The sequence below is a fragment of the Zonotrichia leucophrys genome, chromosome 7 (assembly GCF_028769735.1).
Source record: "Zonotrichia leucophrys gambelii isolate GWCS_2022_RI chromosome 7, RI_Zleu_2.0, whole genome shotgun sequence".
Classification (NCBI taxonomy): domain Eukaryota; kingdom Metazoa; phylum Chordata; class Aves; order Passeriformes; family Passerellidae; genus Zonotrichia; species Zonotrichia leucophrys.
The window spans coordinates 23,613,082-23,685,170 of record NC_088177.1 but is presented as its reverse complement, the minus strand read 5'-3'; the positions used below and the strand labels follow the sequence as shown (position 1 = coordinate 23,685,170).

Genomic DNA, 72,089 nt, shown 5'->3' with positions numbered 1-72,089 from the left:
TTGCAGAAGTCAGTAACCTAGTGAGGTTGATTCTAAGAGTAATAAGTAAAAACAAAGGAAAAGCTGGGGAACATTGGATCATGGTTAAAAAAGAAATGTGGTCTCCTGAAGAGTAATTTCTGCAGCTTCTAATCTGCAGTGTTGCAAAGTGTTCAACAGCAGCCAAAATTACCAGAAAGATGAATAACAGCATCTTAAAGGGATTGTAAATTACAGCACATTAACAGAAGTCACTTGGATATGGTCATTAGTACAAAAAATAATGCAGCAAGCAGCAGCACCCCCACTGTCCTTCACTAACAATCAGAGGAAACAAACAGATTCCTCAGTGCACATGCACCAGACTCCCATCTGGAATATCCTGTATTTCCTTTCTCCTCAGAGTCTGATGAAAGGTGATAACAGATACTACAAATCATCAGCACGAGCTCAATTATTGGCTCGATGGAAATTCTGTGCAAAAAGATGTTGGCAACAGTATTCCAACCATCTCTTTTTCTGATTTGTTGGTGCACTACAACAAACAATCATCAGAGAGTTTTACAACCACTGCAATTGTGTTTTCTATTTATAACTACTGGCATGTGAATTTATGGTCTGCGAAAGGCTTTAGAGTTCTGACTGACAGACTGAGAGCCCTTTTATTTCATAAGCACTACATGATTTAATAAGCAAGAAATCAGGAAGCTGATTCTCAGAAATGAACCTCCAGAAAGTACTTTTCAAGCTGAAGACAACCATGCTAATAAGTCTGAGGTTATCCTCTTTGCGTTGTTATGCACAGATGCACATGTGCTGCTGTACAGAAACACAGCAAGTTGCAGGGTTTTTACAAACTCCTAGAAGGGAGAAAGTGTTGGAACAGCATGCTGGAAGGCAGCTGAATCAGAAACCCACCACAAGAAATAAATGACTTTTCAAAGGAAGCATAATACATGCTTTTACTAAGGACCATTTATTAGGGACTAACACATCATTTATTTTGAGTGCAGCTTTGGAAAAAAAAAATTTGCAAGGGCCACTATGGTTAAATCTGAAGATTAAATTACTAATTTGGAATTTTCAAAACATACGGTGCTAGTTTAACCTTGCTCCTCTTAAAGTCAAGAACAGATTTTTCCAATGATTTTAATAGGAAAGGAACTGAAGCAAGCAGAGCTATTCCAAAAGTTCTGCCATGGAGGTACTCCAGCTTTCCTCTTTACGGGAGTATTGGTTACATTTTTATGTGGATATCTAGACAATCTGGGCTGTAAGAGCAGGCTGAAGAGAAAGTTCTTATTAGCCCAAGGGGTCTGGGAGTTCAATCAGACTTCTAAATATTTTCCTGAATGGAATTCATGTGAGAATTTATTGATGGGTCACAACTTTCCAAATGGAAAGACTGTTGACAGAATTACAGTGTTCAGCTTCAGAAGAGTTCAATAAATGCTGTAACAGTGTCAAGGTTTATACCTGCACAGGCTTTCCAAGATTCTTAAAAATATTAATACTTCGAGTCTAAATCACCTCTAAACTGGGCTATACCCATGATCACCCCCCACTTTTTTAATACAGATGAGGGAGACAAAATATAGAGGCTGGAGCAAAGAACCTAGACAGTCAATAGAGTCACACCACAAGGAAACCTGGGGCCATTCAAGCTGCTCTCCTGCAGAGAAAGCAGCACCTGAGCAGTGCCCAGTCTCATTTGGGCTCACATGCACCACAGAAGTCAATAAAATAATGCTATGTTTTATAAAGTGCATACAGAAGAATAAGGGTGTGAAATGACTACAGGAATTTAAAGTCTGCATTTTTACAATCCTGTTTAGCTGCTTAAGTGATTGGCTGAAAAAATTCAGCACTTAGCGACACCAGATGCAACCTCTCCTTGAATTTGTATAGACAAACTCTGCTCCATACCCTCAAATTTCTTCTTGCCTATGCCCTTGGAAAAGGAATGTCCACCACTACTCATATTCAATTGGCAATAGTGCAGCTTCCTCAGCTTCAGCTTCAGCTGCAGAACTCAGTTAACTGTAAGGACAACTTTAAGTGTTTTACTTGTTTTCCCAGAGGACAACATCGCTATGATTTGCAATGAAAAACAACTTGGAACATTCTCCAAAATAGCAAACAAAAATTACACCTTTCAGAAGTGGGACTAGATTCCTACATTTTACTATATCTTATATTCTTAGGCACAGCTTCGTTTGATATTACGGAGATGGAAGGCTTTTTTTTCTTAGAAGCATCTTAGAAATGTCATCTAGAAGTTTCAGCAAGGTAATGATTAAAGGCACTATTATATCCCACCCCTTAGAAAGAAATCAGTTTTAAAATTCATTCCTGACCTACACTTCTCCCTCTGGGCACGCTACACACCAGGCTAACATCTGCACATCTGTTCCTCAAACCTGTGTCTGTCAAATGAAGAAATACAGAAAAATAAGCTACTGTCTAAATCAACAAGATATTGTATTACACTTTGTGGTTCCCATTAACTCAAAGCAATCAAACTCATGAAAATGAAACCTTATCATTAATCATATTAATCATATGTAATTTTACGTAAAGAAAGATAATTGCAATTAAGATCTACCTAAATACAAAAATCTGAACATTTATTTAGCTTATGATTTGTGCAAGTCTTGTCTGAAAAATGCCCAAGAAAGTGATATTCATAATGTCACAGTCTTGTCTCTGAACTTCTTTGTCCTACAAAGTTCCCTTACCTTCTGCAATCCTGATGCCCAGAATGACCCTTCTAACTGACTATCCTGACAAGACATCTGCTCTTTAGCCATGCCTGGCTGGATGCATGCACTGTTTACACTAGGTTATGGGGCTTTTCCCCCCTGAAATGCTATCTGTTGCAAGGTCCCAAAAGCTTCTGCAAACACAACCCAGTGTTATTAAGAGATGAGATTTGACACATGCATAACTGACAGGATCAAAAAGCAATGCTTGTGCTCTTTCAGCTGTTGCTAGATGTGATCTCTACTAAGACAGGAAAGGAAGAAGTAGATGTAGAAGAATTCTAGCAAACAAGCAAGAATAAAAATACTTAATGAAGGAACTAAATCATAGCAAGCACTGGAGGCTTCTGAGCTGCCCCTGCTCACAGTTAATGGTGGGTCATTGTTCCCATCTCTCAGTGAGGTCAATACATTTTTCTGTGGCCACACAAGCATCACTTTAAATTGGGAGAGGCAGTGCACTTGCACGGCCTTTCAAAACTCTGTCTGGAAGCAGAGGTTTGATCAAATTCTGTGTCTGGTGCCAGTTTGCTTGTTGAAGAGAGAGAAAACAAGCACTTAGTCTAAGACAATACCATAAAATACCACATGATTCCATAATATCTCACACTAAAATCAGGCATCTCCTTCAGACTCCTTAAACACCCGAGGCATCCAGGTGCTGTTCACATATCCCCACACAGTTCTGCTTGCAAAGAAAATGTCGTGTACCTACTGACACCAGTACATGGATGGCATAAATACTGTGAATTACTGATGTCTGCCCTAACATTAACAAGTAACAGTAAGAAATGGAACTATTGGGCCATGGTGTGGGAATTTGTCAAGAGTCAAAGCACAGAAAGAACAGCCATCACAATCCACGTGTGAATTATTCACACAGTACCCGTGGAAAAGTTTTTATTGAAATGTTTTAGTTTGAAGACCTGATTGCAAAGCACACTTCAGTATTTTCCTGAATTGAATCCTGGACAAATGATGTTTTGATGTTATCATCAAGAACGAAAGATTTTTTGGAATCCCTCACATTCCAGTTTCCAAAACTTTGCAGATACAACATATAACCATATCAACTCCGTTGGAAAAGAATTTACATTAGAGAGTAATGGAACAGACACATCTTAATTAAAATTAGCACTATTGTTCCTGAAAAACACAAGACACACCCACAGCTAATACTGCCCTTCTCACTCATACTGATTGGGATCTTCTTCAGTATCTACAAACACACAGGAACTCAAGCCTTCCATTCAGCTCTGATTTCACAACTCAATGGCTACAATTTCCTGGGACTGTCCACCATAAAATCATTACATGAAATATTTCTGTTTGATGTTGTCCAGTTGGCTCATATAAAATGAAAGATTTCAGATTAATTTTTGCAGAATTTATAACAAAGCCCTTTCTATCACTTGCTCGCACAGATTGAAGTACAGTGGGTGTTTTTCAGCATGACATTCTTTCCACAGACAGATGAAATAAGATTGCTTTACTGCTCTGTACAGGCTCCCAGGCAGCCAGAGGCACAGGAGGAGAATTTCTCCGGACACCGTTACGCACATCCTCGAACAGCAGGAATACTCCTACACTTCCTTTCAGTTTGAATATTGGTCCAAAACACCTATGGACAGTGGAACAACAAAATAACAGCTAACAAGGGGGAGAGGAAGTGTTCTCTCCAGTCAAGCCAAATACAATAAATTCACTACTAAATACCTTAAAAAAAGGAAAAAAAATCATTTGAACTTTGACTTCCTTTCATCACACATAATGATGCTGTTTACAGTATTTTAGCCCCTTACCAGGTTTTAGTACAGTAAGTGTGCTTGTCTAACCCCACATCACCCCTGGCCCAGCACATGTGACTGCTGCCAACAGTACACACACTCAGGGCATTTAAATCTCAGCACTGAACAATGCCTGAACGTTTCCCCTCCCAGTGCTACAAATGCTTGCAATAAATTACTTACAAAATATAGGCCTGATTCAGCACTGCATTACACCACTCATACACAGCTGACTTCAACAGTGACACGAGTGTAAAAGAAGTAGAGGAGGGGTGAAGCAAGCCCTGTGTGCAGATAATTAACCATCTTTTTCATTGAACCATAATATACTTCCTCCATAAACTGGCAACAGAACCAATCAGTGTACACATCTTATTTCAAATACAAAGTAATTTTAGGAGCTAGCATTATTGTACCGTTTGAAATATTCTCTGTTCTCATCAAATGATTCCCCCTGTAATTGATGTCATAAAGAATATCTGTGTTAAGCTGTCTTCATTTCCACAGTTTTCAATCCTTATGATGATCAATTATTTATATACAGACTAGATGAAAAGCAAGATTGTAATGACTCCAAGAGATTTAAGAGTGATATAATAAATCTTGAAAGCAGAACTCAAGTGGGTGATGGTAACAAAAGCCAGTCCTGGATGATCATATTTTACTATTTTTAAAAGTTTCCCTTCATCCCCTCCTGTAAAGAGACTGCCAAAAGCAGCATCTCCTCCTTCTGTGCTAGCATGAACCTTCTTGCCCATGAGTTTCCTGCCACCCTCATCCCTTTCAGCTTATTTTTCCTTAAGGACAGCAACAAATACGCGCTTTTCTCCTTTTCATCAGCCCAATTATTTTTGTTGCCAGGAGGATGTCACCAAGCTCCAGGGGAAATTCCTTGATCTAATAAATAAAGTCCTAGTTGTACAAAAGACATTAACACACCTTTAGCCCACCTAATGATGACCCAGAACTTCAAGATTTACATTTGTGTTCAAACTTTTCACAACCATCTTGGCTTTGGTTCATGGCCACAATAAGTAAGCCTTGTCACCAGTCAGTATACATGTCATATGAAAATGAAAAAGGACATAGACTTCATATGATTTTTATATGAAAAAGAAAGCAGAAAAATATTAATCAATTAAATAAAATATTTGAATCATACTCCCCTCTGCCTCCTTTTTCCCTCACAATTCTCTAAAAAGATTCAACTCCTAAGGGTCACCAGTGTGTTTTCTATGATCCAGTGAACCATCAGAGAAGAACTTAACTCTACCCCAGGTGAAACCAGGGCATGTCTAAGCCTGTGGGTTTGGGCCTGCTTCCAAGTTTAGCTTCCAGCCATCTTTTGGGACATACATCCCAATAATTGCTCAAGAAAACCAACCCACACCAAAGGATAGCCTTTGGATTTTATGAAGGCATTGTCCCAATCTTACAAGTCTTCTTCATGCTTTCAGTAATTCTTTGTAGTATCTTAGACACGTGCATTATGCTTAGAAATTGATTTATAAACATACATTGCAACTTTAACCAATGATTAGGGTAAGCAGCTTCGGAGAACTGTAAATAACCTAATTTCCAAATTTGTTCTTCATTGCATGAACCCACCACTGAGGGGTCATGTTGAATGCTCAACTTGGAAAACAAAAACAAAGGATCAGAATTTTGCAGAGTTAAGGTCACAATCTATGGGTAAATCTAGGGCAAATTCCAAAGCCTTTAAATAATACAAAACTCACCAGCATTTTGTTTCAACAAGCATGTCAGAATTTTATTACTTATACTAAAAAGATGTACAGTAGGTACCTGTTGCAACATGATCTTACATTTTCAGAGTATACTAAAAAAAGTGTTTCCCCTTGTAGAAAAATGATGTGATCAAAAAATTACACATTTGAGGATCATGTTTTGCAGGCAAAAAAATGGCAGTTTTCCTCAATTAAGATTCACAAAATATGGTCCTAATTGATTTGTATAACAATAAACATAGCCATGGCTACAATTAGTGCCAAAGTCTTCTGTTAATTTGTTTCTTTCTCTCCTTTGGGATTTCTCCTTTTCATAATACACTTGCAAGAAACAATAACTCTTCAAAATGTCTGCATGGAGTTAATTCTAAACAATAAAGCAATCCAGTCCAGAAAGCAGCTAAGATTGAGCTCATGTCAACAGGTAGGATTTACAGTCCCACAAAAAAAATGTTTAACAGTCAACTATTTAGCTGCAATAAATTAGACTTTCACTGTGTTCTTCTTATCACCACAATCTATAGATGAAAAGCAGTATATAGTAGTTAATTTTTAATTTTATTTATTACCACAGGCAAGATTTTCTAGTAGTATTCTGTTCCTTAATGTGAAACTAGGGATCAAAACTTTATGATGACCTGAAGCTGATTTCTTAACAGTTTTGATTTCCTGCCCTTCATAGTCACCATAAATCATGTTTTCCTCCTCAAAACTTCAGATGTTTCTAACTTCTTATCTATCAGCCTCTAAAGTGCTTCCAGACTCCCACAAATGTTTTAGCAGACTCCACAGGCTTGCTTGCCACCCTGCTAAATGTCAGGCCATACATCTCCTTGGGGGAGCTCCCCAGTGAAGAAGCCATACCCTGGGAAAAACATGTAAGCAGGGAGGACTCGGAGACACCCCAGACGTGAAGTCTGAACGCAGTGAGGCCTAAAGCCACGCTGTCATCCCTCCCTGGCACACAACTGCTTGGAGAAGACTGCCTCAATTCCCAAGGCTGAAGCAGGACACGGGCTCCAGCAATTCCCTGAGCCTGCCAGGGTCAGGCAAGGCGGTGCCCTCATGCTCAGCAGCTGCTCCTCTGCACTGGCACCGCGCTGCCCTCGGCAGGAACGCGCCAGCCCCGCGCACGGACCGCGCTGGGCTCTACCCAACACGCTGCCAGCCAACACACCACCACGTGAGTCTCCAACCTTCAAACTGCCTGTCTCAATGTAGGAGGGATGGGGACTGAGGAAGGACAGCACAGACACTGGAGAGCAGGGTGGTGAGGAAGCAAAAGCAGTTTGCAAAAACAATGGCTTAAGCATTTGAGAACTAGAATAATAGAAAGGTATTTTGGACCTGCCCTATCTTTGTTTTTTTACAGATCACAGCCACCAGAAAAGGCCAATGGAACAGACACTGTTCTGTTCTATCTGACCTTGATACTTGGTTGAATGCCTTTTCAGGGTTTTCAAACCAGGATTTTTTTTTCCCAGATTCACTATGACCTGTCAGGAATTGTCATATTTCTAGGGAAACCACAGGGCAAAGTCAAAAGGAGAGGACAGGGAATTTAAAATGTGTACATTGCTATAAGAGCTGCTTCTGTAGTACAAAGTGCTAACAGCAGTGGAGCTCAGCAAAGACATTCTTTTACCCAAAAGTAATCTTTCTAAAAAAACCCTAAAAGCCATGTAATAAAGGATATCCTGATACTGAAAAACAAGCAGCGTAACATGAAAAGACAGTATGGTATAGAATAAGAAATCTTGTGTGACACACTGGCTCCTCATGTGAAAAATGGTCAAAGATGCCATTCATTACTTTGGGCTGCAGTTCTTAAAGAATACAAAGTGAATATAGAAAAGGCTTCTCTCCTTCGACAGCAGTATCCTTTCAAGGGTGGTTGTACGTTTGATTAATATCCAGCAACCTAAGGAATAAGGTGCCACTTCCCTGTTGCATGAAATGACAGTGGACTCATTGTCATGCTTCCTGATGGCATTTTCATGTTCAATTATGTTTGTCTTTAAGCTGTTTGTTTTGCTTCTGCTGCTTGCATGGGCTCATGTGAATAGTTTTGGGTCACACTGCTTTTGTCACATGTGGGAGAGCTTATTGTATTTTATACCTACGTAAGTAGGTACTGAGAATATCCTGCCTTAGCACTGCACTTGTCTCCCAGATGCAGCATTCACAGAAGAAATTCTCTTGGTGAAGAGCTGAATGTCTACAGATGTGTCTGACAGAATTAGCTTTTCTGCTTAAAACTCTTTCCAAATCACATTTCTCTTACTAAAATGAGGGAGAGGTCATAAAATGGGAATCCATGTTTGATGTGAAACTTAATGCTAAGAAATATTATCATGTTGTGAAACAGAAAACAAAAAGTGAAGTTATGTGATGTCACTGGACACCATTATTTACCTCTACAAAATTAGAGGGGAAAAAGGAAAATCAACAGCATCCCTGTTCATTTAGCTCTTCCCACATCTAGGGCACCCCGTCTCTACTAGATGTTCCACTAAGTGCAAGAAAACCAGACTATTTTTCCCTAGGAAAATGGGCATTTTTAATGGGCATTTAAAAAAAATTAAAATTAAGTGACCATTCTGTTCCACCTTCTGCCTTGTCGGCAGGTGCCAGGGCTTCCTACTCTCATCTCCACCTCCTTTTCAACCTCAGGCAATGGGAATCTGCTGGGAAGCTTAGGAATCAATCAGTGTTCTCAGGATTTCTTCTCACACACCCTAATGCAGCTCTTCCTGCTGATGTAAAGAGTTGCACTGATAGTTATACAATTACCCTTCTGATTCCAATTATTTTTCCAGGCAGATGCTGCTAGGTTACATTCCATTTGGACGCATTCTTATTATTTACTCATTCACATTTCTCAAGGGCAGGACCTGCCTAGTATTAGCAAAGAGCAGAAACTCTACATCTGTTCTCAAGCACCTCCCCTCAATTGCTGCATGCTCCTTCCCCCTCTCCTAGATCTTCCATGCCTTAATATTTTTGTCCACTTTGCCAAGTCCCTCAAACATCTGCTTCCCCCACCCCTGCTCTTGGGCTCAAGAATGTATCTGGCAAAAACCTGGAACGACTTTCCCCATCAGAAACCTATTCCTCCCTTTTTCAATCTCACCCCAGCAGAACACCTCTCCCAGCACAAAGAAGTCTCTGGACCGCAGTTTTTAGTGATACCAATCTTCTTTGCCTTCCTCTTCACTGCACAGGGCTGTGGCAATCTCTCAACAGCAGCTTAACAGAGCATGACTTGATCTCTCACCAGTTTACCTTTGATGTCAGTGATTGCTCCCAAGTCCCGTCCACGTGGTCCCTTCTACTGCAGGTGTGCAAATTTCTCATCTTTTTTCCTCCAGCCAGTCCCTGACCACCTCCTGAACCTCCCCCTCAGGCTCTGCTGCATTCTTTTTTTACTCTTTTCTTTTAAAATGGAAATATAGAACAAACGCTTCCTCCAGAAACACATACACAAAATCCAACCACACAAAACCACCGCAACCAACTTCTTCCATCTCTTACCTCATTCTGTGATGTCAATACCATTGCAAAGTTGTTTTTTTTCCATACCACTTCCTCCTTAGTGTGACCTTCCTCCTCAGATTTCAATAAATATGCTGTCCATTACAGTTTTCAGAGATGATTTCCTAGACAAATCTCACAATCACTTATTCAATTTTCATTCCCTCCATGCATCATTATTTTTAACACTCCCCAGTGCATATGTTCAAATAAATATTTACATCCTCATACTCCCTTAATTTCAATGATAACCTCATATACCAGGCACCTTCTTTCTCTTAGTGGTTCTTTAAAAGGACTCTCCCCTTCTTTCCTCCAGTCCCTGTGGGACTTCTGCTTTGTACCACACAAAATGTTACCCTTTAGATTGTTTTGTTTCAAGACTAGAGACTTGTTTGTTGGCTCTCCAGGCTCACAGCAGCAATCTCCATTGGCATCACTGAAACCTGATGGATATGGAACCAGCAGCTAAAGCCCAGCACAATTTCAGGATATTCTTCCTCCTTCCTCCATTCTAAGCACCTCCCACCCATCTCTTGATCTCAGCCATAATGAGCTACACCACATGATCACTAGCCTACTTGTGTTATAAATTTGGGAAGATTCTTATTGTCTTGAGCTCTCTGGTCTTTGCATTCAGACCAGGTCTAATTTTCTCAGCAGAAAGTCCTCATAGTTCTCATCTTTTTGTAGCTTGGCTGAAAATCCTTTTTTCTCTATCTAACTGAAGTAGCTTTGCCTCATCAAAAGCAAAGCACAACAATCCATTTTCTAGGTTTAGCTCTAGGCCTTCTCTTTAAGCATCTTTTGAGGCACTACTCCTTCCTCACTGCACTTTCTTTTTGAGTTTTTGAATGGAACAAATACAGTACTGATGTGCTTTCTCAGAGTTTAGAAACATAGAGATTAAAACAAACATGGAAAACCAGACCAGAATTACTCACCCTTCTCCTCTTCCCCTTAACTGAGTAGAGCTCATGCAGCAGGCAGGAAGGGGTAAAATAGCTTTGGAGACCAAGGCAGCTGGTCTCATCAGACAACCGCACCCAGCTGTTTTATATATGGGACAGGAAGAGGAAATTAGAAGCTAGAGTGGGAGGATAATTCCCTGTTCAGAACCTTAATGTAAAAAGACTGTTGTATTAAAGGCTGTATTTGTCTGTACCACGTAAAGATCTGAACAAATAGGAAGTATAGTCAATGTTGCATGGAAAAGAGGGAAGCATTTTTATTTATTTCCCCTATGGCTTATACTTTTTTTCCCTTAATATGACAGTTCTGCTTTAAATACGTTTTACCAGGATACTGAAAATTGAAACTGGTTTTGTTGGATTTACCTTTCCAATTTTTTGCCACATTCATATGCGTTTTTCTTTATGCACTCATTTGTCATAAATGAAAACCCATGAAAATTAACATATTTTATAATTTCTAAGAAAGTTTTAGCCTTGAATCTGTGCCAATTTAAACAGTTGTCCCAGTACAAACTTTACCCCCAGGATGCATGTTTGGTGTCCAAAATAATCGTATCAAATTCCTATGGCCTATCAAACAGCTGGTTTCAACTATTAAAGGTCACTGGAGCAAGCAGGGGTTTCTTTCTTTCAATTTGTGAAACACTTTGTGAAAATACTGTAACTAAATTTAACTTTTAACCTACATACTATCAGAAGAAGCAAAAATGAATGACATACCTGTTCTTCCCCTGCTCTTACTCTCTGAATAAAACAGACATTTATTTATTATAGTGGTAATATCTTTCTTTTAATACCTAAGTTAATTCATTAGTTTATGACATGAAGCCCTGCTTGTAAGGATAGAAAGGAATACTGAGTCTCAAAAACACAGCTTTTGTTTACATCATTTTTCTCATTAGGCATGGTTTGTATTACAAGCAATACGCAACACAACTTAGACTTACCAGTCTTGTAATAATTTCCATGAGAACTACTTTAAAATGAAGCAAACATATTTCTAAACCTCATCACAATCTATATCTTCGTTCTTATTTTTCCTTTCATTAATAAAAAGACACAGTCCATATCACATTTCTTATGAATCAGTGAAGACTAATGAAATCATACTTTACACACTTGAAAAGAGAACTAAGTAAAAAATAAATATGGAAAGCAGTATAATGTATTTAGAAATTTACCATTACTACAGTAAAGACTCCAGCAACATAATAAAAAGACCCATAATGACTGCAGATCTATTTCATGGACTCATAGTTTCCCTTTTCATCATCGACTGTAACTTCTAAAAATGAAAAGTGTAATTTCTTGGGTTTAGTTACTAAACTCTTGCATAATGTGTTTATTGCATAATGACAAAGTTTTAATACCAAGACTATTTGGCTTAGGTGAGCAACAAGCATCACTATTTTTACCTGGTTCTCATAATCATTGAGTGCAATGGATGTAAATTCCCATATTTTTCTCTTTTAATTCACTGTCATCCTTAAAGAACAGATTGTGAAGAAAAAAAAAATTCCTGTTGATAGTGGATATTGCTGGAATGTTTTCAGTTCCAGTTCCAGTTCAGTTCTACTTGTGGACTGGGGTTTTCTTCAGCTGCAGGTGCCATCTGTAGTGATGATTCTTCTCTCAAGTTTGGGAATACCAAGGAGCCGACTGAGTGGCTCTAGTTATCTACAGAAGTCCCTTGCTGCAAACACCTCACAGCGGCTCCACACCAGCTGGGTGTTGGTGGCATTCCCCCTTCTGTAGGAAGACTTAGGCTTATGGTAGATTCCCAGATTTAATGTCAGCTTGTCTCAAAGCACAGAACCCTGTGCTTGGAATCCCAATATTTTCCTGCCAGTGTTAGATATTGTTGTTTACATCTATGCCAGTGTTTTTTATACTACATCACTACAATGCCAATGAAATGCATTACTTCCAAGTGCTTGGCATCCCTGGAATATAAATGGAGCAAGTGATTGCAAATGAGTTTTTTTCCACATAAAGGATTGACTTCTCTGAGTAACCCTGCTGAAACCACTTGAATTACTTGTTTTCTAAGAATTCCAGAGGCTTACATACACTAAATATTCTTCAGATTATTGATCCCTGATGAATACACATTAAATATGGGATGAGGAAGAAAAATCATTACAGTCACTTTAGCCACCGATGCCTATTATCATATTAAAATAGATACTCCCACTGATTTGTGCATGCAAAAATACAAAGGCTTAAAATCTGAAGCAACGTTCTTAAATGGGACTTCATGGAGCAGCCACAGCTTTGTGCAAGAGCACCTCTGCAGTGCTACAGACTTTCCTCTGGGAATGAGTGGGAATCCATACAGGCCTCTGAAGAGGATGGGAAGAAATGTACTCCATTACACCTTCATTGCAAACTTCCAATAATATTTATCTTCTTTTGGTAAACGTCAGTAGAAAGAAAATTTCTTTGCCCAAATATATATATTACACAAATTAGCATGTTGACTTTGCTATGTTGCTTTTCCTGCCTTTTTTTTTAACATGGAAAAATACTGGAACAGATTTGCTATTTAATGAAAAATGTAGGAAACTGTTATTATTCTAGATATATGTTTGTAAAATTCAGTAAAAAAAAAGGTTAGCTCTAACAGAACCTACATTCCAGGCACCCACGTGTTGTATCTTCAATCTAAAAACCAGAGTTAAGTTGTAAAGTGGAAACAAACAGAATCTATATTAAAAACTAATGATGTAAAAAATGTCTTCAGTAATAATAATTTAAAATGTGAATAACCTCAGACATGCTGCCTTATTCCATTATGGAAATTTAAAAATATATTTTCTCAACTCAACTGTATTCCACGCTGTTATCAATACCTCCTCACCCTATTACATAAAGCAAACCTTGTCATGTGCAATGTGGAGCCGCTGCCTATGCAATAAAGATGTATTTGTTTGTCTTTATGACAGAATTTTCTCAATTTATCTTCATTCAGATTTGTTAAATATTCATTTATTCATTGCAGAATATTGTGTATTTCCTTACTCTGCACTCAGTCAAAGTGTTAATAAGGGACCTTAACTACAACCCGTATTTTCTGTCATTCAGTTGTTTCTAAATATACCAGGAAGCACTTCAATATACACTAAATATACCAGAAAGCACAGCTTGACAGAGGCATTTTCCCTCTTGTCCTTTCTATCACTGACACAAACCAGCCAATTTCATAAAAATGGGTCTGATGCTTTGTGTTACTTACTCTGCTGTCTTTCTGATTCTGGAAACAAGGCCATTACTGAGCAGCAGGAATGGAAATTAATTTTATGTAGCTTTTTCTATATCATTAAGTGGTTATTTCTCATTATTCCATATAAAATAAAGACTCCCTATCTGAGGGACCTTCTCTATACCCTCTATAGGGTTCAGGGCTAAACAGTTCAGGGAATATGGTGTCATGCAAATTCACACAGACCAAGTTATTTCTGTGAAACACTCTGCTGCTGCAGAAGCAGAAGACAGAGGAAAAAAATGCCCATCATGTTTGATGCTGGAGCCCCTGTGTGAGTGGAAAACACATGCTTTAGCAGCTGCCTCTTTGTAGGAGCTGACGCAGGCCAGTTCCGGCTGGCAGGCAACTCAGAATTTGGACATGTTTGCTAATGTAAGGAAAAGCTCTCAAAAATTTCATGCGTGGGGGTAGGGTCAGAACTGAGCCACAAGCATGCATCTCATCAGACTTTAACACGGTAACGATTCGTGTTAAATCCCAGTTCTCCTCTGCTGTCTCACACATGGCCTCAGCTCTCCAAGGAGGCCTCTCTCCTTTGGTCTGAGAGCTGTTCTCATCTCTGGGTTACATCACAGAACCAGGACTCAGCAGTTATTGATTAACCTGAACCCTCTGCAACTGGAGGGAGACAAGGAAAGGCCCAGCCTATCTGAGCCCTACTCAGTGGGCTGATAGCACATCCAGGACCTCTTGTCATGTGCCACTTGTGAACCTCTTCATTAGGTCTTCATCCCCTCTTTGTGGTCTTGGCTCAGCGAAGATTTGTGTAGATGGTTCCAAGGATAAGGGAGGTTGAACTGCTGCATTCCTACACATTGGATTTTACCTGTGGTTTTAGAAAAGGTTATGTCACGCTCTAAATTTTGGAAAAATTATTTTATTCAAAACAACACAAAGAATTCCTTCCCACTCACTTGAAACACAGAGTTAGTAGATGGAAACCAATGATGAAAACAATTGTAAATATCCCAGAATAGCTGGGAAACAAATGGAATAAAGTTGAAAAAAAAAAAAAGAAGCAAGCAACACAGCTCATTTGAAGCCTCCTTAATCCTGTAAAGGTTTCTGTATGAATGAACTGCAATTGCTTTAGGAATACAGGTGATGCCAAGATCTTTGCCAGCCTTAAGTAAAGGCTGGCAAAATTATGAGAAATTAATGGGAAGGGACTGACAAGTTGGGTGTAAAGCAACTTAGAAAATTTCCCTGGTGCCCACAGTTGGAGTTAATTTGAAGCCTCAGGTAAATCTGCTGAGCCACTGAAGTTGTGTGTAGGACTGCTCAAGGCCCCACTCCCCTCAGTCACTGCAGGGGCCAGGCCACTGCTTGGACTCACTCCACAGCCCCTCCATCCAGAACCCCTGCCTGTCCGCACACACACCCTGCGCTGGAATCTGCAAGGTCTCTACAAAGCCTACTCCACATTCTCTACATCAAAGGAATCCTTTTGCTGCAGAACTGGGACTTTTACAACTCCATCCCGCTACATTAAAAGGACTGTATTGAGGATCTTCGCCATTTGTGCAAAAGACTTCCTTCTTGTGTGCTTACTTGGGGTTAAGCAAACAACTTATTTTTATATGGCTCTGAAAACCAGCTTGAAAGCACCAGAAAATCAGCTGCAGCGAGCTGAGTTCTGCTACCAGCAGCAAATAGAGGGAGACTTCAACATCTGTGATTTTATTTACAACAACTGCGCCTAGGACAATTACTACAACTGCTGGATGACAACACAGAAATCTCATTTGCCTGTTCAAATTCTGTTCAGCAGTCCAAAAGGACTGGTGTGATCATTGGATGGTCACCCACATAAAAGAGGGGTGCAGCTCTAACAGAGACTCTCCACCATGCAGACTGTTGTCACCAGTACATCCTCCTGGTGTGTGGGTAGCAGGGAGCATCCCTGCCACAGCTGCAGGGCTTTTCCCTTTGGGATGGACACACCTCAGGTGATTACTCACAACACTGCTTTATTTTGTTTATTTATTCCATGGCTAAATTCACCAACAACTCTTTTGTTCTTTATGTCTTAATCGATGTCAGGCTATGACACAAACTGCACATCGCAGGTTTTGTGACCCAACACCTCTTCTATAGCAGGATTCAGAATGTTTATAAAACATGGGATTGCTCATTCCTAAAATCAAGGATATTAGTAGAGCTTTAAAATGCGAAAGATTAACCAAAACATAAAAAAGAAAGAAAAACCTTGTATTCATTAATTCCTTCTGGTGTTTGTTTGATGTCTTTCCCAAGACCTGTTCTGGCTGTCTGTGCGTTCTGATTCATGTTAAGCAGCAAAGACACTCAGTCTAGATGCCCAAGGTTAGCAGGCTGAGAGCCACCAACTCCAGCTTAACAGCCTTGGTTTCCTAAAGAGTTTTTTGAGTAGCAGATATTCCAGCTAAATTCTACCTGCAACTGGCAAATTCCCAACTTTGGATAAGAAGTGTAGGCTTTGCACTTTGCAGGGCAAAGCCATGAGAATGATTTAAGCCTGTCCAGAAATAATTGTTTCACACTTGTCAGCAATCTGCTGCCAGGTAGACTGGTTTGAATGTGTGTGCCTTGGTGTATGTTCAAGGTGGAAAAACCACACAAAACACAACTGGCTCCCTAAGTGTCCCTGCTGCTGTTCTCATGGACTGCCAAAGCTTCTTGCATCAGTGCTGCCCCTATTGATGGATGCTGACTTGTCATTTGAACTGCAACATTTTTAAAGCTGAATTTATACAGCTCTTTGCTGTGATGAGGAGCGTTCCAAACGTGCCCTCAGTCCAAAGAGGATTTGCAGAGCTCTTGAAATACCTTGTTTTATTAGACAGATACAAGATACTGCTCCCTGTAAACTCAGGCAAGCACCATAATCAGCTCTTCAGGAAAGTTCATAGACTAGGGAGGAAAGGAGATGGGCACAAAAGGAACACTTTCTTGATTATGCTGTAGTAACAAACTGCCAGTAGTTCCTTTTACAACATGCTAAGGCATCACAGACCAGCAGCCCTGCGGGGCTTGGCTGGTGACAGCTGTGGCTGTGTAATGACCTACCAGGGCATGAATGAGGGACTGCATTTTGCTCCCCTCCACCTCAGTTCTGGAAGGAGGAAGGTGTTAAATCCAAGGATCTCTCCCATCTCTGCTCTTTAATGGCAGCACCACACCCAGAGAAAAACAATCCTACATAGCAGAGATGAGAACCTGCGTCAAAAGGCTGCTTGAGCTGAAATATGTGGATTTGCTGTGGGTGTTCAGCAACTTTCACAAAATCACAGAATTTCAGAAAGACAGTGTCTAACTCTTCCACATACCCTCATTCAGATAGAATAATTTTCCCCTAACAGCCCAAAAGCTTGATTCTGTGCTGTTTTTCATTGAGCCTGCCTTTCAAAATCAACAGCTTGTGTCAGAGTAGTACTGGGCCCTCTACTTGCCTAAGGCATTGAGCATCTTCCACCTCTGCACACAGATGTCATGACAAATCATTCTTATTACAAGCTTCTCATCTCCTAATTTACATTCTTCTCCACTTTCTTTTATTAAGTGTTCAGACTACTCCTGCACACGGGAGGGGCTCCAAGTGGTGGTGCCAGAGGGATCCATCTGAAGAGGGCCTGCTGCTGAACGGTGATCCGACCAGAAGGGCTCCTGGCATATTCCTGAACAGGGATCACCCCGTGTGACATGGATTGCTGTGACACACCCAGCCCAGGCTTCTTGTCCCCCTTGCAGTGGAGTGTCCCTGGTGGGGGAATGTTATCCTGTTACTTGGGATTGCCCTGGGGATGGGAAACAACTCCCATTTGGAACCAGATGATGTGTCCACATGGACACCGTGGCCTAAATCAATCTCCAGGGACAAAATCCGAGATAAAGGGGAGGAAGGCATAAGTTCCATAATGAAAAATGTCCCTCAGTGTGACCTGTCCCTAAGAAGGGACCAGGAATAGGTGTCCATTTCCTCAGCTCTGACTTCCCCATAAACTTGACTCCGGATTTAAGGAGGGATAAAACCCAAGCGCACCTGCACTGGGCATTCACACCTTACACCACCTCCCACATCCTCCCTGAATGTCAAGCAGCTCAGGCTGCTCGGCCTTTTCTACAGCTGCAAAACCTCGACAAACCCTTGTTCAGCATTCTTATCACTTTTCTATCCCTAATTTGATTTTCTCTTTGCCCCGAAATTCAATTTTCCAGCAAATTATCCCAGCTGCTCGCAAGCGTCCCCCGAGCGCTGGCAGTGAGGTGCGTTCCTTTGTGGCACACGCCGCTCAGCGAGGAGCGACGGACACGCGGCGGCGAGGCCGCCCTGTCTGCGAGGGAGCTGCCACGCCGGGCCTGACGGCAGCCGACCAAGGCTACCCGAGGGCGGCAGCGCCGGTGCCGCTCCGGCCCCGGAGGGTGCGATCCGGGCCGGGCAGCGCCGCGCCTGAAGGAGCCGCGGCGCCGGGCGGGGCCGCGCAAGATGGCGGCGGCCGCCCCGCACCGCCCCGGCTTTGTAGCGCGCTGCGCCGCCCGGCAACAGCGACACCCAGCGGCGCCTCAGCGCCACCGCCGCCGCGCCCGTGCGCCGCGCCGCGCGTGACGTCACGGCCGGGCCCTGTGCTGCCTCGGGGCCGGAGCGGAGCCGCCCGTGAGGGCCGGGGGAGAGCGGCCGGCACCGGGCACAGGGCACCGGAGAAGGGCCCGTCATCACCGGGCACTGAGCGTTTGCCTTGGAAGGGAGCTTTAAAGCCCCTCGAGCCCAATCCCCTGCAGTTTCTACTAGACCAGCGTGACCACCCTGAATGTTTCCAGGGATGGGACGTTCACTGCCTTTCTGGCCAACCTGTTGCAGTGCTTCACCACCCTCATCATAAAAACGTCCTTTTATCTAATCTAAATCGGCCCTCCTTTTGAACCACTGTCCTTTGTTCCTTTGTTCTTCACTACAACAGGCATTGCTAAAAAGTTTGGCCCCATCACAATCTGCTGCTCCGAGGTGCAGTAGGTGGTGGGCTGTGACAATGTGACAAGCATGTGATTATTTTCTGTGCTTTTTGCAATTCTGTTCCTTCCGCTGACAATTTCGGAATTCTCCATATTTGAAAGCCTAAGACCTTCAATAGGAGGGCTATATATTCCTCCATTTGTTTAGGTATTTGCATATTTTGCCCAACAAAAATACGTTTACAGTTGCGTATTTCTGACACTGCACATTTCATGTTTGCATTTGCCTGACCCTATTTGTGTAATATAAAATGAAGACCAGTGCTGTAATACGAGTCGATCTAATGGATCAGGTCAGGGATAATAACCAGTGAAGGCTGATGAGTCTGCAGAAAGCATTAAGAGGATGTTGCAAGAAAATTAAAGGATCACTTTATAGCAATTACTGTAAAAAATACACATCTGCAGTTTCCAGGAAACTCAGAATCCCCATGAAGTTTAGTACCAGCTCTCATTCCAGGATGAGATGGATTTGACAGCACTGAGTTTGACTGAGGAGTTTGCTTTGCTGTCTCAGCCTCCATTTTTACAAGTCCCCAGTGTCTAATAATGCAGTTAGTCTGGATTTCTGTTCTCTGTTGGAAAAAGTGTCCTCAGGTCACAACTCCATGCATGCTCTGAAACTCAGTTGTTCTAAATACAGATCAAGCTCTGATTCTGTGTGCTTTTCAATAAGGTCTTTATTGGCACCTTTTCCTACTGAAGTATTAGTGTGGGAACTTTATTGTCATCAGCTGCAATATTGTCTGCTGTTATGCCAGAGAGTTCACTTGGATTTTTAGTTTTTATCTTCCCATGCGTGTCCTGCCAATGACTCCACACACATTTTCCTGGGCTGGCACGTCCTTTATTGTCTGCTTCTCATGTCAGAGCAATCACTCCTGTAAAATTACCTTTGGATGAAATGTTGTCTTTTTCTTCATGACAAATTATAATTTAAAACATTTAAATAATTCTTGTACTTTTCCACTGAGATTTTTGTTCCAACTCACAATGTTGAAGTCTTACCAGTGACTCACCCCAATTAGTCCTCTTTACCAAATCGGCACAAACTTTTGCAACAAACCTTTTTCATTCCCCTCAGAGGTATGCACAGTCCAAAGGGAACTCTCAAAGGATGCTAGGTCCTGTGTTACACAGGCAAGTCTCCAGCATATGTTTGCTTCTGCAGCATCCAGCACCCTGAATTGAGGCACTAAGGTGAACCCATAGCATGGCAGTAATGGATGAGGTTCTACAACTACAGCTCAGGGATGCAGGATAGGGATTAATGGAGGGGAGTGATGCAGGCCATCGTGTCACATGGTGAATCCATGACTGATTTTTATAACACTTTCTTCTTATGATATCCTTGTGAAAATCTGTGGCCTGTGTCCTGGTCTCTTGGTGGAGTGTGCAGTCTTCACTGTCTGTCTGTGTGGGTTGTAGTTAGCCGTCTTCACCTAGAGTGAAAGGAAAGCTGTTAAGAGTATAGGAGACCAAACTCAGAAATAAAGCCAGCCTGTCTTCCTTGTACTAGCAGGGAAAATTCACTCTATTTCAGTAAATTTGCATGTGTGGGGAGATGCTCATTGCTCCAGGGCCTCAAGCTGAACACTTTTCTTAACTCGCTTTTACTCGTGTAACCATGGCTATTTAAGCCCAACCAACAGCAGTCTTTACCCCCCTTGGATTCGTGGGGAAGAAGCCCCCAGCTCTGTTGGAAGGCTGAGGTGTGACCTGCAGGTGGTTTGCAGCAGCCCCGCTCTCAGTGCCGGGTGCCCACCGCAGTGGTGGGGAATTGCTGGGATCACAGGCTCGAGGCAGCTCACCCTGTACCCCTCATCACCCCTCTGCACAGCACAGCACAGCACAGCTCCTGCAGCTCCTCCCCAGCCCAGAGCCTGCTCCAGCCTTGCTGCCAGCGCTGAGAGGGAGGGATAACAGTGTCTAGTTCTGGTAACTGGTGCTAGCTCTCTAAAAACTATTTTAGTACAATGGGACTTGATGCTACTGCAACTTGATAATAATAGAAACCAGTGACACATGCGAGTGTTTGAATTATAGGAATTATTTCAGAACAGTAGGACAGAAATGGCCCTTTTCTCAGCCCCTCCAGGTTATTGAAACTGGTTGTCTTTCTGGCTTTTCTTAGTACACCATAACTGCTATTTACATATAATTTATTATAAGCACATGTTGAGTAATAGACCATCAAGCTTTTGGAGCTTCTATTTTCAGTTACATTGTACCACTGCTGAATAAGAAATGCAACTACTGAAATTTGTTTTCAATGGTATGTTGATTAAAAGCTGCTTGAGTTTAAAATTTCCAACCATCTAAAATGAGAACCCTTCATATGCTTCCTGTCCCTGGCCAGCCAGAGAGTTTATTTCCTACAGTGTGTAAATTATGGATTTTGCTGTTTATATGTATCCATCATCAAACTAGGTTAAATTCTCAATTGGCAGTGTGAATTGTCGTGCAGTGAAGCTAACTAGCTGGAACTAATTTTGAAATGGGTATAGTGCATAATTATGGTAACCTAGTGTACAGGGACTGATCTACCTGAATCAGTCATGTCTGATGAAGAAAAACGTGAATAAAAATTACATTGAAAACATAGCTGCCTGCTTATAAACTAAATCAATTTTTTAATGGATTTAAATTCCTTTACTAGGCAGAAAACGTGTCGAAGTTGAATATATTTCACATTAGGTTCTTCAGTGAATGCTTTAAGCAAAACCATTGGCAGCAGTTTATGGATAATTTTGCCTCTGGAGAGAGGAAAAAGATGTCCATGGAAAAAGTGAAAACCTTCAAACAAACTTCATGGTTTTAAAATTGACTTGGTCAATTCTTTATTCTTGATTATTCTTGAAAGAATTTAGGTTTCCAGTACTGGGGAAATATTTAGCGGGAAAGAAAGTAGCAATGTTGATTTCCATAATGGGGAAGTTTTTGATAGGAAGGAGATTGCCAGCAGAAGGATTCAGCAAGGATGAACTTAGCAGTGAAGCATTGGAAGGAAATAGGTGAAAGACATGGAAGGAAATATGAAGGGGAAGATAATTTAAGGGGATTAAATACAGAGAGATTTGCCAGTCGTGCTGGAGTTTGTGGATATCCGAACTAGGGAGGGACTGGGGGAAGGGATGAAGCCTTTGAACACAGAGAAATTTATGGACCTCTGAAAGCAGAGATAAAGATAAGACCTTTCAGAGATGGCTGAAGATGAAAGATACACAATTAATCTAACTTTGGGAGATATATCTAGCAAAGGGAACTGCAAGATTTAAAACTTCTGCTGCTGCTGCATGACACGTGTTATGGCGTTGTGTCTCCCTGGGAAACACTCCGTGGCTGGATGAAGAAGGATTCCAGTTACCTTCCAGCTCCATGCCTTGCCAGGTTCATACTGTTTTTCCAGTGTTATTGGCCAGCCATGAGCTTTCTGACAACTCAGAGTAGTCAGGCTTTGCTATACTGTTATTTTTTTAACCTTAAAAAGAAAGGAAAAAGCACTTGCATCTAATATTTACTGTTAATGTAGCTCATCAAGAGCCCAGTCACTGAAAGGCTCTGTAGGTGTCTGACTGCTGGTTTGTTATTTGCAGGCAGTGGTAAGACAGGTGCTGAGACTTTCACTGCCCCTCAAGTAACAAAAGTACTTCTCTAACAGTAGCTCCTTTTTTTTTTTTCGTTTTATGAATGCCAGGGGAGCAAACAGCATGGGAAGAAACACAAATCAGAATGTGACAACTGTACAAATATGCCCAATTCATCTTGGGGAAGAGGGAATGAGAGACTGTATGCAGCTTGGCTGAGCTGGAATGGATCAGAGAAGTCAGAGTTCAAACTTTTGCTGTTGTGGATACATAGGTTTCTTAAGGAATTCTTCAAGTTTGTGTTTGAAAGACACAAGTAAAAGCCACATTCCTCTCCTACTGAGGAAATTATTCCTCACATTATGATAATTCATGATCAGCAAGCATTTCTTGATACTCAGTATATGTTTTTGCTTCTCAGTTGCTCTCTGAACTCTGATGTTCCATGAGAATACTGCTGAAAAATGCCTTTCCTTCACTGGTGGTCTTCTTCAAATATTAGTAGGCTGTTATCATGTCCCCCATTAATCATTTCTTAGCCAAGCAATTTATATTTTTAACTCTTCTAATGTCTCCTCATAAATCAATCCTCTTAGTCTTTGGATCATCTTTGGTGCTCTTCTCTGAACTCTCAAATTTGTCAATATCCAGAAATGTGTATGATATTCCAGATGGAACTGTACCAGCAGCATGCAAAAAGTTGTATTTGTTCCTTTCTTCCTTTCTCAGTGATGTGACACTATTTACCCTGTCCCATACCGCAGTGACCTTTTCACACCACAGCACATTACCAATTCACATCATTTAGAATGAGCTATCTCCCTACATCTCTTTCATCATTATTGCATGTGAGATTTGATCTTCCTGTAATTTCTTCTCAGATGCATTCCCAGGCTGCATTATTTTCCAAGTTGAGTCTCCTTTGATTATTTTTGTTTCCGTGGTTCTATCTTTAGGAAATTCTATATTATTTTCTTTGTACACTGTCTTTCACACTCATACCTGTGAGTTTCATCAAAGTGCTGTGCATTCTCTTTTCCAGATCATTAATAAAGAAGTCCAACAGTCTGTTCCTAGCAGTCATCCACATGGCAGCCAGGAGACAGTTCCCACCACCTTGCTACATTGCAGCTTATTTCCTGTAATTTCATTACCTCAGCAACTTGAAAGCCACATGGAAATTGCTGAGCCAATGTGAATTACTTTTTGAACTAAGATCCTGTGAGATGCAACATTGTGCCCCTATTAAAGCTGATCTGCTCTAGGATAGTCCCCTGTCCTTGCTCAAGGCCCTGCACCCAAGGCTCACTGAAGACAGAGTGACCATTAGGGACAGAAAACTGGATTTACGAGTCTGTCTGCAGTACCCTTGCTATTGTGTAAGGTGGTAATGTTAATGTTTCCCTCTACTTTAATTTTTCAGTTATTTGTCTTGTGAAGATGAAGGAGTTTAGCCAATTCTTTAAAGTCCTGTAGAATGCATGTTGTCTAGGTTTTTTACTTTGTTCATATTTTCCCAATGTGTTTCCCTGTATGTCCTTCATTAGCTGTTGCAGTTTCTTTCAAGGATCCTCATCCCACTCTCCCTTAGTGCTTCCAGCATTTCTTCCTTTTTCTTTCCCACTGAGGAAATACTTGAAAAGGAACTTGATGTCAGAGCCATTTCTGAATCTTTAATTTACTCTTCTCATGTGTGAAAGGATCTGTTCTCACTAGCATTCCTTTTCTTCAAAGAGTATTTATTATAGCCTTTGAAAGAACCAAGGTCAATCTCCTTGAACTCTTTGCATAACATGAGATTTTTGTAATATGTCTTTTTCAATTGGGTTGGGAGGGCTGAAGATTTTGGGAAGGGTGTCTTTTGGGTTTGGGATTGTGTTTAAGGCGTGTTTATATTAGACTAGCAATTCTTGATTGATCAGATAGAAGAGAATAATTTGTCTTTTTATTTAGCTCCACTGTTTCTGTGAGGAAAATGAAATCCATGTTGTGAAACAAACTTTTGCTCCATAACTTGATACCAGTTTTATTTTTCTGAAGCACTGATGAATTTACACTGTTTGAAATTAGCATAACTGACCTGGATTTATGCTAGACCCTGAAAGTGGATTAGAGTATATCTAGTTTTTCTTCATTTCATAATTTCCATGTATAATTACAGTTAGTGATCTCCAGAATAAGATGAAATTGAATGATTTTGCACTCTTTAAATTACACAGCTAAAAAAAATCATTAGAAACATAGCCTTGGATGACAGTAACTTCTTCAAATAATTGATGAGAGAAGGAGTAGAACATGATAGCTATCAGAAACGAGTCTTGGCTCTCAACACAAAAAGGAAGTAAGAAACACAGTGAAAGGCAAATTTATGTCTCATATTGCCTCTGTGACACTTCTTTCAGTTTGAAAGATTTTGGTAAGTGATAAGTAATCAGCATAAATGTCTTAAGGAGCAGACAGGTATTACTATCTCTCCTATTAAAGGTGGGAAAGCAAAGGGATGGCAGTGAGGCAAACTGGCCATGTGGCATGAACAAGACCTATAGTGAGGTTAAAAAAAAATCTCTTTCTTATTGTGTTTACCCAACATTCTTTGCCACTTAGTGTGACATATTTAAAAAAATAACAAGCACACAAAAGAACTAGGAAATAATATTGCAGAAGATTCTCCTGTTGTCATGAGTAATGCATGAGACTGATCTAATAATTCAGATTTCTAATACTTAACATTCTGAGTTATATTCCTGGATAGAGCAATTTTTGGAGATGCTGTCTGGCTCTATCAACATCTAAGTTCAAGTTATTAGGGATATTCTTGCAGTGACTAATTTGATCACAGGTAGGGCTCACTCTCTCAGCAGTTCATGGAATATGCTGCAATGATTGCCTGTAGTCCTCCCAGATGTGGTAGCAGTGCACTGTAGCCGGGTTAATTCACAGAACCATTGTTTCAGCCCAATGCATGTTGTCCTTTTCCCATACTGCTGGATGCAGCTCAAGTTCAATACTGTCTATGCAAAGTCTGCTCTTGATTTCAGTGTGCTATGAATCCACCCTGCTAAGGCAGAAAGGACTCAGAGCAGCATGTTTATTCAGAGTGTCTCATCTGATGTTCTGCTACAGCCTTGCACCTTAAATGTGAATCTTACCAAAGAAATTGATAAAAAGTGTGAAAAGTACCACACTTAGCAGGTCGGGTCTCTGGCTTTCATTTGATTCCTTTTAAACACAGGAATGTCTAATTTTATATGGAATGCAGTAAATATCAATGTTGAGTTAGAAATACAATTTTAAAAAGTATTCTTGGCTTACTCAGAGATGAGAAGGAAAGAGATGTCAATTAATAGTAGTTAAGAGCCTACATGTAATGAATGGCTAATTTCAGTCATGTTGTTAGAAAATAGGTGACTTCCTTATAAAACTTTATCATAGTTGGCACTCTTTCTCTTATTGAAAAGAAACAAAAGAATGGTCTGGCATGAAGCCTATGCTGCATTTTGCCTTTAATGGAGATCTCTTCAGATCTAAGTTTTAGGCAGACTCATGAGTTATATTGCAGCAAACTTCCATTTTTATTGCTTGTTATGAATGTGTGTTTTATGGAAAACAGGACTCTCAAGCTAACAGCTTTTTGCTCTTATAAAAATTTAAAGTTTTTTTTTTAAACCCAGGACTAGCAGAGTATTATTTTCTCACAGTGTGCAAGCTTGAGAAATGAAAGCACCTGAAGAACAGCCTGCATTTAGGTGACTAACAGCAAATGTGTGTGGTCTGAAGATGGAGCAGGCAACGTTTAGGTGTTGGCTGTTTTGCTGGCTGCCTTCATTCAGAATAGGTGTTGTGGGGGGCTCCCGTGCCTTTCCCCTGCACAGCTGCTCAGGAGGTGCCATTGGTGCGCACACAGCTGTAAAGGTTTAATGCCTCCCAGTTGTGGACTGCTCGAACCTCATGGCTGGTTGGTGCCAGCAGCAGTATTTCAGCCTTGTTCTCTGCTGGGTCAGGGTTGTTGGTGCCTATGGGCACGGGGAGCAGTGGGGGCAGAGCGAGGGGATCCTGCCTGGCCGCAGCCCAGCAGCACAGCTCTCATGGAGGTGCGCCAAGCGGATTTTGTAGGTCTGCAGTGGCTCTTCTCTTCTAGCCTTCATACAGTTGCCTATAGTTATCTGAATTTATTGTTAGAAAAACCCCTCTGTTACTTGAAACATGTTCTTCATGCTTTCTGATGTTTTTTCATTACACTGGAAAGGAATGTGGTTATATTAACATTCGATTATCTCTGGTGGTTTGCCTCTGCCGCTGCATTTCTGTAGCCGATGTTTTCCTTTTTTGGGCCGAAACGCTTTTCCCCTGGTTGCGCGGGCGCTGTCCCTCGCTGTGTGCGCGGTAACCCCTGGCAACACGCGGGCCCTCGGCACAAACACGGTGCCGGGGCTGCCCGCGCTCCAGCGCACGTCTGCGGCGCCCATCGGGCTGGGGACACCGCTCCGGGCTCTGTGGCCTCACACGCTCCCCCACGAGCTGCCAGCAGCCCTTGTCCCTGCTTGGGCTCTGCTCCTCAGCGGCAGCGCAGCCAATGAAGGTGCTGCGAGCCTCTTCGTGGTTCACACCGTGTGTGGTTTTCAGACTCGTCCATCACTGGGCTTATTTTGTTTCAGCAGGTTTTGCTGACATCAGTAATGACACAATGAGGTCAGCACTGAATTCTTCTGCAAATCTGTCCTCTAAGGAATTTGTTTTTCCCCAGTAAATAAATAATCTGGTACTCTATAGTGATTTAGCTTGTTGAGACACTTCTGCTCAGCAGTGCTGTGTGGCTTTCAGAGAAGACCTGGTTTTGCCTGGTTGGGTGGCTGGGTTGGCAGAGGAGCACCAAAGTTAGGCCATCTGTCAAAGGGCTTCACCAGCAAGAGGATGGATTTAGGTTGGACCCAGGCATCTGCGTATCCAATTCTGTGAGAAGTGTTACTTTGCTTTTCCCCTTATGCTTACGCATCCAGAATGCACTGAACAGCCATGCTGGTTTCCAATAATGCTTCTGATAGTGAGGCAAGGAAAAATGTGGTGATCTTAAGGAAGGGTGGGTGGCGATTTCTGTGGTTGTCTATGTCTGTGCAGAGACAACTCGAATTAGTGGAAACCCCTGGGAGTGTCTCAAGACAAAAGTTGACCCACTGAGTATTTTGCCATCTGCTTTCTTTTGGAAGGAATATTCCAGAGAAAGTTGGGAAAAAGTCATGAGTGCTTTAGAGCTAGAATTGTGATATTATTTCCTGAAGATTTATTGCCTTTTGATGGCAGTCTTTCAGCAGAAACTCATGAGTAGTTATGTTGTGAAGGAATTAGGAACTTTTGTGGCTTGTCTTTAATTTACAAATCAGCAAGAGTATATCTCTCTGAGGTGACATGTGATCTTGAGTAATTTACATTATATGACACGGCAACTTTCTCCTGTGTGCAAATTGCCTTCCAGGAACGTGACAAAATGGCAGTCACTCACATTTAAATGTTGGCTTATAACACAAAATTTAGAGCCAACTCAAAAGTTTTTTGGACTTGTGAGTGGTCCCATTAGAAAAGAAGAGATCCAAAAACTGAATTTGAATAAGACTGGACTATCGTCTGTAATTTCAATTTGTTTGCTCATCTTGTCTTTCAATACAACTTATATTTTAAAAGGCCTTTTTGTGTTCAGCATTTCTTTGTTTAGAAGCACCCTTTTGCATATTTATATCCTTCCATATGTCTGTGCACATTTAATTTTTGTTGCATTTTTTGTCTTATTTTATTTTCCTTCAAGATTGGAACAATATGTTAAATATGCATATTTGTGCTGTTTCTCTCTACCCTTATTGCCTAATTAGGAGAATATTTTCCTATTTGTGCCTGGAAATAGAAGATTTCTAAAACAATTCAATAGATCTAGACTTACTGTTAGGTTCTGTTTTGGAAGGAATTATTCTCCTGATGAAAATACAACCATTGTATCAATTTATTATTCAGTCTAACTCCCTGAATCCAATGTTTATGGCAAAGGATCAAGTCAATAAGGCTTTATGACTTTGTCACAGTAGAGTCCTTTTCTCATTCAAGGAATAAATCCCAGGCCACACAGAAACCCATTATGTACTCTTGATATGTAAACCATTCCAGAATAAAATTTAATAACAGTAATGAAACTAAATCAACGTGACAAATTTCAAATAATGCAGTGGAACATTTTTTTATCCTCCAGCTGTTAAGACTAACTGAAATGGCAGAATTATGATGTGCAGAGTCCTGCAGAAAAACGCTATGGATTTTGTTGCTGCTTCTGCAACAAGAAACAACCTTTATCAAGAAAACATCTGCTGAGTTCCTGTTGCAGTCACTGGCAGCTGAAACTACTGCACAGTAAATTATTCTCCCCGTTCCATCAGCTCTGTTCTTTATTCCTCTGATACAGCATGCAGTGCACCACCAGTAGTTGTTAGAATATTTGTGGTGCATATATGCTTGCTCTTATAAATAGAAGTAAACAACAACAGGAAAAAGTCCACATCCATAAGGTTTCTGTTTCCTACCCCTTGCATATGTTTAAAAGGAGATAAAAACTAGATTTTAGGAGTGTCAATATCATTTTAATTGTGAAGATAATCTGCCCCAGATTCTATGGCAAGAAAGATCATCTCTGTGATAAGCAAATATTTTTGGACACATTTTTGATTGATTCAAATCAGTGTATAGTTTGGACCTGGCCTAGTTTTTGGTAAGTTCTTTCTTGTCTATTGTTGTTGGCAATTTTGTGAAAGGTGTAGATCTCCACCGGTGTATGCTGCTGGAGAGTGAGCTAACAAAGGCTGTGTTAACTAACAAATCATGCTCCCAGAGCTGTGGAGGTTGCTGACATGATGGATGGTGCTGCAGTGTCAGGTAGGGCCCTGCTTAGCCTCCCCTTCAGGGGCTCCTGAGACTTTGGAAGGCCTTGTGCATTGGTTCCATTGTGCATTGGTCAGGCTTCCTATAAAGTCAAGTCAATCCCAGTATGAAAGACCCATAAAAAGAGCCAATTAAAGCACAGCCTTCCCCTGTGCTGTCAGATATCTGCCCCACATCAGACCTGGCTGCTGTTGCAGAGGCCTGGTACATATGGCTGGGTTTGCGCCACCTGTGGGAGTGTGGAGAAACCAGATCCTCTGGAAATAAAGCATTCACGGTATAGATAATGGTATAATAAGTAAATAAATAACTATATAAGGGGGTGGGGACTTCATCCACATGTCCACCCCATGCCCATCACTCTGGCAGCTCTTGGCCCACTGCAGAGGGACTGGAGGAGGCAAGAGCCACCTGGGACTGGATGGCTTAGGCACACGAGGCTGCTCGATCTGCAGCTGTAGGAAGAGGACACATGGCTTACGTGCTTTTAGAAAGGTGACAAAAGTTTGTTCCTTCCTTGAGGGGAAGTGGGGAAGGTGGACTGGCCTCAGGGAGAGTTTTGCATGTGGACTCCTGTGCATTTACCCTTCCTGTTTACGCATTACTCCCATTGGCACGACACTTAATTCAGATCCTGGTAGTGTTTTTAATATATATGTCCTGCAACTGTAAAGGGATATTCCCTACTTCTACGATTCAGTATTTTTTAATTACTTGATGTACTTTCGCCTCTGTGGAGCCTTCAGCTTGTTGTGCTTGCAGAGCTATTTATATTCTGTCTTGCCTTGGGACTACTTTCAGAACAGTTGGTATTCAACCTTTCTGAAGAAAAGCCTTTATGCTTTGGAAGCAGGCAATAAAAAACTAGAAGGCACACAACACAACAAATAATACTAGTTGCACCAAATCCTATTAATTATTTTTAAGTGTCCTTCAGCTCAATTACAGAGGAAACTATTGCCTCTTGGCTTAGAATAAAAGCAGAGAGGCTGCATGATGGGCTGCTGTAACCCTTCCCCTGCACCCTGATGGGAATGGAGAACAGGCTTGTGTTCACTGCCCTCACTGTGTACATAAGGTCAATGTATCAGAAAATAGCCAGTCAGGCTGCTAGTTTCAAGGGCTTTCATGCCCTGATTATGATTTTTATTTAACTGTTAATTTTCCTTTTAAGTTGATATTAATCTCCCTATTGCATTACACACGCAACACAATTTTATTTATTTATTTATTTTTAAAATATATAAAGGAAGAATTAAAATACTCCTGAACCATCTACCCAGTTCACAGAAATGTTGAGCAATGGACCCAAATGTGTAACAGGATGGGAATCTGCTCTCTAGGATTTCACAAGGGGATAGGGAGTCACGTGTAGTCACAATGGTATGTTTTCTCACAAAACTAGTGAGTCATTGCAACCAAAATGATTTCAAGGACTGGTCATAGTTTCAAAATTGTTTGATTTAGAAAGTAGTGGGAAAATGTTTTAATTTTTGAAGGACTTGTGTCAACATTTTTTTAATGGAAAACAAAAATTGTTTGAGGTTACATTTTCCTTTGAAACTCAGGCTAACTCAAGACAAACTTAAATATCCAGAAAGGAAATATTAGCATTTTGAAATTAGTAAGGACATATTTGATACCCTGTCACATTTTATTTTCAATTTTGTGAATTTTGATAGCTCATATTTTTTAACACGAGGAAGCCTTTCTTGACTTGTTTGTGGTTATACAGAATCTGAGACAAATTAATTTGGAGTAAACATTCAAAATGTTATTAACCTGACTGTGCTTTGAATGAGGTCTCCTATGACTGACCACAAAATAATAGACATTTGTTATTCATGTTGTCTGCCTCTTCCCTGGGTTGTCTCTGAGATAGCCCATGGTCTCATGCATGCATGTTACCCATCCCTCAATGACATTTTGGAAAAAATGAATTCTCAATGAATCCTTTTGGAGAGTTCTGAACATCCTGGACTTGTTACATCATCTCTTGGGTAGCAGAAGTTGAGAAGATGCTGTCTAGCTCTCTTGCTTTCACTAGATAAGCTTCTATTTTGGGAGATGAAACAGGCAGCACCTGTTGTATTGTAGATCAAGTAGTAGGAAGTCTAAGAAAAGCTTGGGCTTAACTGTTTTGAACACATATAAATCTTAAAAAATATTTCTAAAATGAGAAAAAAATTGCACCTGTTATGTGCCAGTGTTCTCCCCAGTCTAACCTGGCAATTTTTAATATTCTACTTCTCTGCTTGCTCATAACTATTATTTACTCAAACTTACATTGCAGTGCCAGTATAATGCAAAAGAAGCTGTGTGCAGGTACAGTGACCTCACTGTAACTGGTGTTCTGGATAAAGTGTAAAAGGCTCTCGTGAGCTGGGCAATATCAAATTGCACTTTATATTTTGCAATCCTTTTTATAGCCCAGCACTTTGGTTTTACTAATCTTATTTCAATTTCCATGCCATAAATCCACAGGAAGGTGGGGCTGTGTTTTCAGGAGGTTGCCTGGGAGCTTTGCCATGCCACAGGAACCACCAAACCTCTGACCCAGTCACAGCATACTTGTGGTGGGGGCTGTGTGTGACTGTGGCTTGTGACCAGGACAAAACTCACCCGAAGTCCCACAGACAGCTTAAACTGCAGGGTACTAAATTCCATTTTGGAGATGCCGCCTTTAAATTTTGATTTCCAAAGATGTAGGATGACCAAAGTGTTTTGGGTGCAAGAGGGCATGACATCCCTGCCTGACAGTCCATCACAAGAAGGACCATGCCCAGGAGAAGCATTCTTCTAGCTATGAACCATGAGGCCAGCAAAGCCAGGCATTGATTCCTGGACTCATCCAGCCCTGTTCTACAGAATGCCCAGGTTTGACTTTGACTTACTGACCAGAAAGAGATCTTTTATAATTTGTAGTCAAGTTTGTAGTTAAGTTCTAGCTGTGCCAGCTAGAACTTTAATTTATTTACCTTTTATGTAAAAGTGAGGCCATGTGAATAATAAAGGTTAAGAAAATCCTTATTATGGGAACTATTTGTATAGCTCATTCTATCAATTTCCCCACAAGTATGAGGTAAAAATCACCCTCTTGTGACAGCTATGACTAAGAGGACTCATTTGTTGCAATGTCTGAACTGCTTTGCAGGTATCATAGCAAACCAGAATAATTTTGCTGACTCTGGTGATATTCAGCCTTTTATTTAATGACCTTTTTTAGAGAAAATCAGGATTTCTGACTACACATTCTCATGTTTGAAAAATCCAGACTAATAGATTTTAAAATCCCCAAATGTTATTTTTGTTATAATATTCATTAAAGAATGGCTTGAGGTTTTTTTGATAATTATACTGTTATTAATCTTTGAACTTTTATGTGGCTTTATTGTTCTCTAACCAACTGAGCTTATAATTCTATTGCTACATTTGTGGTTGGCCAGGCATGACACATTGTACCACACTAACTTAAATTTTTTTTTCCATTCTGTTATTAACGGTCTACTGATTTTTTTTTAATAGCAGGAATCCTATAACATCTTGTAGTTGACTCTTAAAGTACAGAGGAGAATTAGTATGTGGTGGTAAAGTTCCAGACTCTTGCAAAACCAGGAATATGAAATATGAAGGAAAACTAGTATTTCTTACTGACTGTCTTCTAAAACAAGGAGTTAATAATTGTTAAAAACATAAAGGAAAGTGAATAAATTTGTGGTTGGTATTTAAATATGCTTGCCTAAGTAATGACTACATGCAGTTTAATGTAATTATATTAATTATAACAAATGTTTTTATTATTGCCACGATGACAAGTACACATTCTTAAGTGGGCTGACGTTCTCAAGAACTTTCTTTTGTGATTTTCACTTTAGAGAACACTGGCACTAGTGTAGCAGTCAAATTGGCAGCAGTGACAATGCAGCTGGACATTTTAACATCGGTGTAAATGCCTGTATCTCTGCTAACCTGTTCTTAGGTGCTCATGAAATTGCAGTCGCACAGAACCCCCTAGAGGCTGCTGAACAAATGATCACGGGTGGTGGCGGGTGCTTAAAAAATCAGTTGCTTCCAATTGTCGTAAGAATTTAACATCCTGTTTTTGTCTTTCTACAGCCTCGGTTCTCTCAGTAGTTCCAAAGTTGCATTCCTGCATGTTTTTAACAGGATGCAACTGCCATTTCCTTATTTTGTATGGCTATTTTTATTAGATTACAATTACTTTACGTTATGATTGATTGAAGGCTAAAACTCAGCTATTCATTTGATGTTCGTATCATCAAAAATATTTCTTTGAAGTTAGAATTCTTCTAAAAACAATATTTCCCCTCAGTTTTGAACACAGTTTGCAAAATTAATGAACAGCCATTGTAGTAGAGTGCTGTGTTCTGTTTATGCACAATCTGTATTGCTTCGCATGAATTAAGCTCATGTTAGAAATGGATGAAATCACTTGAAATTGTGTAAAAAAATCTGCTTTGTTAAAAAGACATGCTTGCTTTAAAGACTACATAATGCATTGTATGCACACCTCATTTATTACTCCATGCTTTTCTGCTGCTGTAAAACTCCTGTCAAAACAGATCATGCTAGCAAAAATTTTCTCAGTTTCTCGGTAAAGCTAAATGAAATCAAATATAAAGTTTGTGATACATTAAATCACAAATATAAATATATTCTTTACAGCCAGCTGTTATGTCTAAATGTGCACATTTTAAAATGGAAACATTTATCCAACATGCTGATTAGCAATTTCAGTTCTGAAAAGCCTGATTACATTTAAGATGCAAAAGATTAAAATGACTAAACAGATAATGTTAATAGTTCATCTTCCTTGATGGGTTTATATGTTTAAAAGCGCAAAAGTTACACCAGAACTTCTCGCATAGTAAACTCACCAGAAATAGTGTGGTTGTAATGTCTCTCACTGCAAGTTGTAATCTCTTATGGCCACTGTTTGAAGGAAAGCTTCTGGCTGAGAATGCCTGTCTGTGTTTCTTTTATGATATTTACACACACACACACACACACACATCCACATCTAATTTAAGCTACAAAACTGCATAATAAATGGTTGTACTAAAAATGCCTGAAAAGAATAATGAACGGTTATCTTAATTACTCGTAGAACTCTAACTCCTGGAGAAGTTCATATTTGCTGTTAATAATTCATTTTTTAACTATTCTGCTGCTCTATGAATACAATTAATTAAAAGAAAAAACAAAGTCTGGGTTTACATTTTGTGTAATCCAATCCAGGTTACAGCTTAATTCTCCCATTTGTTATCTATTTTTTGTTGTCTATTTTTTATACATTTGAACATGCAAATGCAGAGGTAAAAATATTGTTAGCCTTTTTTTATATGTTGGCAATCAGTGGTTCAAAAGTTCATGCAATACCATATGTCCTAAGAATATTTATCTAAATCTAAAATAATATGGAACTGTCAAATAGGATCCTACACGGTAACAAATGATGGAATGCAGGGGAACTCTTAGATTTAGCCTTTTCTTTTTTGTCCTACAAGCTAATGCAATAAGACCAATAATAAAAGGTTGTGTAGTAGGCCAAAAGTCTGTGACAGATAAAAAAGAAATGTTGGAAACTGATGAAGCTTTTGCACAATTAGATTTTTTGAGGCAGTGCTGTAAGGATTGTCCAGGGCCTGTTCAGTTCTGATTGATGGTAAAATCATAACTACATCATATTAGCTGTAGAGTTCACTGACAGGTTACTGCAGATTAATATTGCTACTGCTGCTCCCTCACCATCAAACTGGTGGAAATATGAATTGAGCTGCTCCTACAACAAACCCTGCATATTAAGAGGATGAGTGTTTTACTGAACCATCTCCATCTGTCCTCAGGGAAGGGGATGTGAACAACATTTATCTCCCAGGTATGCAGATATATAGTAACATACTAATTAGTTTTTCCAGGGGACTTTGATGATGCTGACCACTTAGCAATCATGCACACTTAGTGTTGCTTTGAGGTTTAGTTTATGATTAAAATGATAGTTGCAAATGATAATGAATGGTACTTTTCAGTGATTGAGATACTGAATCTCAAGCAAAAAAGCAGTAGCATGTTGTAGATACATGCTTGTTGGGGAAGATGAAATAAGAGATCATTTTAGGGCCCAGGCTGAGCGAGATGCTTCACCCCTCCAGTCCTGGCTGAAGAGACGAGGCTGGGGTGAACTGGAAGTCAGCCCAACGTGCCTGGCTCAGGACTGTGCATCCCCAGTTGCCATGGTAGAGGCAATATTCTGTGGGTTTGAAGTCACAAAGAGCCCTCTGGTTTTTGTTTCTTTCTCTGTTGATATTGAGACTTTATTCTGCAGGCTCTCCTCTCACCTGGCACCTCTGACACCCTCGAAATACCAACTGATATTTAGTCTCTGCCTCACAGGCCTTGAGAGATGCACACTTTTTCCTTGGAGGAAAACCCAAATCTGGCCATTTCCTCTGGACACCCTGTAGGTATTTTCTTCCCTTTCCCATTGCCAATGATTGTGACAAGTACTGTTTCTCACCATTTCAGATGTGACAAAAGCACACTGACATCCCCTGGTAGGCATCTCTCACCTGCTCCTATCCCAACTGCTCTACATATTTAATAAAAATCTGCCTGAACCTGTCTGTTTCTTACCTCATGGGCCAAAACTGTATCAGAATGCCTTTGGCTGGAGAAAAAATTACATTTCCTAAAAAATAAAAAAATTTTTAAAGTCCACTTGCTTCTGCAAAAGGGCAGCTAGAGGAAAGGTACTGCTGGTGGGTAGTTGCAGAGGTACCTGTTGTTGGAGCTGGCAACCATGGGAATCATGGGGCACCAGCTGCCCAAAGCAGCATTTGCTTCTGCCCTCTGCCTTGAGCTTTGAACTTTGCTTCTCCCCTGACCTCCTTACTGAGCTCCTCTGCCTCAGTTTTACCATGTGCAAAGTGAGAATAATGCTGCCAGGAGTATGGCAAGAAGCAACTCATTAGTGCTTTCTGGGATTTGGAACAGGAAATGTACCACCAAAGTGCCCAGGTCTACAAAAACAGGTCCCCAAGTGTAATGTCATGGTATTTGTGATTTTAAAAATGTAGGCATGAATCTTAACTGCAAATCTCAGCTGAGTTAAATGTATTTTTTGTCAAGGAGACATTGTTTTTTTTATGATAGCTACTCTGTGATTCATGAGTCAACATGCTATACAAATACCAGAAGGCATAAGTGAATTATAGACATTTCTCAGGAGTGGCACAGCAGTTCTCTATTACCCAATTCAGTTAAAATATCCTATTTATCATACTTTTTTTTTTTTTAATGGATGAATCCTGCAGTTTTTACTTAAGTGAAAAATCTGTGTGAGGGAACATGCTCTTTGGCTGGAAATGAGTTTGGATAAGAACTGCAGCTTATGTTATAAAAACAATTTAAGAAAATGATATATAATAGTCTCACTGTAAATTATACATCTTCAGTGACATTTAATAGGCTGTCATTTCTATCAGTTGTACATTTATTTTATAAGACATCTAGATTCTTATATCTATGTGGTTTTGGATATTATTTCCCCTTGACACAAATAACATTTAAATTAAAGTGTGCTTGTCTTTTAGAAAAGTTGTGAACGTGTTTTTCAGAGGGTATAGGAGGTTGGCAAATTTGTGATGAGGCACTGTTCATTGAAAAATACATATCTGTCAATATGAAAAGTGCTTTGTGAGTATGCAAAATCTTTAAGGGAAAAAGCCAGGTTCAGAACAGAATTGCTATTTCAGTCCTGAAGGAAGCCAGCGTGGGACCAGGAGCTGGCATATCTACCTGTTATATGTGGGAGACCCAGGTTCAAGTCCCTCCAGGAATTTGAACCTGGGCTTTCTGCATTCAGGTGGGTGCCCTGGCAATGGGACAGGCTTAGACCATATCTTGATGGGTTTTAGTCAGACTATTTTGCTTTTCTTTCCAGGACAACATGAGAATTCTTTGGTTACTTTGAAATTTTCCCGGACAGATAAAGCTGTTTTTTGAAATCAGTTCCCTGCAGTCCATATTTTCAAAAAATTTTAGGAGATTGGGTAAACAGAGTCTCTTACAAGTTAAATGTATCACAGGGGCAAATTTATCCATGACATAAAACTTGTTGACTTCCAAGTTGGTCTTATTACCAGCAGGATTGAATTTGGCCAGTAGACAGTATTTATGCAATAAAGAGCAACATATTTAGTAAGGAGAGGATCAGATGTTCATGTGGGGACGGGGGGAGGAGGACATATGGGGGTGAGCTGTAGAGAAGCAAGGGGAAGGCAGAGAAAGGAAAAGGTCATAGCGTGAAAGGGTGCTGTGAATTCCAAAAGTGTCTAATTAGGTTTCTGGCTGTGGAATTTGCCTTTGCCCCAAGCCAAGAAGCCCAGCTGTTTTACAACAGGGCTTTTGCCTCCTAGCAATGACTGCAGACAATGTGTGACCTAAACTGCAAGTGTATTTATAAGGACAACTTCCTTCACTCTTCTCAACAGATTCCATAAAATATGTTCAAGTGTTATTTAGAAGGTTGCATAACTGTTTCAGTTTTTTATGAACTTTTCTTGCTTTTGTTGGGCATCTAAATGCAATTTGGAAAAGTCCTAAAAAGTGGGGAATGGCTCTCATTAAAGGCACTCTTCTGAACTTGTAGTCTATTGCATTATTTTAACAAAGTGTCAGTCTTCAAAATTAAATGTTTGATGGAATATTAAATTTGATGAATCATTGCCAGTTTCCATGTTTGTTAGCTTTTATATACCACATTAAAGCATTCATTAATGTCACACAACACTGCTTTGATTGAGTCCTAAAAGGTTAATGACTTGATACGGGCTGGTATTCTGAGCTTTACTGTTTGCAGGCGGCTTGTGGTGAATGCGAACTGCTTTGAAATTCTAACAAAGAGAAATCTTTCATTTTTTCTCTGTTTCAAGTCCAGAAGGTGTTCTCAAATGATCTGACTGTGCTAGACAAACTAGAATTAGCATCATTAAACTAGAATATTTTTTTTTGTTTCCTTTTTTTTTCCCTTACAGGACTTAAATTTAACAGTAAAAAGCTTCATATTCATATGACTCCTCAGAGAAGGGTGGAGCAAGGTACATACAGAGCCCATGTTAGCTGTCCATCTACTGTTGGTATCTTTAAGCTGCCTTGTCAGTTGGTTTGGGAGGCTGAAGCTATATTTTTCCCTTTTTGAAAGTGATGAGCCAGTTCAGGAAAATTCCCTACTCTTAGATATGCCAAATATTTTACAAATTATCAGAAGCTTTCAAAATAAAGTTATTTTAGTGTAGCTGCTGTGGACACATCCTTGAGGTTACCTTTGAACAAGTCAGAGTGCAGGTTGGAGATACAATTAATATTTTGCCCAGTGCCCTCTTGGCAATGGCCAAGCTGGGTAACCTGGTCAAGTACAGGCATTTTTATACTCTTAAGAATGCCTTTATGTCCCCTGAAAAATCCTTGGGTCAGTGGCCAGTATGGGCAGCACAAAGAAGGAAATGACATTTCCAAAGTCTGTCCTTCTAACTACACTGTGCCCAGATTTCATGAAATTTGAACTCTCCTGAGATGGAAATAAGCTTCTTGACAAAGTCATGTGTGAAGTTAATTTTGCTTTAAGATGGTATTGAGGTTCTGCTCTGAGGGGAGTTGTTAGTAAAACAAATGACTCTAACTGTTTTAGTATGGAAGACAAATCAAAGCATTTCCATGAAGTAACAGGGGTGACCAGCTGTAACTTAACCATTTCCTGAGCAAATACAAGCTGCTCTATTGGAGGGGGGATAGTTCCCATGTTAGCCATTGTACGGAGAAAAATAAAAGTTCATATAAAAGAGCCCACCAAGGGTTATATGGCTGCAATTGTTTCCAAACTGAAACAACTTAGTATCTGTTTATGATTGTCAGTATCATGTTATATTGTTCTGGTAGAATCCATAAAACATAAAAGTCTGCAGTATTGCCTCTAAACACTCAGCGTCTGCAGCCAGGAGACTTCAGAGCCAATGCATTTAAACAGAGGGAGGATAAAAAGCAAAAGTTAATAAAAAGTGGACCTTGATTTCATTTATAATTTTAATGTAATTTTGATGAGGTGCTTCATTTGAACATAGAAGAGCAAAAAGCCAAGCCAAAGCTGATGAAATTAAGATACTTAAACTTGCATCCTTTAAATGTTTCATTCATTTATTCAAGCATTGGAGATGAGAAGAAAGAAGCAATAAATCTGAATTCCAACTTTTTCACCATGGCTCATGTTTCCACAGTTCAGAATGGTGCCCGTTACTTTTCTGAGCCACTCAGATGTATAGCATGCAATCATATTAGCACCACTTACATGAGAATATTCATTTGCATTTTCACAGTTACTTCCTTTGCATTGTGTATGGCAAGCGATGCAGAAAACAAGTGGGCAAAGATGTGATTCTCCACACAGCAAAACTATGCCGTGGAAGAAGCTATACCACCATTCAGTGTCTTAGAGACACGGATTTTGTCACTCAATACAAATATAAACTAATCTCTTTTTTACAGATAATGCCAGTGTTTGAAAAACAATACATACTTGGACTTGAAAGCAAGGTGATGGAAAGACAGAATATTCATTTCTTGATAAATCAGATGTATTTTCAAGCACTGTCATACTGGCTAACTACAATGACTTTTTTATTTTCTGATTTTAGCAGTTCCAGATTTCTCTATGTTATTTCTGGCAGTCCAGACATTTAGGTTTAAACACATTTAGTGTAAGATACAGACAAACTGCTCACAAGGTATACAGATACCACGTGGGTATCTGCAGTCCACAAACATTTCTGTAGGAACAGGACCACGATGATGATGACAACACCATCACCACCAAGAGAGACAAAGGGGGAAAGAAAAAAAAGAATACATCATCTGGTTAATTCTATCTTAAAAGATACTTCAAAGCAAATTATGCAGAATAGCTCTTATCAACTGCAGCTGCTTACTAGGAATGTCATGTGAGCAACACAGTTTGCAGGATAATGGATTTATGTCTAGCAGGAAGTCCAATGTGTGACAACTTCATGCAGATTCTGTTAGGAATCATGTTGCTAATATTTCTTCTCATCCTGACAATGTCATAGAAAAACAATGAAAATTTTATATTTGAAGCCTATATCAGATGACATGGGGAATGCAGATGAGAGGAAGCTTTATTTCAAGGGCAGATTGCATTAGGAATGATTCCATTTAGAGTTGTCCTTGCCAGAAGCAAAGCTCTTAGCTTTCCTGATTCAAAAATAAGGGGCATATTTTCACATGGAGGAAGTGTCACTGTTCTCTAAAAGCCAACAGTAAGATGGTAATTTATGATTTGGCTCACATCCTGATGAGTCTGATAGATGAGTTTATATTGCCTGCTCATAAACAAACCCAGTTTTTTCAGTTCTCAAATTATTAGTTCTGTATAATCACAGATGCTCCAAAAATGAAAGAAAAAACCAATAATACTTGCTGAACTTGGAAAACTCAGAACTTTCTATTTTAAACCAGTCGTTATGTCTCTCATAATGATTTAATATTTTATTATCCTTGCCTACAGTGGTCTTTTACCATGTCTATATAAACTTCATTTCTAATGGTCTCAAAGGACATACTTGGTATTTCCAGAACAAAACAAAATTAAAACATACACCCAGAAACCACACACATGCACACACAGTCCCAAAGTACTATAATGCTTAAGGCTTGATCCAAAGCCCATGGAGGTTTCTGTGTGGGATCTGGGCTGTGCTGACTGACAGACTGGGGCTGTGACATGCTGAACAGCAGCTGAGCCTCTTGCCTTCCCCCTGGCTCCTCCAGCCAGCAGCATTTGTGGGGTAATTCAGAGCTGTTCAGCCTCTGGAGATGGCACTTTGTGTCAGCCTGAAACAGCCTCATCTGGCGACCATCACTGCTGAGACACACACCCCAGGGGGGGAAAATGCTGCTCAGCCCAACAGCAGGCTTCAGAAAAAGCAAGGCTAAGAATTACTTGTGTGGGGAGAAAAGCCATAGAAATTGTCTTAACTAATTGTTTGTTTTTATAAGCTTATGGAAAGAGAAGAAGTGATCCAACAATGTAAATGGCAAAGTATGTGAAATGGCTAATGAATTTAAAGATTTGACAGTAGGAACTGTATTGAATTGTTGCAACTGATTGTTATTTGCAGCAGGTTTTCCAGGAACAGTAGAGGCATGGACCACTTGCTCCAGAGAGGTCTGTGTTTTAACTGGGAATCTATCCTGCTGCAGGGGGGGGTGGGGTGCACATGTGGCATGCACGCTCCCAGAGCACGCACACACACGCAGCTGTGTGCCTTGGCATGCACATCATCAATTAGCAGGTATGTCCCATGCATTTTCATTTCCTTATGCCTGTCTCAGCCATGCTACATGCATTACATATGCTTAGGTCACGGAAGGGTTAGGGACATAACTACTGGATCCCACAGGACAGGTGGAGCAAAGCTAGCGTAATCTCTGCATCCAGCTCTTTACTATTATTCTCTGATCATGAAAAGCCCAGTGAACTTGGAACACACACTTCTATCCAACAGCTATTTGCATATCAGAGGCTAAAATCATAAAGAAAGTTTCAGAGAAAGACTTCATGCATGGTCAAAGCAGGCAGGAAAACAGTCCCTTTTTTGTCATGGCAGCAACTCGGGAAGACCAGCTTAAGTTTTCTGTGCAGGCTGCTGCAGGCTTTGGGCTGCAGCTCTCTTCCTGTGCATGGATTGTCTGCTCCCTGCCCTTTTCTGTTTGCAGCTCCCAGCACAAAGAAGTTCCTATCAAAGCAGAGCACTAGAATTGTATAAATGTTTAGTGCTAATAACTATAAGAAGTAGCAAATATCCTCATATACTCCTGTCCCTCCTCATGGGAGCTCTGACTATAAACTTTGGTGTTCTGAACTCAAAAGTACAGCCCTGGAATTGCACCCTGTTTGCTCTCTTTGACATAAGAGTTGCATTCTCTCCTGCAGGCTGGTATCTTCTTTTCTTCTTTGTAGGAAACTCAAAGTGCTTCTGTTTTACAGATATCTTTCAGGCATGATTAAACTCACCTCAAAGGAATGGGATTTAACTGAAAGAAGGCCAACTGGTATTTTTTAACCATGCCCAAGAATCCATGCTTCATAAATAACAACTGGTGAGCCCATCACCATGTGCAGTCAGAATGCCACCAGATGAACTTCAATGAAAAAGCATGTCTTTTTCACACTGTGTTTAAAGGACAGAAGACATATATTTTAGAAAGAAAACCTTTTTCCTTTCCTTTCTCTGCTTCTTTTACATAAATTTGTCCATACATTTTTTTCCACTGAGTTTTTTTTTTTAATTTAATATATTTTAAAGACTTTCACCTCAATCTTTGCACAATTCAGTTTCTGCATCAGATGCAGATTTTCTGTTTGAGAGAAGGAATTTCTTTTGTAAAGATGCAGTCCTGATTTAAAGACTTCAAATGATCTACCACATCCTGTGGTAGGTTGTTCCAATGATTAATGACCCATGCTAGAGAAAGTACGACAGCTTCCAACCACTGGATCTTATTGTGCCTTTTTCTGTTAGACTAAATAGCTATTTGTTATCAGAAATCTCTTCCTTATGTAGATACCTGCAGACTTTGATTAAGTCACTTTTTAACTCCTTCTTGGATAACCTCAACAGATTAAGGCATGTTTTCCTGACTCTTTTTTTTCTTTGAATGTTGGGGGTTTTTTTAACCTTTTTTTTTTAGTTTCATAATGTACTTCAAGAACCAACCCAATATTCCCACGAGCATTTTCACAAATGCTATTTTCATGTAAGGTAGCCCCTTCTGAAATCCAGTTAAGGCTGGGTATTTTCTTGCCTTCACATCCTCCTCTGTATATTGTATGAAAAGTCTGTGTTCCTTTGTTTAGCTGCCGTGATTCCCAGATCCCAGCTGGGGCCCTGAGCTGCTCTGCAGGTTCTTCTCCTCAGCCCCACCATGGCTTTCACCATGGCCGCACCATCTGATGCCATGCAGCTGTGGAGCCCTGGATCGAGCTGCTATGAAAGCAGCCAGGCTGTGAGAAAGAGCTGCATGAGAAAGATCTGGAGAAGCTGTTGTGAGGCTTTTGTCCAGTGCCTCCCAAGCTGCGTTTAATGTCAGGCTTCTGCCCTTGGTCCTTGCTGAAGTTACATTTTAGGTGTGTCTGTGCCTGCGTCCTTCTGTGCCAAGCCAGGTGGCCTTGCTGACCTGACTTCCTTGCTGGACCCCAGACCAGCCTTGGCTCTGTGGACTTGTCTGGGATGTGAGGATTTGGCTGACTCTGGTTGCTGTCACTGGACTGGCCCTGTTCCTGTATGGGTGGTGTGTTCCTGCCCCTGCCTTGCTGTTACCACCAGCTGTAGAGCAGGAGAGGAAAGAGGCCTTTGAGGGCTCAACAGAGCATGGTGACTTCTAGTTTTCAGTTACTCAATATCTCTTTGTTTGGTTTAGTCCATTCAATGTGACTGTGTGGCTTTGTTGGGGTTTTTATCACCAGAACTTGCTATTTAATAAATAAAAATAAGACCATGCTTGTCTGACAAGACTTAACTTCCCTGAAAATGTGCCAAGATGAATGTTCTGCTGCTGTCATTTAATTATGTACTGATTGTCTCCAATGTTAAGCTTCCAAGACTGGGATGATGCCTCTTTTCATCTTAATAGTTGAATGTATATTAGTCATCATGTTGACCATTGAAAAACATTAGCATGACTTTAGCTTCTTTTATAGTCCTCTCAGACTCTTCCAGCTTTTAAAAGAAGTCAGTGTATGTGGATCAGAGTGTTCCCTGGCAAGATGCTTTCAATACCCAAGTAGAAGTTGGCCAGCACCATTTATTTGCTGCCTGGTAATATTTCTCTGCTGGCTGAAGGAACGAGAAGACGCTCCACAGTCACTTCAGGATCTACGAGCACTCCCACACACAGAAGAGCTGGCACAAGCATGAAGTAAATGCAATCATCAGAAGGACTTTAAAAGGAGTTAAATATTTGCAGAGAGATTAAAAATCGGATTTTCCATTATTCTCCTCTGTGATGGAGACAGAAGAGTAGCCCTGACTCTAAGTCCTCCCTGTATTATTATATTAAATACTGCCTGCCATGAACTTGTTTAATTTATGCCTTACTTTACTATCCCATTGCAAGCCTCATCTAGAATTACCACTGAGCCCAGAGTCCCCAGACCCCTTCCTGAAGAAGCTGGAAGCTTCAGCCCAGCTCTGGTCCAGGTGGGAGCTCCCAGCTGCAGGGAGCTGCCTTTCCACTGCAGGGGCAGGCACAAAGCACCCTCAGTGCTCCTGACAGCTCCTGACCCTGTTCTGAAAAGCACTTCAGTTCTCAGTGACAGGGCAGGAAATACTGCAGTTTTGGGTTGTGCAGAGACATTCTCACTCATATTTTAGTTCAAAAACTGGACAACAAACCCAGCTGTTTTGTTTTGGTTTTTGTTTGTTTTGGTTTGGCTTTTTTGTTTGTTTTGTTTTTTACAAAAGAAAGCACAGTAAAACTAGCCCCAGAGTGAGCAACTATTAGTGAAATAATTTGCTTTAGGAGTTAAAAGATGTGAGGAAGTGGTCAAAGTAATTCAGATGACTCTAAAAAAGAATAAGCATGAGAAATAACTGTAGTCACCAATAAGCCAATATGGGAAAAATATTTTATGTTATGGGAAAAATATTGTATGTTCTTTTCCCTTTACTTTCTGAGTCGAAGAATATATTGAGAGATTTCATAGTATGTTAGATAAAAATGTATTCATTAACCACTTGCTGTTATTAAAGTACACTGTTAAAAAAGTATCCTTTTCCTATCCATGACCAAAATTTCACATCTCTGTAGCTTCATCTCGTGAGCTTCACTCATCATTTTTCCTAAGCGGAACTTTACTATTAATTTATTAGACTGTGTCAGCGAGAAAAGCAGAGGCAAGGGGAAACAAAATAATGTTCCTAATAACTCATTTCTTAGAACAAAATCCTCCCAGCCTGCTGTAGTAAGGACAGTCATATGGTTGAGGTTTGTGCTTCTTCTGGGATACAGCACTTGCTGTGTCTGGGTTCGATCAGAGTCCCGTTGCAGTCAATGGGAGTTTTGTGCTAAAATGTATCTTGTATGCTGTCACATGGGCAAATGTCCACCTCAGGCTACAGCAGAAGCAAAATCACCACATTTGTTTTCACTTCTGACCTGCTGAAAGTAGGATTATATTACTTGTATATTTCATTCTGATTATTTTTTTTTTTTTAACTCTGATTTAAACAAAGATACCACTGTGGTATAATCTGATACCAAGCACTGTGTGAGAGGCTGGACAAGTCAATTATGACTGAAATTGCAGACTTCCTTTACTGTTGCCTTGCTTTTAACTCAATGTTTTTCTTCATAGGCAATCAACATGTAATTTCCTTTCTTCAGCTCATACTTTTGTGTCTCACGAACACTAGCAATGGCACTGTTCACTCTGAATTACCAGATTTTTCTCACATTGTGCCACTTCCTTCATATTATTTAACTCCATCTTTCCCCTGCACAGATATATTAGAGGAGAAAAGTGAACATAGCTTCTGACAAGTTGTCAAATGAGTGCAGCAACACTGAGACATGCTGAGACATTAAACACCGACTGAGTCAATTTTCCTCTATACAAAATGCAATTATTAGTATTTTGCTGAGATAACTCAAGGGGCAGAAACACTCTTCCAGTGTCTGGTTAAAACTGATTTTTGCTTGTGACCAGCATGAATGCTGACCTTTGGCTTCTTGACTGATCTTTGCATCTCCTAGAAAGTTCATGGAAAGGTCACAGAGCGGCACCAACTTCCTCCGTGTGTGCCTGTGTGCCTGCATGTGCGTGGGGACACACTCCTGACACTGCCTCCGTGCAAGGCTGGCCTTGCCCACTGACAGCTTTGGTTTCATGTTTGTGGGAATCTGGACCCACTTATACCAACAGCAAACCAGGCTAAAGGGCACATAATCTTTTATTTACCAAGAACCTTTGTTTGCTTTTCGCTGGCAATTGCTCCCTATTAGCTTTAAAGTTTGTTTCAGTTCAGATATATCCTTAGCTTAGAAACGGTGCTACACAGAATTATCTTTTTTTGTAAAAACAAAAGGACTAAAACATCACTAAAAACAACTGCAAAAGAAATGGATAAGATGTTTTTTTTTCTGAAATACACACATATTGAAGAGAATGAGTTCTTTCCTTAGATTGCTTTGTCATAGGCACATCAGAAAATTAAAAAAGATATATTGTATGTTCTTTAGCTGATTCCTTTCACTGAAAAGCTCAGTGCTGCCTGTCACTGCAAAAGAGAGCTATGAATCTCATGAAAGCTGCTTTGCTGACACCATCAGCTGTACAACATCCGCTTCCAAACCAGACCTCCGAAAGCAGCACTGTTAGAGGGTTTTAAATCTCTGCTCAGAAGCTGTATCTATTTCCAAACAGCAAGAATAGCTCTGAAATTGTGAAAAATGCACTCAAGTCATATTTAGAATGATTGTATGTGGGGGATATAACAATACTTTTCAAGACTGTAAGCACTGCGTATATTCATATCTCGTGCTATTTATCTTGCAGATATACAGCGCTGGAAGTTGCTGGCTGCAAGCTGGCAAGCTTGTAGCAGTGAGAAGGAAAGATCTCTCCGTTTGTCACTGGCCGTATATCACTGCAGCTGTGCCCTTTGATTACACAGAGGGCTCCTCCAGCCATTAATAATAGGAAACACTTTTTGTCTGGTGAATGCATCTCAACGCCATCCTCTAACACCTAGGCTTTGCAGGGAGGTAGAAGAGGCAAATTAAGGATGGAGCTTGTTCATTTTACATTCATGCTAGATGTGTAAACAAGGATAACCTTTGTTTTCCTCAGAAAAGAAAATATGCCATTCTTTTTCCTACCACCACAGTGACTGATTTTTTACAGAAACAATATGCACTGCCAATTACAACTTGCTGAGGAAGTGACACTAATGAATCACAATAATGCTGCCACAGCATCGCGGAAAGTCCTGTGACGCCAGCCCTCCAGATTAATTGCGTTACATATAATAGCCAAGCCACATCTGCTAACCAGGTGTATCAGTGCAAAAGATTTTTCCAAAAAAGCAAAGCTTAGAGGAAATCAATATACAGGGAATGAAGTCCTAGGTATGAATGCTGCATTGCCAAAATTAGATAGCGATCTGAAATTGTCACAAATAATTGATGCTAAGATTGGAAAATTCTAAACTGGTGTAAATCGTTTAGCACCAGAGAGCACTACAAGAGGCATTTCATGCTTGACCTGCAAAATGAATCAAAATTAATGCTAAGCTCATGTGGCATGCTGTTGCTCTTACCTATTGCAGCACAGTGTATCCGAGCTGCTCCAGAGAGGTGTTTGCAGTGAGTGGAGCGTGGAATCTCTCTGGGCCTGGCCTACATTGATCATCTTCCACAGCATCTTTGACACAATAGGAGAAAGCTATAGACCATTTGTCTTAACACTGCTTTTAGTCATGTGTCAAAAACCTTGCTTTAACCCATCCCAATTTTTATTTAAGATTAGGCCTTCTGAGTAGTGAAAAACCCAACATGAAACAATTAACTCCCTCAAAACAAACCCTGCTCTTACTAGCCATTATTTTACTTCCTCTGCACTTCACTTGCTAGAGGTAGCCACCCCATCACTCAGGCCATGAATGGATTTGCACTGGGGGAAAGGATTCCACAAAATGCAGCTGTTTTGGAGATATTCCAGATGTCTCAGAATAAGGTATCATTCCCATCTCTGTGTTTATCCCAAAACAGTGCTCTCTGTTTATATTTTGGTAGAACCCACAGTTACTTCATTGATGGTCCTGTGACTATAGTATGTTCCTCTTAAATCAGTGCTGACAACTTATTTAGGTCATGGAGTCAGAGTTTAATTTCCTCAGGTTAGATTTATTCCCTCAACTGCAAAGGAGTAAGAAAGAGCATGCTTGTTGCTGAGTCAAACATGGAGCTGAAAGTCTCCAAGGTGGAACCTTCGGCCAACATGCTGTGCCCCTTTTTTCAGCCTCAGTTACTGGCTTCATGATACAAGAATTTGGAAGCTGAGGCTGTTGCAGGATGCTCCCCAGCCTCAGCTGCAGGCCTGCCTGAGCACTGCTGCCCATCTCACTCCGTGGGTGTCTCTCTTCACTGAGTCCTTTCTCAGGTGGACAGGCAGTACATCATTCTGGGAATCACAGAAAAGCCTTTACAAGAAAACCCACCCTGAGTTATGTGACTGACATAACTTCTAAAAAATAAAAAAGGATTTTATTTTTATATAGGGCTGTTCTTTCACAGACACATAACAGCCAAAAACTACCATCTATCCATCTGAATGCCCAAATAAGAATTATTTATATATGATTGGCTAAATTTCACCAAGAGAACAAACCTATCAGTCAGTTTATATTTTTCTAGGAATCCAAAAGTCATATTTTTCTAGAAATCCAAAAAACTATAGCAAGCTGGGGGTTTTTTTGCTATTTTTATAAACTACCTGTCCCAAATACAGTTGTTATGTTGGTCACTGAATTTAAATGATGAATTTCCTTCTTTTAAGGCTAAGAGGAAAAGATCACTAAGTTTCTTATCAGGAGATAGTGATAGACTTTGCAAAAATGCACGGCATCTTGAAAGTTTTGTCTCATATCACCATTTATATTCCTGAGAAATAGACATGTCTCACATTCTGTAGCAGTATTTTGTGACATTTGGATTTACAATGCTCAAGTTTAAGTCTCTAGCCCTTTGCAGTCTGTCAAAAACAGCTTCTCTGTCCATTTATTTTTGTCTTCTGTGCTCTGTCTGAATATCTTTTGTAAATTTATACTTGACAACCCTCGTATTTCAGCAGCTGGCTTTGTTTCACAATCTACCTTGCTTGCTCTGTTGCATTAGCTGAAACAAAAAATTTAATCCATGATGTCAATAATAAATTATAGTGGAGATATACTATATGCCTGACATCACTAAGGTCAAGGCCATAGTGAAAATGTTGCAAGTGGATCCAAAGGGTCTCTTCATTGTGGTAGGTGCTTGCTGCACATTTAATATTACGAGAAACAGATCAGTGCAGCACGCTGCATTATGTTAGCCTTGTAGTTAGAGCTTGCATAAAACTCCAGCTAATGTGAGAGTGCTCCCTCAACATGAAAAGAGATTCCAGAGAAGTTTGCTATGTCATTATATTTAATATTTTCTAACTGATAAATAATTAAAACAAGAATTACTTTACTGAAAAGATTCATTTAGAGTGCACATTTTCCATTACTCTAACTGTTTGAAGGGGTTGGGGGAAACATTTATTGCATACCTTACCTAAACTACCTTGCCATTAAAGTATCTAAATTACCTCAGTGAATTCTGAGCACAGAAGTGGTTGATGAATTGCTTTTTGCATAAATGCACTTTCCCTTTGCTAGAATCTAATTCTGTGTATAAACATACACACACACGCACACACACAGAGAATAAAGCAACTACTGAACTCTCTCAAGAAGAAAATTGAAGCCTGGAATTTTCTGTGCAATGAAGTTTTTCTAAACGTTGCTTGTATTATAACATCCTTGGACTCTCTTGAGGACTAGCCAAAAATGGACTCTTCTACAATGGCGAAAGAACAGTTAATGAATCATTTTCTCCTGTGTGAAAGTGCTCATTGCTGTTAATTTGTCCATTTTTTACAGCCAGAGCTTTCTTAAAGTAAAAATTAACTTTCAGCTTAAAAGTCCATTTATTGTCCGAGGGGAAAAAAATTGTGCCAAGTGAACCATAAACAAATTCAGTATATGGCAGACTATGGAGATTTCCATTCCATTGAGCTCTGTTATTTGTTTTATCTGGCATAAAGAGCATCAACAACCCAAGGACTTTCAATCTGCAATTCATCCCTTTAACTTGGCTCTAAAGCATTTTCATTCCCAAACAAGAGGAAGGGCCGAATTTACTAATCTGCAGCCTATTCCAGAGCACAGGTATGGCACTTGGCTTTACCCAGGCCCTGGCTGGATGTATGGAATTTTATGGCTTCCTCCTCAGAAAATTGGTTACTTTTTGTTCCTGGTGTCCCTAATGCTGAATGGAGGAAGGCTTATGTAGGTGGGAACTTTTGGCTTCCATTTCAGTTTAGTTTTAAGAATGTGAGTAACCCCACGAGCTGCAGAAACATGCAGGGGAAAATACTTGAATCAAGATCTTTACAGAAAAATTCATACTTTAAAAAATAACCACCTCTGCAGGAGCTTTGATCTTCATGTAACTTTGTCTATGTTCTTTACTTCTTCATTCAAATCTATGCCAGACCAGGGTGACCAACAGTAATTATCATTTATCTTGTCACTGTATTTTGTCTTCTACGTGCAATGGTTAATGGGTTTAGGTCAGTTCTTGTGGGCCAGGAGTCAACACCACCTTTGGCCCACTGTAGTGTCTGTTGGTCAAAGCAGCCAAGAAATGGAATGACTGACCACATGATAATCCTTTCCTGAGATTGTCTGGCAAGCTTAAGTGAGGCAGGATGACCAAGTGGAATTACTGAATCTGAAGCTTCTGATCTTTGGGCTGGTCCTTTTGGAAGGGCAGTTTTCATTATTGATAATTTAATGGTCAACTGCCATGAAGGTAATTGCTTTATATCCATAAGTAATAATGAAAACTCCAAAACCTGTGATGGTCTCTTGTGTGCAAACGAAAAATGGAAAATGGAGCCAGTGACTCAGTATGGGCTTCTTTAATGACTATTTAATCTCTCCCATAAAAAAAGTTTAAATAATGCTGTTATGTGCTGATACTCTTAGCACTTGCTTTGGTGCATGATATATGGCCAGTGTCTGCTCCAAGAATCAACAAATGTGCATGATTCCATTAGCAGTTAGCTGTTTTCTACAAAGCTTTACAATTTATTAGTTATTTATGTTAATGTACTAGTGCCTTATTTTACATATTTGTAATATTTTCTTCCTTTACCATGAAAAGAATGAAAAGTTTAGGTATTGCAGATCAGTTCAGCTTACATAACATCTACAAAATGTTGTTTATAAAAACAGTTTCATAGATAATCCTTTCTATGCTTGGGACTGCTGTTAGAACTTATGTGAAACTCTTACTGAGATCAAAACAAGACTGAGGCTTTTCTAATACTCTGTTCCTTCTTTCCTTCTGCTTTTCAGGAAGGGGGAGAAACTCAAGCTGTATGAACTGAAATGCCACATTTTCCTCAGTAAAATCCGGGGAAGTGTAAGACAATGAAGAACAACAAAAGGCTGAAGATAAGAAGGTTTCAGTGGGAGGAAGAACTGATAGGGCAGACTGTAGTGGAGCTCCAGAAGGTTTCTAAAGGTGTATCTATTCAACAAAAATGTAGCCAGTATGGCTGGTTACCCAGGAATTTATTCCTGTGCCTGTGTTATGCAGCAGGGGATCCTACAACTTGGACACAAATCAGTTACTTCTGGCTGATGTCTTTCCTTGATTTCCATGGCACGTGGCCTTTACAGCACTTACCAACTCTGAATGTTGTCAGCGTCACGGCTGCAGAACAGAATTCTGAAATTCCTCTTTGGGAGATGTCTCTGTCACACTCAGCATCTCAGTTCTGCCTGTACAAGAGATTTAACACCATGATGTCACTCTGGGCTAAGTGCAAGCAAAGGCACTGGGTTAGTGTGATGCTTTTAGTTCTGGCTGCTGACTGCGTGAGGTCAGTACTGGAGCATCTCTGTCCAGCACTGCAATTTAAAAGCACGTGATGGGGTGTTAAGAGTTTCATATTTCAGGGTGCAAATTATCTGTTGATTCCTCATGTGTGACTTCAATTTGTATTTTTAGCCATGCTTATGTCCTCTAATCACACATTATCAATGCTTTTGAGTAAATCTACTCATTCAACTCAATGACCTATGCTACTGCATCACCTCAGCCAAGGCTCGAGTTCATTAGCATGTGCTGTCTCCTCGGTGGCCTGTGTGAAGTGAGTGGCCTGTTGATGCAGTTCCCAGATATCTGAGTGCTGCATTTTCAGATGTTTTTAGTTGCATTTCTGCCTATGCTAGTGAACATGTCCCCGAACACAATGGCAGTGAAAGAATATTTTAATAAAAATGTTAATACACTGTTTCAGACACAAATCTACCTTATCTCTAGAGTAGTTGCAAAACCTTTTGATTAGCTGACTTCCCTTTTTGTGTTCCCACAATGTAACTCAGCTTAAGCCACATTGGTTCCTAAATCCCTGTGTAAAACACTGCAGGATGTCCTGTGTATGAGAATCTCTTTTTGACTAAAGTCTGCATCCACACTGACAACTCCCTTTGCACAGCCCTCCTAACAGACATGAGAGGCAAACAGGTTTCAGCTCTGCTAAGGTGACATCAGTTCATCTCAGTGAAGAGACCTGGGCTTAGTTTCCAATGCTCCAAATGCTCCCAGTCACAGAAAGCACCTGTGAATCACATTTGTGTCTTCCAACAAATTTTCATTTCCTTGCTTTTTCAGACATTTCTTTCTTGACATTTCTGAAAGCATTTCTCAGTTGTAGAGAATTCCTTTTCTTCCCAAGAACATTTCCAAGTCTCTGGATTATTTAGGATCAGTTCAGTTGCATGTAAGAATTTAAAGGTAAAATTATCTAAATTAAAAACAAACAAATAAAAATAAATCCCCCTCCAAAAACCAACAAAAACCCCAAACCAACCAACCAAACAAAAAATGCCAAAAAATCCCCAAATAGAGCTTGTAAATGATGTCTAAGTTTCAGCTGACATCAACTTCTCAGGCTGCCTTTCATGTTTTCTGCATGATCAGAAGGGATAAATCTAATCCAAAAGCCAACAGTTTTAAATGACCCATCTTATTTTACATAACAGTGGAAAAAAAGACCACTATCTTAAAACACTCCTAATGTTCATGAACATCAGAAGCTTAAGTGTCCTAATGGGATATTGGGAGTGGTCAGGACTGGTGGATGGGATGACAGGATTCTGTTGGTCAGATAAAAATCTGATATGCAGATTAAGGTTAAATAAAAAATGCAGAGCAAAATGTTCATCTTTACAGAAGAAAACTAATGCCTACATTGCTGTAATGATGCTGCTGCTGCCATTTTAGCTAAATAGGAACATGTCTGTCCCTCCTGCCACAGCACCCCCACGGCACTCGCAGTGGGTTCACTCCACAGGTGTGCTGCAGTGAGAGCAGGTGCAGGAGCAGAGGATGAATTTTCAGCTGGGAAAGCAGTTTGTGCAAGGGTAATGCTTTTCAGAAGAACTTGTATCAGAATGCCCATGGCTTTTCTCATGCCAAGCAAGCCAAGGCTCATACTTCTGGTTCCTGAACAAGTGCTACAAATACACAACTGCCCCAATGACACATGCTGCAGCCTCCTCCTAGACCTTCCACTCTCTCCAAATGGCAGCCTTCCTGAATTAAAATATAAATAAACCCTTCTTTAAAAGGCCAAGAAAAGGAGAGTTCTGTTTTCTGCAGGAAACCTAGCTGATTTGAAAATAAATATAGGGGAAATATATAGCAACCAAGAGTAAATGTTATTTCTCTTCAAACTTGTAAAACTCAAAAAATCAAATAGTCTTAAAATGTGCTGTCTCTGGTCTTCCAGCAGCAAGCTTACTCAGAGTTCAGAATGTTGACAGAAATAAATTACAAATCATTTTATAAGGAAAAAACAGGAGCAATTTTTGTCTTGTTTGCAGGAATGTGTATCTTGCTAGGGCTTGAAGAACACTGCTTTGGATTTCTCATATAGCAGGTGACTTCTTTGGGGAAATTAAGAAGCAAATTAAAGTGCTCTTTATGGCCGCTGAATCACCCTGAAAGCATATATTAATTATCATGAACATGTTATTCCTACAGATGTATGTGCTACCATCATAAATTATCATTTGTAGCACAGCAGCCCCTTAGGCCATATCTGAGAGAGGAAAGCCAGGGTATGTCTGGAGTCTGCACCCAGCAGTGGGAGTGCCTGCTCAGCCATCTCAGAGCCTCCTGCAGGTAAAACCCAGATGTGCTTGGATTTTCTGATCCCAGCTTCTCCCCCATCCTCCCACAGAAAGGACACTGAAGGGGATGGCTCTGACAGCCCTGAGTATCCCAAAGCTGCCTCAGGCTTCCCAGGTGCCTGCTCCCAGCAGGTACCATCAGCTGCCTGAAAACAACACTTGTGACTTGGACCCCTTGTTCTGGGAACCACAAAAAACAAGAGCAGTTTTCCAAGTTCCTGCATCAGTGCTGTACAGCCTTATGTACTAGATAGATGCTTGATAGATGAAGATCAGAGATCTACCCTCAAGAGTGTACAAGAGTCCAATGGAAGGAATAAATAATTTGAACTTCAGAAAAAATCTGTTATTTTTAAAAACTGGCTTAATACTTGGGAAGTTAGCAAAGCCATGTGAGGAAATTCTGGCAAAAAAACTTAGTAAAAATACTGTTTTGTACTATTATTTATCTAGACAGAGTGGAATAGAAATTGCAAAATGCACAACCAAATGCTGAAAGTTTTGATCTTGTTCAGGCGTAAATGGGTAGATTGTTTTCCGTCATTGGGGTTTTCTGGTTAGATAATTTGTTCATGCTTCTTGGTCAAATTGAGACATTTTCAAGGGAGAGTTTCAATAGCTCCTTTGTCAGGAAAAGTTTCTTAGCTTTGTTCTGCAGTTGAAAACATGGATAAAAGAGAATAGGCAGACTTGTTCCAGCCTAGCAGAAGAGTCACAGACTCAAAACAGGTGAGACCTGCCTGTGTAGTGGCCAATGCACTCAAACAGTTCACACCATGACCTGCAGAACCAGGGATCATGTCTACCATCTGTTGATCCATTTATTTGTTCCTTTTTATTTATTTTTTTTTTTTTTGGCTACAGTTTCTCCTTTCTACTAACATTTTAACAACATTTTTTTTTTTTTTACCCCCACAAAGGTTCTTGCTCTCCCTTCAAGTCATTCCCCTCACCTCCAAAAGCGAGGAGTTGCATGTGCTCAGTGCTGGGGTGCCACGTTGGCTCCTGTACATTCAAACCTGTGTTTTGTGAGCTCTCTCTAGCACAGCTCACAAAGACAAAGCAACCCTCTAACCCAACTGAAAATTGCAGCATGTTTTTGTAGCAGCTAGAAAGAGGTATTTTCTCTCCCTTCCCTGCTGAAGTTTCACTTACAGAAAACCTCAGAAATTCAAGACTCAACTTATAGCATGTACAAGACTTTATGAAAAAAAAAAAACAACCCAAACAACCAAACCCTGTAAAGAGACCTTACATTTCGTTCATAGCATTTGTGTCTGCTCTGCTGGCAGAGAGCTCCAATTGTCAGGGACACAATAGGCTGTGCTCTTATCTGTGATTAATAGACATGATCTTTCCAGAATGATAAATGCAGGTAGGTAAAGTCTCTGTGACTATATCTATGCTACATCGTAGATTATCAAAACCCCTACAATGTGGACATGATAATAAGTATCCATGGTGTCTAAAAGTGCTGGCTAAGAGTTCCTAATGTCTAGAATTCAATTTTTATATGGCTTTGAGGGGGAATATCCTCCACACCATTGAAATTCATTTTCTTAGCTTTTGTTCAGCTCTCTTCTGGGGATTTGCCCCACATTCCTCTTTGAGATTCCCTTTAAACAAGAAGAGGGATCAGTGCCCTGCACAACAGGACAGTGAGGACCCACAGAAGTGTGCACCATCCCCAGTGTGGCTCTTTTGAGGGCAAAAGGGCACAAATGGATCTTACTCACTGAAACCAGCAACCCTCTCTTGCCCGTTTGTCATGGTGGCACCACAGCTACAGTCCCTCAAAAGAAGTGATGAAACACTCATGCCCTTTATTTCTGATAGCAGTGTTTCAGAAGGCTGAGGGCCTCTGACATCTGCTATGGAGATTAAATAACTACCATTATTATATCTCATACCATCCAGTCATGAGGGCAGTCATGGTGGTTGCAAATGATAACCAGCATGATTAGAACGACCCATTAAAGAGATTGAGAAACTGCAAATGCTGTGGTATGTGAGATGCACAGCATCACACTGCTGTGCAGATGGAAACATCTGCAGCAGAGATGGGACATTCAGAAATGTGCTACAAATTTTTCAGGCACTCTTGCAGCCCAAGACTCAGGCCACACACTGTGAGCAGATGGCTCCACCTTGCTTCCTCATACACAGAAACACTGCTCTGTTGTCATACAATGGTGTAGATTTTTGTTGATAGCAGGTTCATGCCATTTGGCAGTAACCATTGTGGAGCTTTCCCCCCACCTTTTTTGGTGTTATGGGTTATTTTTCCAGAGGAACACGCAGTGGTGCTGAGATGTCGGCTCTGGTATTTCCTCAGACCACCATATGAGGATGGGAAAGGAGCAGTGTAGCTCCTCTGTATTTGCATGGGAGCCAATGGCCAAGCAGGAGGTTTTGGCTTGGATACAGCTCTCTGAGGCAAGCCTGGAGATAAGGAGGTTCTTGATACTCAGATCCTGAGAAGTAGTTTTTTCTGTGTAAATATTATGTAGCAGGCTAAGAATTAACCATGGTGGAGAAACTTGTATGAGGTTTGAATTTGCTTTTTTACCTCAAGTTTGTGATAGACTTTCTGTCAGAGAAGGAATGGCCAGAAAAGGTGTCCAGTAAAGGCTGGTCATTAAAGATCTCTTAAATTTCTTTCTCTTAGAAATTTTCAGCTCTAAAACTACTGATAGTTTTTCTTGCAGTCTGCTTAAGAGGGAAGCACACTACCCAGAACTCAGGACTGTGTTAGCTGAAAGCTCCAGCTAAGCTACAGTGAGCCTGCTTGTACTGCAGGCAGACCTGATTTGCCCAGATGTACCAAACCTCTGTTTTGGTGTTCCTGACAAGAAACATCCTTCTGGGGACAGCTGACAGTTTTGTTCTGTGTCCTTGCAGCCTTATAACCCACCCAATCCTCTCTTCCACAGGAGCAACTGTTTTACCAAAGTACTTCACCTGACAGACCCAAATTGGGAATCTGAAAAAACGAGAAGCAAAAGATGGTCTGACAAAGATCGTCCCTCAGAAAAATGTTTGAGCCCATGACTGGCTATGCCTACTTTGTCTTAAGACCTTTTATTACATCAGGCTTTATCTGTCTAATTGCTAAGTTTCCTCCAAGACTATGAGTTGCTACAGGTATCTACTTCCATTTCTGCATATCAACAACTTTCAATCTTCTAATGAATACCAAAAAAATATGGGGAAGCTCATCTCCTAAATACTGATGATAATGATCAAGATGATAATGTTCAAAGACATTTAATGAGCACATTTATTCCCACAAAGCACATAAGCCATGGTTTCCTGGGTGTAGAGATAGGATATATAAACAGGGGTTTTTTTTACATGAATGAAGAGTCTTCTATTTTTAAATAACAAAAGATATAATGAGTGAGAAGAGAAATTATCAACAACTTGACAATTTGGCAGGCAGAAGCACTGTCAGAGAATAAACAGGGGGAGGAATCAAAAATATGAAAGAAATTTTGAAACAGCTGCAGGAAAATGCCCACTCAGTAGCCATGTGGGCATTTTTGGATGACATATGCATGGAAGACCAACATAACTAGTTCTTTATCACTTTGAGGAAATTTTAATAGGACAGGTGTAGAAGACATTTCAGGAGAAGCTTTAGACTGGTCACCTGATTAAACGAAGTTAAGCACATATTTAAGGGACTTGCTGCCTTGGGATCTTAATTATTACGGACAATTTCCATGTGTGTGTTTGCTTTAACATTGTCTCCTGCTGGAGAACAGCTGGCTGCAAATGGGCTGGCAAGGTAAACAGAAACAGGCCTGCAATGCCCAGCAACTCAGACAAGTCTCATCACCAGCACAAATCGGTTGCCAAGCTGACAAGCATGAAATGTCTCGGAAGGATCCACATTTCATAGCTGTTGTGCCTCGTGGACTGTGTCACAGGCAAGCAGCAAGACATTCAGTGACACAGTATTGGTGCATGTCAAATATTGAGAAAAGACCATAGATCCTCACCAATTCATTTTTCTTCTGAAACACATAGGTTAATTTGGCGTTTGTTTGGTGGTGCTCTGTTCATCTACAGCACAATTGTCTGGCTCTCCATTAGTAAACCTCAACAGCATATTATTTTTGAGTTAATTGCTAATTTTTCAACTCAAAGACAGATCCAAGTGATTCACATGTTGACAGACCTACTGCTCTGTCTACATGCCTAAATTTTAAATTACTGTTTGAGGTGAATCTCATTAAACAACTACAAACAGAGCTATGTCAAGAAAAGGCTGCATAGAGCTGAGTCACTCCATAGTTTGAACAGTGAGATGTACAGAAAGAGATGAAAACAGATGTACTAGGGGGAAGGTTATCTATAATACTCAGTAGTGGAATAGATACTGGCAACAGAAAGCAAATATCTAATGATGGTGCCAAGGTTTTGAGCCTGACAAGATAAGAGAATTGTGATGACTGAGGAGACAAATGGCATGTGATGGAGAAAATTAAGAAAAAAAACCACCATACTTTTCTTTTGGAGAATGATAGTATAATGTAGTCATCTAGAACAAACAGCAGAGAAAGGAGCAGGGGCAAGGGTGCTGGATAAGGCAAAAAGACAAAACCCAGGCTTTGAGGGGTAGTTGGGAAAGAAGAAACTGATACATGTGTGTGGAAATACAATTAAAAAACCCTCCCAGAATCACAAGAACCACAGTGGGGTAAAAGGGATCAGAAGATTGCAGGTACTTCACATTTCACTTATCTACCCACTCATGGGCTGACTGGAGTGTGTACTAAAGTACACAGGTAAGGAGCTTCTCCCCTTGTCCTCACTGATAATGGGCTAAGTGTAAGTGATGGAAGCCTGTTCAAAATGGCCTCAGACAGGTACTCAACAGACGAAATGCAGCAAAAATAAAAGTTAAAATATCACCCTTTGAGGAGCGGCTCAACCTATGAATTGCATGAACTGCCTGATGGTCATGTCCATGCTTATTCCATGGATGTCATGGAAGAAGCATGGACCTGGGAGGCACTGTCCTTGCAGCCTTCCATTTCACAGGCAGCAGGACACCTCTGACTGCATGAGTCTGGTCTCAAAAGCCATAAAGTTGCAATGCACTAGCCTACTTTGCTGTCAGGACTGAACTATGAAGTGGAAAAATTTGAAATTATGTTCAAAGAGCAGAAATCGTGTTTTTGACCACCAGGGTTCACAGCATCTATATTGCAGTAATGAGACAAGCATAATTTCATGTTTTTCCTGTCTAATATTCCACAGAAACTTAATACTTCCCAGCTTCACTTAGTACCTACATGGAGAGAATGATTATCTACAAAGCATTCTTGAAAGCACAAAATGCATCATGAAAATATTAAGTGTGCATTTTTGGAGCAGTGAACGACACTGCAGCAATCCTAGCCCGGCCATGCACTCGCAGACCTCTTGGTGACTGCAGGACTGTGCTGTGTAAGTACCAATTACGTTGCTCCAGCTCCTGAATGGCACCATTTTGTTGTTAAAGCGAACAAAGGATGCCTACGAGGCAGTGAAATGTAAGGTGCTGAGAGGAAAGTTTTCTGTGGCGTGCTGGGGGAATGTGGGCAGCAAGGCTAACATGACAGGACTTGATGAATGATGTTACACGAGGAGAGGCTGGGCCAGATGTGTGCATGCAGTGAACGTCTGTCCTCGGTGAGCCGGGTAACTCACTGGGAGTGAGCGAAGAAAAGCTCCTTTCTGTGACAGGATTTCATCCCCCTCTTTTGTCAGGACCTTTCATTTAGAAATGCTACTCCTGCAGCATGGTGGCCATGGGCTACACTGTGTTGACCTATTTTGACAGGAGGGTAACACAGTGGAACAGCTTCATCAGCAGACAGGAGTGACTTGGGCTCCCTCCAAACCAAACCTCAGGAACCAAGATTGCTGATGATGAAATAATCATCACCTCCATTGTCAACAATTAGCCCAAGCAAATTTGACTCTAGCTACACACTGTAAACTCAGTACTAGGAATTCAAAAATGTTGCACAGTTAGAAGTGTCTTGATTGACCTTTTAGTGTTTAATCTAAAGACAAAAAAAAAAGTTTATTACATTTGGGGAATTAAAAAAAATTGTTTATATAACATTCTGATAAATAAATTACTGTAACTGAGTATTTTGCCCACCTCTGGTTAGCAATGCCGTATCTGAAATCTTTTCTAAACAGGTAACATTTAGTTCCACAACACAACTAACATCCTACTCTGCTGACTATTTGGAAGTATTGTTGACAGCAGTATGTGGGAGGAGTAAGGTTAAAGTGGTAACCAGGTAGAACTTAGTTATCATAGGACTTCTAACACCAATCACCAAAAAAGAAGTTAAAGAAGTTAATAAAGTCTTCTCTGAGTAGAGATTTCCTTTACACTGTAGTATTTCCATCTTTGCAAATGAAATGTACAGAAACATGTGGCAATTGTAAGGGTTTTTTTGTGTAGTTTTGCACTGAAATCTCCTGTGTTGTAATCTTCCTGTGCTGAGAATTTTTTTTTAATGTTATAGGCCATCTCGAGCACTGTGGGAGAAAATATCTCATGAAGAGAGATGTTAGAGGTAGGTGGGCTCAGCTCCATGGTAATGTAACATTGCAGCCTACAGCGGTAAAATATAATGTTAGAGGTGGCAATGTAAAATATAGACAGTCTGTGGCTTTATATGAAAGAAAAGTGTGTGTAAAAATTGCAAAGCATTCTGCAGCTTGCTGGTGATTGGATCTCTGGAAGAACAGCATTTTTTTTTTTTTTACAGCTAAACATGATATAAAGTGGCTGATTGCATGTTTTTCAGGTTTTTTTTTTTTTTTTTTTTTCCTCTTGACTTACAAAATTTCAAGCAGATTAACAATAAAATCAATTAATGTAAACTTTACGTGACTCTTCCTTGGCTGTCAAGGACAACTGGGATAATGGACCCACCAGATAAAGAAGCATGTTCCCCTCCTGAACCCATTTTTTATCTCAATGTATTACAGTGAGTTGTCTTTTCAGTGGATGTTTGATGAGAAATCATGTTTTTCCGAGCCCTTTTTAGGACAGACAAAAATGAATTGGTCCCTCTTTAATGACCTACATCAGGCAATTTATCTAAACATGGTAACATAGTCATACATAAAAGTTAGGGCAATTCCTTCTCTTAAACCATGTAGTGATTAACTTTACTTGTGTATTTATTTCAACATGTTAGAGATGTCAATCATGGGACTTACTTAAAAGTGTTCTAACAGCTCCCTTTTCCAGGCAATTATATTTAGGAAACCTTAAATTTTGTTGTACCTAATCAAAAGAGGAAATTACTTTAACAGTATATGAAAATAGTTTGGATACATTAAAATCACATATAAGCACAAAATTGAAACAAATCTGTTATCAGGACAGTATTTTATTACAAATACTCATAAGCAGCTTTGTATTTTAGGATTCTTATGTGGGCATTTAAATGTCAGCAGTTTTCTTTCTATATTCCTGCTTTTCTCTGGGTGACTGGCAGAGTAGCAGCTGAGATTTGTATTTCTTTTTCAACTACCATGCTGTTATAGACTCTTGCAGATACACCCTTGATTTCCAATTTATTACCTGATACCAACTGCTATAAACTGGTACTTGCACATACAAAGGATGGGAAATGTGGGGCAGTACCAGAAAAAAATAAAACCCTTGAAGTCCTTTCAGTGCTTTGAAACAGTGAAATAACAAAACCAGTGAACTAGTATGTCAATTTTACTCTTTCAGCTACAACACAAGCCAAGGCTTGTATCTCCCCCACCCTTTGATGAGAGCCAGTGGCCAGCCATGTGTAGCCACACTGTGGTCACTGGGCTTGCAGAGCTAAGTGCAGCACCAGGGTTTCTGCTGGCTCTGCTTATGCTGAAAAGTAACTTTCCTACTGCAGTCATCTGAAGAATCTGCATATTTAAGTCAACAAAGCAGAATCTGGCCTTTGGCATACAGTCTTGCTATTTCCCACGGAGTGAGCAATGATCTACAATGCCCAGTAAAACACAACTATCCTGGAGTGAATGTTAAGATTGTTACAAGGTCCAGATGCACTTTATCAGAGAGCAAGTGCAGAATTAGGTGTTCACAGGCTGCAGGAGTTGTAAGGTCCCTTGTGTTAGCACTTGTTGGCTTTACTCCAGGAGGAGCTTGTGTGCATTGAGTCAGAGCATCCAGCTCCAAAGGGGGTCTGCCAGCCCTGGGGTTCAGTCCTCCCCCATACATGTCACACCCCAGAACTGAGGAACCCAGAACTCTTCCAAACTGCTATTTTCTCACTCTGGCTGGCAAGACTGGCCAAGCAGAGCACTAAGGACTGTCCCTTAGAGGGACATGGCAACATGCAGCCCCCAGTGTCCTGGCAAGGTCTGAGGAATGAGCTCATTAAGGCTCAATCCATACTCTTTCTGGCCCTCTTTTGTATTGGTATAACAGCCTTCTGATGGGAGTGGGAATAAAGTAAAATTAGCAATCTTCTGATAGATTTAAAAGTGACAGTGTCACTGTCACTGAATGGATGATGCTGGAAAATGGTGGTGGCACTTTAGAAATGCCCAGTCATCTACCCAGTGATCAGACACACCATCAGCAACCATATATAATAAGGTAAAAATGCTCTTCTGGAAATGCCTAAGTAGGCTGGCCTTTGGCCTTTGACAAATACTAAGTAGGGTGGTTTTTATATATATTTTTTTTCATCTCAGAAGTAAATAATGCATGTTTTATAACCATCAAAAAAATTCTCTGCTTTCTTTCTTCAGATCACCATAAGAATAAGTGACACAGACAACAACTGTCCAAATAAGTAGACTGACTGATGTTTTTAACATTGATATTCTTTCCCCCTTCCCACATTTGGAAATCATAGAGAAGAAACAGCAGCTATGCAACTTCAAAGAACTTCCTAGCACTGGATGTCATTAGAGATACTACAGCTGTTCTTCCTTACTCCGATGGCTCTGGCTCTCAGATGCAGCACATTCTAAACAACAGTGAGCAGGGAATGGATGATGGTTTACTCACTTTAAGCTTTCGTGTAAGTACATACCAGGAGGTATATATACCAATCTATACCAGAAGTTTTGTGCCTTCTGATTTGATTTCAAAGTTCTGCTGACCCTGCTCACAGCTCATGGGAGCCTGGAGCTGACCAAGATGCTTTTACTGGTTAATGGACTGAGTGTGTAAACCATGAGGGAGGGGTGGATGTGTGCTTTTGGGTGCTGTGAAGAACCCTGAGCAAGGCAGAACTTCAGGGTGGTAGAGGGACTCCAGGCAGTGTGACAGGATCCATCCTAAGCCTGTGGTCCCAGGGACCAAAAGCATTTCAGGAGGAGTTATTCAGCTTGTCTGCTACAGGAACGGTGACACAAGAAGATGAGACTTTACTGTGAGAGCACCCATGGCATCGTGACTTTGGTTTCATTTCTGTGTTACTCTCTCAGGTACCCTGGTGTAACTGGCTATACAGTTTGTATAAAAAAACTCCCCAGACAAAAATGGGACTACTGGTCTTAGCTTCACTCATAAGGCCAAAACAGGTAGCGGTCACTCAATAACTTGTTTTGTTGTTCTTGCTAATCACCAAAATTTTGATGTATCAGTCCTTCCCATAGCATTACACATCACCCTGTATTGCTTTCACAGAATCAGAGGGTATCTTGAATTGAAGAGACCCACCAAGATCATCATGCCCAGCTACTGATATGGGCCACAAGCCAGATCCTTCTGCTTATTCCCCTCTCACCTCCCCCACAGGGCACACCATGTACGTGCTGATTCAGCAAAATACACAATGCTACCGAGGGAGCAAAGTGACAAGAACGAGATGTCCTGGTACTGAACTGGGACATTCCTTTTGTCTGGAAATGCTCAAGCCCTGGTAAGTTTGCATTTCCCCTGCATATGGATGGACTCCCCCAGTGGGATGAGCAGGTTAGCCAGTTATTTGTGTTACCATTGGGCTTGCCATTAATAGTTAATATTGCCTGCCACTGAATGCATTGTTATCAGGCCTCTAAGGTATCACATTTGATGGGCACAATTCACACTTCTCAGAACTATTATTCCAAACTTCCTGCCAGCTCCTTAGTTTACTCAGGCTTCTTATTTCCAAGGTTATTTTTGCAGCAACAAAGGCTGAAATGTAAGATCTGATTCTCTGCCAGACAGAACTGTGCCCTGGCTGCCTGTGCTGGGGCACACAGGGCATTCCACGGGCTCCTGGAAAGCCAGGGCCCCCCCAGCAGGGACTCCCCAGCTCTGACTACAAGCCGGGACTCAGCCAGTCACACTGATGTGTCTCTCCTTCAGGACCACAATAAAGCACTTCTACCAGCCTGAAAGCCATGAATTTCCCTACCCAGCTTTTCATTATGAAAATCTGCAATTTCTTTTTCAGTTTGCTGCTGTACCCAGGTGGGTGTGGGGCTTTCTCTTTGCTTGGCTCCATGACCTGCCCTCCACTACCAGACCTCCATGTTTGGTATCTGCAGGCAGCAACTGGCAAATGACAATCACCCAGCAGCTGATAATGCTTTATTAAAGGGTGTAAATATAAGGCCAAAGACACAAAGGATCATGAGCCACGTACTGAAGAGAAGGTGGGAAACTGAACAGGAGACAGAGCATTGCTCTGTACTTCTAAATCAGGAAATCAGGACTTTCTTTTAAAAGAATAGAAAATGAGCATGGAAAATACCTACAACCAGAAAAATGTGGAACTAGTATTATCAGGATTATATTTAATGGAATGGACTCTATCTGGTATACATTAAAATAGTCCTAAGCAATTCTCCTGTAGTTAAGATGGGTCGCGTTTTTTCACTGCAAACACAAATTTCAGGGTGCATAGTTCAGCCTAAGCATGTGATAGAACTGCTGTGTCTGGGTGTGGTTCCTCCTTCCCTACACAAGACTATCCAAACCAGCTATGTTGTTTCTACTTAGAACAACAAACACAAAGAAATACTGGGGCTCCATCCAAATATGGCTGATTTTCCCTTTGACAAGAAAGAGGATTTAAAGCAGAGAGGGAATGTCAGAACAAGTTTTCGCTCAAAGAAGATTCACTGCTTGCAATGGATGAGGATTGACTCACTTCCATAATTATTTCCAACATGGAGTTCTGTCAGCATCTGGCACTGTTAGTGGGATATTACTGGAATATATACAGTGAAGAGTTTAGTCCAATGAGGATATTAGCTCCCAAAAATGCTAGTGTGGCTTTCCACTTCAAGATATGCACAGTGCAGATTATGCTGAACAGTAGCAACCAATCTTGTCTACACTTGGAATTATTCCTCTAAAATCATGTCTGGATCCTCCTTTCCAAAAAAAAAAAAAAGTGTGTTTAATGCTGTGCTTAAGTAATTTTCACTGTAAATTAAAATAACTGAGAGGAAGAAGTTTTATTCTTCAGTGAGTCCATACACAGCGTTCTTTAAATATCTTTTGCATTATAAAGTCATATCCTACCACAACCTAGCTCTGAATTGCAGATAATATTGTATTTATAAAGTGTACACTCTCAGGGGATAAGAAATATTGCTCAAAATGCCATCCAAATGTTGAAAATGTAATATTTACACTGGATAGGTGCCATCCTTGTCTGGCAGGCTAATGGATCAGAAAAAACTGTCTGTGAAAAGACAACTGTGGCAGTGGCAGGAAGTCCAGCAGTTTCTTTTTCCCTCCCTCCCCTCTTAGCAAAACTGTACTTCCTGGTGTTATGGTTTAAATCAGATTTTGAGAAGTCCATTATGATGCATCTGTTTAAAATATCAAGGGGAAGTACAATTCAATAACACTAAATATACAAAAGCAAGAGCTGTGAATTAATACTGTCCCTCCTGCTTAACTCACTGCCTCTCGTGTTACAGCATCATTGACACACAGTTTCACATCTTCTAAAACGTGTCATGAACAGCAAATAGCCTGTTGTGCCTTTAATGTCTTCCCATGCCCTTGCATCATCGACATCAGACCTGGTGGTCTTACACAGAGTAATCAAACCTTGTTGATTTTAAGATAATATTTTAGTTGAGTTATGCTCTAGTTACAGGAAATCAAAATGTTATATACCTATTTGTCTTTTTGGCAGTTTATACTTTGTGTTGCCATTTATGTTACCTGGAGAAAAGCCCCCCAGATAACCCATGCAAATCATTTGTGGAGAAGCTAATTTCTATTTCTTCTAAAGCCAATTTTAAATCTCCTCCATATGGCTGATACAAAGTATTATGAAGCAGTTGATAAAAACGTGGCTCCAATGAAGTCAGTGAGTTTTGTGACTGACTTCAGGAGAGCCAAGATTTCATCCATTATCTCTTTCTGTAGCATAGGGTCCAGCTGTATTGCAGCAAAAAAAAAAAAAAAAAAAAAAAAAGCAAAAATAAAAATCCATCAACAAAAGACTGAAGCTATTAATCAACCTAGAAAGATCTGGTTAATGTATTGCAAGGTAGGCCTCTGTTGGATGGTGCATGCCTTTAAATTCTGCAAGCATTTGAAGAAACCTTGCCAAAAATGTGCCACATGTGCAGCCCCAGTGGTGGAGCCCAGATAATTTCCATCCTGCCTACTGCAAGTACTGCACTCTGCCGTGACTGGGCTTTCCTTCCTCACCCTCTGAGCCCCTTCTGACAGGCAGCCTGCAACCTTCCCTAGGCAGAGCTCCAGTGCTTGCTTGTCACAGCTGGAATTGCAAGGCAGTGTCGGATACGGAACGACCGGGGATGAGGCTGGATGTAAACAACAGGAGTTCCAGCCTTGTCTGGGGCAGTGTCAGACATTTGCACATTGAACATTTAATATGTCCATTTAAACATAACTACAGTCTCCTGGCGTATCTTTATCTTTTGAATTTTACATCACATTGAGCTCATATAAAAATTCCACTGTGGAAGTAATGCTGCATACTCAAAACCACTCACTACAAACTAGAATGCTAAATTTAGGAAAAAACGTTTCTCTTACCACTGAAACCTGGATGCTGCACACTTAAGCATGTACCCTGATTCCTAAGCATGTCCGTAAACCCCAGGGAGCAAATGGGATTCTTGATTCTTTGTGTTGTGATATTTTACAAGTCCTTGCTCAGGCAGAGAGCAGCACAAAATAGCAAACAGCTGATCAGCCAGATGACAGAGTTATGTTTTTAAGACCATATTTAAAAATAAAAGTATTCTGCACACCATAGCCTAAAGAGGGAATTCCCAGGAATGTTTCCAAAATCCAACAAACATTAGCATTGATCCTGGAAAGCCTTTCAGTAAAGAAAACTAATTCCAAACCCCTTCATTTCACTTAAAAACTCTTCAAAGTTATGCAGGCATGCACACACCTTAGCCACATGTATGTGGAATTCTGTAGTGCTTTGCTGACTTTTTAATTCATCTAAGTTCAAAGCTTTGATCACAGTGCTGCTGCACTTTCTGTTTGCATTTTTGCAGCCTTTACATTATATTTGGTGAGAGAAGACTTAAAATTTAATTAGAGAGAAAAGAAAATCATTATTTAGCTTTCATTGAAAACGTGTGTGTTTCCACGGATGGTGTAGATCTCAGATTCTTAAAAAATGCAGTAGACAATGTGACATGTTTGTTTTCTTCTGCTTAAAAAGTACAACTTTCTGTGAGCATTAGTAACTGCAGTCATTACTGTAAAATTATGGAAGATTTATATAAAAATCTGAGGTGGAAGAAAAATAAAGGCTTTGCTCCTTTTCCAAGTGTATTTTATTTCTGTAATTTGTCAGTAAATGCATAGTGAATTACCAAGCAATATCCCCATTGTCTTAATCAGAGGTGACAAACATGAGGGTATATAAAACATTACAAGTTTTGAATCAGTGAGATAAATATGCATTTTAAGGCTGTATGGTCTGCACATGCAGTGAGCCAATTATGTGCAAACAGAAATAGCTATTTTTAGAAACTAGTCTTAATTCAAGGCAGCCGAGCTAAAGCAAGCACTGCTCTATACTATACCTACAACTTTCCCGTTCATTCAGATGTCCCAAAATAAATAACTATACTGTTTTTGTTTTTTCTTTGTAATCCTGCCTTATACACAGTGCAGAGATTTAAAGTGACTGAAATGCACAGAGTTGTTAGAATTTCTACTAAAACTAACTTCATGGTTATTTTTTTTCCTCCTAATGAGAACGAGACTCGTTGTTCCTGCTCATATATCGTCTGTTTTCCAGCCAGCTTCCCTTATGGATCCCTCACTGCCCGCTCCCTGCCGGGGCTGCTCCGGCTGCACTTCAGCGAGCGCCAGCTCAGGCTCAAAGACAAGCCAGGCTCAGGCAGCGAGTCACTATTTTTCGTACAGTGGCCTTGAACATCAGCCTTGCCACATGAGAAGCAGCTATCCTCTTCACCTGAACGAAACGAAACTTAAAATATCTTCTACCCACAATTTCCTTGTTTTATTACTATTACTCCCCTCCCTCCCTCTTTCCCCCCTCCCTCTCTCTCCCCCCTCCCGCATTAAGTTTCGGGCGGCTCTGGCAAAAGCGGTTCCATGTGACGGCAGCGTGGTCGCTTCCTTCGGGGCCAGCCACGGGCAAATCCCGACGGAGCATCAGGGGACGGACATCCCGGGGAGAAGCGATGCCCCGAGAACCTGGCACCGCCGCCTCGCCGGCTTCCTCAATGCCCGCACCCCAGAAACCGGGCGCTGCCGGCCCCGAAGCAGCCGGGACACAAGCGTGGCCCCTTCCCACGGGCAAGGACGGCCGGCACGGCACGGGGGGAGCACGGCGAGCGGCGGCAGCTTGTCCCGTCCCGTCCCGTCCCGTCCTGTCCCGTCCCGTCCCGCTGTGTCCGCCGCCCCGCCGCGGCCGTGTGCGGCGATGCTCGCCCGGTCCCGTCCCGACCGTGCCCTCTCCCTGAGCAGCACCGACGGCGACGAAAAGGCTGACCTTACCTGGCTCCTGCGGCGGCCCGGAGGCGCAGAGGGCGAGCAGCTCTCCCGGCAGCCTCGCCCGCCCCGCCACGGGACGCCCTGCCCCGGGCGCGGGGGAGCCGGGGCGGCGGCGCGGCCCAAGCCGTCGGGAGCCCGCTCAGCGCTGCCTGCCCCTCCAGGAGCCTTCCAGCCCAGATATACCCGTATTGTTTTCCTCGCACCATCTTTTTTTTTTTTTTGATTTGCAAGAAGACGCCAAAATCCCCGTAAATGGCTCATTTCTGGGGCGGGGGGCGCTCCCGGCGGCCCGCGGGGGTCGCGGCGCGGAGCCCGGCGCATTCCCGCTCCCACAGCGCCGCCTGGCGGCGAGCCGCGCCCCGCGCCCCGTCCCCGCGGCCCGCCGGGAACACGCGGGGATCGCCATAAACGAACCCCCCGTGACCCGTATGCAGTTCAAGTGCAATCTTTCTTTTTTTTTTCTTTTCCGCTCCCTCCTCCCCACCTTTTTTTTTCCTCCTGGATCCTCTTTCAAGCCCACTCCACGCTGCTGCGCTATTACATGCTAATTTAATTTTACTATGGACGATATTTTCAGCATTTGCTGAGGACAGTAAATTTTGTAGTTTATGTTATTTCACTTTTTATGACTTTTTAACACTTAATAAAATTTTATTAGAGCACTTTTGTGTTTACAAGGCCACAAAACTCTTGGCAGGTTGTCAGAAGTCCTTTTTATTATGATCCTACTGATATACTGCGAGTAATGAAATAATCATGTCCAGAAATGTATCAAAGGCCAGAGGGATTATCCAATTTAATGGCTCTACAGATGCGCTGTGAGGGATACGGACAGGCAACGCGTCGACAGGCTAAAAGGCGTGTGCGAGGCGGAGGCAGCCCTGCTTAATTTCTTTCCCATTGCAGGCTGGTGCTGCGTTATCCGGGAGGCTCCGGGCTCGATCAGGTGACTCCCGGTGCTTTCAAGAGAAATGGATTTATTCTGGTGCAAAAAGCTCTTTTCTTTTTATTCTTCTTAGGTGTGCATCTAACGCTGACGCGTTTGCTGTGGCGTTTCCAGTGCTTGCGACACTCAGCGAAACACAATTTACTGGAGAACACCCAATGTCATCGTGCCATTGTGCAGCAAACAGTGGCTTTGGGCGTTAGGATTTAGTCATGCAGCCAACAAATAATTACACAGAAAAAAGAAAGACTAAAATAAACAAACATTAAAAAAATCAAAAGCAGAATAAACTGCTGAGATCAAATACAAGTGAGATATTTAAGAGCATTCTGTGAAATAATTTGTCAAGAGCAAAGCTTTTGTCACAGCACAGGGTTGTAGGAGTGTTGTGCATGTGCCTTCCTTCCACAATGGTCTGTTTTTCTGCACTGCTGCAGTCTGAGATACTGCAGCTGTTTTTAAGGCAATTTCCTTTTATTTTAAATAATTGTTCATTTAACATATGTTGTTAAGCTCATTCTTGCGTCAAAAGGAGGCGATTATACTTCCTGACCCTGACAGCAAGGTGGGTGGCTTTGTTTTACAATTAAATTTGCTGTGTTCAATTTCATATTTTTCTTTCTCTGTTCTTTCCTAAAGACATGCCAAAAAAAGATAAAAGGTACCAATAGTACCAGGAACACTCCAATGCCAGTTTGGTCTCTTTAACACACATTGTTCCAAACTTCGCAGGGACACTAGAAGTATATTCTTTCACAATTTTACAATTATTTGTGTAATTCCCTGTGATTTTAACCCTACCCCATTAAAGTCTCGAACAAGAACATATTTCATAATTTCCAAAGCAGAAAGAGGACTTTTTCTCTTCCAGCACAAACATATGTATTATATTCCAATATCTCATGATACTGCCAGTAGGGATTTCTTTTTAAGAAAGCAGGCAGTATCTGTGTATTTTTAAAATATGCTTGAATAATTTGCAAGGACTTTACAAACAGATCTGAAGACAAGGTTAGAAGTGATCAAAGAATTTATCTTCAAAATCATGACAATATATTAGAGGACCACATGTTTGTATATTTATTCATATTGTGAATCTGCCTCACTTTGGAAGAGTGTCTCCAAAATCAATGGAGCTTCAGGAGGAGTTAAAACAATGTACAGTGTTAGTAAATATGCCAGAACTTGGCCCAGGAGCAATAATATTAATCATTAAATGCAGTTTAGCTTCAGGACAGAAGTTTTGTTTTTCCAGAACAATATCATCTACTGTAAATCACATGTTTGCAGGTCAAGGTCAATTTTAACTTCTTAAACCTTTAACAGCAATCAAGCTGGAAACCTGAAGGATGAAATCATGGGGCAAAAGAAGTGATGGACTGGAAGCTTTAAATTTGGAAGAGGAGTTGTTGCTATTGTTCTTTTGAGAGAAAAAGCAAACTTTGAAATGCTTTGAATATAAATATGTAAACATGCCACTTATTATTTAATCAATGAAGCATCTAACTATTAACTAATTAACCTTTTCCTGGGGGGTTTCAGTT

At 40.7% G+C, this 72,089-nt stretch overlaps 1 long non-coding RNA gene across 1 annotated transcript; it reads right to left on the bottom strand.

Annotated features, from left to right (window-relative positions):
• Positions 1–19,693: 19,693 nt before the first annotated feature.
• On the bottom strand, positions 19,694–69,882 carry LOC135450334 (uncharacterized). Its single transcript, XR_010441032.1, has 3 exons — positions 69,603–69,882; positions 52,131–52,225; positions 19,694–20,480 (listed from the first exon to the last, which is right to left on the bottom strand). It is a non-coding gene; the product is annotated as an uncharacterized LOC135450334 (long non-coding RNA).
• Between the last annotated feature and the right edge of the window lie 2,207 nt (positions 69,883–72,089).